Source organism: Diabrotica virgifera, chromosome 9 (genome assembly GCF_917563875.1).
Source record: "Diabrotica virgifera virgifera chromosome 9, PGI_DIABVI_V3a".
Classification (NCBI taxonomy): Eukaryota; Metazoa; Arthropoda; class Insecta; order Coleoptera; family Chrysomelidae; genus Diabrotica; species Diabrotica virgifera.
In genome coordinates, this window is record NC_065451.1 from 66,471,890 (window position 1) to 66,543,978 (window position 72,089).

Here is a 72,089-nt window from a genome sequence, read left to right on the forward strand (position 1 = left end):
AATTGTTTAATATTCTTAGATGTGGACACCACAAAAACCACTCTCTATCTCTCAACCACGAGGTATTACCATGGAAAGAAAACAGAATATAATCACTAAAATTGGTCAAATAATGCCCCCAAATCGCATTACATTTTGGAAAAATATTTTTGTCAGCGAAAATGTGGACACAATTGATGATTAATATAATATAATAACTAGTTCGGAGTATAAAATTAAGTATTAATTATTTATATTTGTTTGACTGAGTATGATATTTTAGTTAGTCTGTATTGTTGTTTACTTTTTTAACTTTTCCTAATTATTAAGAATAACTTACGAAATTAATACAACATTAATATTGTAACGTTGAAAGAAAATCGTAATGAGAGGAGCACCGAGGATGGACTTAGAAGAAGTCACTCTTACAGAAATGAAGCAGGCCGGTATCGATGCCAAGGTAACGGTCATGAAACCAGAAAGTGGACTTGACGGTAGTACATACCTAGTTCAAGTACCGAACACGCAAGATTTAAAGGAGATCAAGAAACTAACTGGAATACAAAACATAAGAGTAAGATGGGACACATACAGCAGACCCCAGAGAGCCACGCAGTGTTACAACTGCCAGAATTTCGGACACAGTGTTCGAAATTGTTATAGAGCACCTAGATGCATGAAGTGTGCATCCAATCACAGCACCACAGATTGCCCTTTGCCAAAAGGACAAGTAAATAAAGTCAAATGTGGTGAAAGCCACACCTCACATTTGATACAACTATCAAATGTGTACTAAACATATTCAATTTTTAGATTTCCAGGCCCAGAAGAACAGGAGAAATCAAGCAGAACCCATCTACATACAGAACTACTTCTAGTGGTATGTCGTACGCACAAACCGCTAGAAATACTTTGTATCAACCAAGACAGGCATCTAACCAACAGAAACAGGAAGAAATTAAGGAACTGGGGCAAGAAATTAACGAACTATGCGACTACGACAGGACTACTCAGAAGAAAGGAGAGATGAATTAAGAAGACACACGGATCTCAGGACTAGAGGAGAAATTTCTCTACAATGCGAAATAAGAAGCTAAAAATTCTACAATTCAACATATCCTCCCTAAGGATAAGAAACAACGAACTAAGGGAAATGGTTATCCGACTACAACCTAATGTCATCTGCCTGTCTGAAACTATGTTTCGAACGACGACACAACTTCCAAGGATCACCAACTACGATGGATTTGGAAGAAAAACAAATAGAGGGGTAGCTATTTATGTTAAAAATAGCCTAGTATGGAATCAGATAGAAGTAGAAACACAACACTTCGAAAACGTAGGTATCAAAATTGGAAATATTAATATTTGAGATTGATTAAATGTTCAACACAGAAGAGACCGTAGTGCTAGCCGGTGATTTCAACTGCCACCATATCAGCTGGGGATGTGGAAAACAGACAAAGCACGTGAAAACCTTCTGAGATACTGCGAAGACAGAGAAAAAATGATGTTTGCACCTGACGAACCCACAAGGATAAACCCAATAAGAGGACAACGTTCTGGACCTGTTCATCACTAAGAACATCATCGTAGAAGATGTCAGAACTCATTTTGAATGTAGTTCTGACCACAAACACGAAGAACGATGGAAATGGAAAGAAGCAAACTGGCCAAACTACAGAAGACAAATCAATCAATTCCAGATGAGAAGAAAATTCGAAACAGTAGAAGAAATGGAAAGAAAAATAGAAGAAATCACCAGAAGCATAAAACAAGCCATGAAGGACAACATTCCACGAGAAAGGACAAATCACAAAGGACTAACCATACCAAACGAAGTCAAGGAACTAATCAAGGACAGAAACAAAGCAACGAGGGCTTTCGAAAGGACCAGAAGAGAAGAATTTAAGAAATACAGTGACGAACTGTCAGCAGAAATTAGGATAAGACTTACCAGTCTCAACGAAAACAAATGGCACAACATCAGAAAAGCCAAAGAAAACCACGGAAATGTCTGGAAAATGATGAAAGCCAGAAGAAGAGGAAAACAGAAGATGCCTCCAATAACAGACGAAGAAGGTACTCATTACGAAGCCCAAGGAAAAGCAGATACCATTGCAAGAAAATTAGAAGCAACACATAGACAAAATCAGGATATGTCAGACCAACAAACCATAGACGCAGTCAACAGGGCCTACAACAGGATATCAGGAAGAAACCAATTCGTAATAGAAGAAGCAGACCAACTACAACCAACAGAAGTCCACAAAATCATCAAAAAGCTCAAAGGCTCCAGGACAGGAAGACATCCATAACATCGTCCTCATGGAACTTCCGAAGAAAATGATAGTACAACTGTACTACATTTTCAGGTACTGCCTTGAGAAAGCTCATTTCCCAAACAACTGGAAACACGCAAAGACGATACCTCTCCTGAAACCAAGAAAAGATGGAAGACCAGAAAGTTACAGGCCAATATCACTACTGGAACCATTAGGAAAAATTCTCGAAAAAAATCATCTACAAGAGGCTCATGAAACACGCTGAAAGAAGAAGAATCATACAAGAAGACCAATTCGGATTCAGAAAAGGAAGAAACTGCGAACTACAACTAGCAAGAGTTGTCAGCGATACCAAAATCAGGTTCAACAGAAAACAGAAAACAGGGATGGCAATACTGGACATCGAAAAAGCATAAGACACGGTCTGGAAGAAAGCACTCATCTTCAAAATGGACAAGGCTAGGCTACCCCATTATTTAGTTAATATTTGTGACACATATTTAATAGATCATTTCAAGTTTCAGCTGACAAAAAGATGTCCAGGATACAAGAAGTCCAGGAAAGGATGCCACAAGGCAGTATTTTATCCCCTATATTATAAAACATTTTTGTTTCAGACTTACCAACAGATGCAAGAACCAACACAGCTTTGTATGCAGACGACACAGCAATCTACACTTCAGGAAAACAAGACAGAAGAATAGTCCAAACACTAGAAGGCCACCTAGAGAGGATATCAGAATACACCTAAAAATGGAAAATTAAGATCAACGCAGAGAAGACACAGTTTATCATCTTTACGCAGCAAAACAACCCACCACAAGCAGAATTAACGATGAGAGGAAATAGAATACCAGCTACACCATCAGTGAAATACTTAGGCGTCCACTTAGACAGAAGAATGAACTTTCACCTGCATACAAAGCAAATCAAGAAAAAAGTCACAGCAATTAAAAGACTAATTCTGCCTTACATTTTCAGGTCATCTCCACTGTCAAAGAAGAAGAAGATCCAACTTTATCAGGCATACGTCAGGTCAACGATGCTATATGCAGTACCGGTATGGAGTTCAACAACCAACTACAACTGGAAGAGATTAGAAGCCACAGAGACGTCGTGCTACAGAATCATAGACGGCACAGCATGGCAGGACCGGGTTACAAACGCAACCATCCAGGAAAGGCTCCAGTACACACCACTGAGGGAGGTGGCCGAGAAAAGGACTCATTACTTCTTCCACCAGGCTACAAGAAGACTCCTAAAAACCAGAGACATCCTCAAGAATAACAGGATCCAGAGGATGCTCAAAGAACAACATCGTCTGATCGACCATATGATCAGACAATAACCAGGTGGTTGCAAACCGGTTAGGAAAGTAGGTACGATGCCAGAAAAAGTACCTACAGAAGAAGATGTCCAGGAAACAACAAGTGAAGAAACAAATACCTCAAGGATGAAGTTCAACGGTAGTGGTGCACTCGCGGAACACTAGAAGCAAATAAAATATCTTAAGTTTGAAATATCTTAAGTTTGAAATGTAAATATTATTAGGGCAATAAACGTTTTTATTTTATTGTTTTTATTTTATTTTATTTTTATTTATATCTGTTATTTTACAGTTTATTCGCATGGCTTCCATTCGCAGTGTCACCACCAACCAACGAGACGGCTGTTAAGTGTTAAGCTGTATTATATTAGTGTAGTTTATATTTTTACTTCAGGGAAATAAGCTAGAAAAAGGCTAGACTGAGCAACTGATGTCACCACCATTAGTTCATTTGTATAGTAATCAAGCACTGCTTATTTCTTTTCTATACTGAGTGATCTTGTGATCTTTACATATTATAATTCAAAATGCAACAGATGAATAGTGAAGAAGTCAACACTTTCGCAGTACAACAGGACAGAAATGGTAAATAAAATGGACAGAGAGAGCAAAATAGACAATAAATTACAAAATTTGTCAAAGCTATTTGATAGAAAAGTGAATACGGAAGACCTAATTTCAGAGGTACAAAAATATTCAGCAATATGGGACAGCAAAAGAGAAGAATATAGCAACAAGTTTAAAAACTCAATGCTTGGAATTCAATAATGAAGGCATGTCTGTCGGATTTTGAAGAGAAACCAATAGCTAAAATAAATATATAATTTTATTATTTGTAGGGGACTCAATGTAGATCGTTTGTAGATATTTGATTCCTCATAAAGACAATGTATTAATTGTTTCTCTATATCGATATCGTTCTCTCTCCATAGCGATGACTTTTCAGATTAAAATTTACAAAAGCAAAGTTTTTTTTCAACTGAGCTTGAAATTGACAATTTCAAGACATCCGAGTGTTGGCTCAGCAAGTAGAAACTGCGGCACAACATCAACTATGATTGGCTAATAAACGTGTGGCCTATACTGAAGGTACGATATACGTCAGATGACATTTTTAATGCTGATGAGACTGGATTGTTTTTTAAAATGACACCAAACAGAACTTTAAAACCTAAGTCGAAAAAATGCATTGATGGAAATCTCTAGAAAAAAAAATCTTCTGCTTGTAGACAATTATTGTCCGGACCGCGTATTTACGTTTCCGTGTTTATTTCAAGACAGGGTAGTTTTGAAATAGGCACGGGAACGGCGGAGCTTATATGCCTCCAAACACGTGTGCATTTCAAGACGTTTAATTTTGAAATGCGCACTGGTTTGTAAAAGAACTTTGCGTGTGAAATTATCACAAATACGTGTTAAATTGTAACGATATTTTATTTTATTTGAACTGTTTATCACAAATGGCTCCTATCTGCAGAATAACAAATATTCGTTGGATCTGTCGAAACAAAACAATTTTGTTACCAAAGTTTCCTTCTATTTTTCTTTATAAATATTCAAAAAACTCAAAGTAGTACCAAAATATCCTGTATTAAATTAAACTATTATGATACGTAGACATTTTTTAGTAGTGCACAATTAAACTTTATTATTGGTATTCTATTTAGTATTAAAAACATATAGTCCGTCCGCTATAACTTTTCTCATGCGGTACGATTCATTTTCAATCAAATTAAGTCAAAACATAAATTGAAACGAACGTCGATGTGTATATACATTTTGTATACTGTATACTATATACTACACACACTGGCGTACGTTTCGCTTTGTGTTTTGACTTAATTTGATTGAAAATCAATCGTACCGCATGGGAAAAGTTATAGTGGACAGACAGTTTCAGCTGAAAAATTATTGTTCAGCTTTTTGAAAAGCAACAGTATAATTTTACTATGCTGTGATTGACTTGTATTTATAAAATTACAGCTAAGGTAATGTACCCATCTTAGTAGCCGCGAATGTAAAAGTTACGCACGTGTTAGTTTGATCACATGATCCACTTGTATCGATGAATACCATTTCATCAGCTAACGCAGCTAAGTGAACTCTTTGCATTTTTGGAGCAACCAAAACACAAATTATAATAGGATCTTCCTTAACAAACAATCTAATGTTGAGTGCGAGAAGTTCTACCTGTTTTATTTTTAAAATTTCTAATATACAGGGTGTTTCTAAATTCATGCGACAAACTTCAGGAGGTGATTGCTCGTATGAAATTAATATGGGTTCTTCCTATAACAAAATTTCCTCAGCCCAACCCTTAAGGGTGATATCACCCATAAAAGGTGGTAACTAAAATTGGGTTTTTATTTTTTTTTTAAATTTCAGTAAAGCTAGAAACTTGAAATTCTGTAATTTTCGTGCACTCGCAAAGGACTAACCACGTGTATTTTTTCAATATTCCTGTTACATTATACGGGGGTGAAATTAGCAACCCTTACTTTATTTCATATCAAAACTTTTTTTTCGAGACGAAGTTGTATGAAATAAAATTTAACTTAAAATCCTTGTTTTATTTAAAACTTTTTTTTATTCTTAAATTTTTTTCCCAAAACCAATAGCTGCAGAGAAAAAAAATAAACATCATAATTTATAATTTTTTTAATAAATTGAGTGGAAAACAGTAAAGATCTAAAATGTGATACGATTCATAATAAATGCTGGAAATGACCACCTCTACCTTAATGTTTTTAATTACAAAGTTTTAGAATAGTAGGCTGCTGTCACTTCGACATTTACCGTGTTTACTTAATGTTTATTCAAATTTTAGTAGACTGATGTCAAACATTGTTGTTGGTAGTTACCAATCGAAGTTTACTTGTAAGTTTATAGGTTGTTATTTTTGTATTATCTGTGTATTGTTTATTTTATAACATGTATACAAACGCTGAAATGGCCGACATGCATTTTGTATATGGTATAGCAAATGGTAATTGTCGAAAAGCTAGACGTCTTTATGCTGAAAAATATCCGCAACGAATAACGCCTCATCATTCCGTATTTGCACGTATTCACAACCGCTTATCCGAAACTGGAATGTTAAAAAGAAATTCAAACAGTACTGGTCGTTTCCGGACAGTTAGAAATGTAATGGTAGAACAAGCAATTTTAGATGAAATTGATGTACACCCGGAAACAAGCACTAGAATAATTGCCAACACCTTAAATATCAGCCATTCATCTGTGTGGCGAGTTTTAAAAGAGCAGCAGTTATATCCTTACCACATCCAACGGGTTCAAGCTCTTTTACCTAGAGATTTTCCTCAACGAGCTAGATTTTGTGAATGGTTAACACACGAAATGCGACAAAATCCTCAATTTTTAAATAATGTATTTTTTACGGACGAGGCACATTTTTCAAGAGTAGCTATCATAAATTTTCACAATAATCACGTATGGGCAGACGAGAATCCCCATGAGATTATAGAGCACCATTTTCAAAATGTTTTTTCAGTGAACGTATGGATTGGTATAGTAGGGGATAACTTAATTGGGCCACAATTTCTGGCTCAGCCATTAAATGGAATTTCATACACCAGTTTTCTACAAAATGATTTCCCTGAACTACTTGAAGACATCGCACTGAATATCGCACTACTTGAAGACATCGCATTGTCCATGTTGAAGACAACATGGACAAAACATGTGGTTCATGCACGATGGTGCTCCAGTACACTTCTGTCGGACTGCTAGGCAACATTTAGATGTAACATATCCCAACCGTTGGATTGGCCGAGGAGGGCCCCAACATTGGCCTCCTCGATCTCCAGAGTTAAATCCTTGTGATTTCTGTTTTTGGGGTTACCTTAAATCATTAGTCTACACGACACCCATAGTTGATATCAACGATTTGAAGAATCGTATTCAAATACCGTGTGACACCATAAGAAATACACCTCAAATCTTTGAACGTGTACGGCAATCCATGACACGTAGGCTACGTTCATGTATTTTGGCTAGAGGTGGTCATTTCCAGCATTTATTATGAATAAATAATTTCAAATAATTTATTCAACCACTTAGTTATTATACAATATACATATAACAGACCTAATTAATATACTTATACTGACTGATTCATCCGGAGGCAGACCTAGACACAAGGCATCTGTTTGTCGGATACCTCCTACTGATGTCAGTCAATATAATATACAATGTACATATAATTTATTAAATTCACTGTCTATAATATGTATAAATTAAAGTAAAATATAAATCAAAACATTCAATAACAATAGCAAATCGATACATTTCTTTTTAGATTTTAACTGTTTATGTGATTTAGTTTTTTTTTTTTTTTTTTTTTTTTTTATTAGATGATTAGATGAAAGAGTAAAAAAGGAGAAAATACGAATTGGTTGTGCAAATCAAATTCAAACATTTTCAAATATTTTAAACATTTCCGGGTTACTGATAATTAAACTCTTTACTTCTTTACTAAATTTATGTCTTATATTAATTTCTTTTAAATGCGTTGGTAACATATTAAATAGTTTAGGAAAATGATCTCTGCGTCACAGTTTTTTTAAATAAATTAGTATTTAGATGTAGATTAGTAGCTGCTCTAGTAATTGAAGTTTTTTTATTGTTTTTTACTTTTGAAAATTGGGTCCTTAGGAGACATTGGTGTATATAAATTTGACGTATTTTGAATAATTTTGTTTCTTGGTAGAGTAGAGATGTTGAGTGTAATCTAGGTTTTTTAAATATTATTCTAAGTAAAATATTTTGTGTAGTTTGCAAATTTTTTAAATTAGTAGAGAATGCACCACCCCAAATAGTTATACAATATCTTAGAACTGATTCAACTAATGAATTATACATCATAATAAGATTGGACTTAGATAGGATGAACCTTACTTTATAAAATTTATGTATTAAAGCTCTTATACGTTTAGAGACATAGGTAATATGATGTGACCACCTTGTGTGATGATCAATCATAACACCCAAATATTTTATTACAGGGGTTTGTTCTAGTATGGGGCAATCACATATATTATCTTTACATCTGGGATTATGCAGTCTAATCTTTAAAGATGGTTGGTCCGTAACTGTTGGGGAAAATGTTACATATTTTGTTTTCTCGACATTTAAAGTTAAAAGATTATGATTTAGCCAAATTCTAATATTTTTAAGACAAACCTCTGTCAGATACACAGAAGCTAAAGATAAATACGAAAACAGCTACGCAACCGTAGCCAAAAATAAACGAGACAGTCCATATTATACAGCGGTCATAAATAAAAAAAGGCGTATTGAAAACAATAACAATAGATCAGGTTATTCAGAAGAACATAAAAAAATTATTGAAATTCCAAGGTCATCAGCTTCAGTGGAATTTGAACAATATACAAGCATACCAAATTATAGATGCCAGGCCGAAGAGACACAAAATATAAATCAAGAAATGAAGGACTTCATGTTACACATGATTAAGAATATTTTACAAAAATACTTTCAAGTTTCACCAGATCAAAAATTGTTAGAGTCACTTAAAATAGATGTAAACCAGAGTCTTATATCGCAATTTTCTTAGTTTTACAATATAATACTAGATCTATAGTTCATAATAAGGGAAGCATAGAAAAATTTCTGTTAGACAAAAATATTTCCTTAGCTATTTTATGCGAAACTTGGTTAAAAAAAGAATATAAATTTTCTATTAGTAATTTTAATATTTTTAGACATGATAGAGAGGATGGATTTGCTGGCTCTGCCATATTACTAAAAAAATCATATGCATTCAGTAAAACTAAACCTTTTTTCAGAATAAATGACTTAATGTGTGTGTCTATTAAAATATTATTAGACAAAAATACTCAAATTAATATATATTCTATATATGCTAAACCAAATTTAAAAATAGGTGAGAGGGACTGGACTAAATTTTTTGAAAGTCTAGAAAAACCTTTTATTGTGGCAGGTGATTTTAATTGCCACCATAGTGTGTGGGGTTGCGGAAGGACTGACGTAGCTGGTAATAATTTACTCGCGGCAATAGAAAATACCAATTTAGTAATTCTTAATACTGGAGAGGAAACTTTGATTTCTACTCCACAGCAAGTTCATAAATCAGCAGTAGATATATCACTTTGCTCTAATGGAATTGCTACACTTTGTAATTGGAGGGTTGAACAAGTCTCTTTAGGGTCTGACCATTTACCTATTATAATTGATATATTTAATAACATAAGTGTAGATAAAAATGTAACAAATAGTCAAAAATATAATTTTAATAAAGCAGATTGGATGTTGTTTTCTCATATAGTAGAAAAAAACACAATAAAAAATGATAAAATTTCTTATGATCAATTTATTGAATATATACTTAATGCAGCGGATTTCGCTATACCATTAAAGAAAACAATAACCAACGCTAAATTTAATAAACATTGGTGGAACCAAGAGTGTACAAATATGATTAACTTGAGAAACGAAGCTCTTTTACGTTTAAAAAGAAATACAAACATAACAAATTTTATAGAATTAAGTAAGATAGAAGCACAGACAAAAAAAATTATAAAACAAAGTAAAAGAGCTTCGTTTAAAGATTTTTGTGCTAAAAAACTGAATAGAAACACTCCTTTAACCTTAATCTGGAGTTATCTTAAAAAGTTGAAAAATACCTATAAAGAACCTGTTAGCAAGATAACTGAAGGCGACTGGAACGAAGTCTTCCTAGATAGAATAGCGCCAGCTTGGGCTGAGGAGGATTTAGAACATATATGGAGATTAAACGATGAGAGAAAAAAAAAATCACAAAGAAGACACTTTGTTAAAGCAATTCACCATAATGGAATTGGAGGATAATCTAAGTTCCCGTAAAAATTCTGCTCCCGGGTTAGACGGTATATACTATAATATGCTGTCTAACTTGCCCAAAAAATGTAAATACATTTTGCTAGATATCCTTAACTCAATTTGGGAAACTCAAGATTACCCAAGCAGTTGGAAGAGGTACGTAGTGGTTCCAATCCAGAAACCAAATAAAGAACCCCATTTATCAGATTCATACAGAGGAATCTCACTAGCATCATGTGTTTTAAAAACTTTGGAACGCATGATAAAAAGAAGATTAGAATCTTGGTTAGAAATTAATAAGAAGCTCCCACAGTATCAATTTGGCTTTCGCAGGGGACACTCCACAATGGAAAATATAGGACACTTAGTAACAGATATCAACACCTCCTTTTCAAATTCTAAATCAGTAGTTGGCCTCTTTGTAGACATAGAAAGTGCCTATGACAATGTAAACCTAAAAATTTTATTTAATCAGATGAAAAATATCGGTCTTAATATTGATTTTGCTAAACGAATTATAAAATTATACAGTAACAGAACAATTTCATTAAGAATAGGAAATAAAATAATAGGTGAAAGAAAAGTTAACATCGGTATTCCACAAGGCAGTATTTTAAGTCCCACACTATATTTGATATACACAGCCGAAATCGAAAGCAAAGTTCAAAATTATGTCAAAATATTAGAATACGCAGATGATATCATAATTTACAAAGACGAATGCGAAATCCCCTTCGGAAGCAATATGGTAGAGAAAGCGTATAGTGAATTAAAAAGCTGGTGCAATTACATAGGTTTAAATATTTCTAGTCAAAAGACAAGGCTAGTTATTTTCTACAGAAAACGGCAGATACCGAATTCAGTAACAATCAAAGATATTACTTTTCAAGTTCAACCATCGATTAAACATCTTGGAATTATTTTAGATAGGAAGTTGCTATGGAAAGAACATATAGAACACATAGTAACAAAAACAGAAAAGGGCGTAAACGTATTAAGAGCAGTAAATGGTTGTAACTGGGGAGCAGACCCTAACATTGCTCTTCTGTTATATAAATCATACATTAGATCCATATTAGACTACGGTTCTATATTCTATTCACAAGCTGCGAAATGCCACCTTCACAAACTCGACTGTATAGTAACTAAAAGTTTAAAAAAATGCATTGGAGCCATGATGAGTACACCAAATTCTAATTTAATGATTGAATGCTGCGAACCACCTCTGGAGTTAAGAAGAAAATACTTAACCGAGAAATTTCTATGGAAAATTGTTTCTAGAAACAGTAATTTAATAAAAAAAATTCATCAACTTTTTATATCAGATCTTACCAGTACATACTGGAAAAGTAAAAAATCTTTATTAATAGTAGAAGCTTACAACCAATATTTGAGTATTAAAGAATTAGTACATACTACCGATATATTACCATATTTTGAACTAAATTCAAAAGGTATTATTAACATTGAACCAATTTTCTTTAGGGATTATTCTCAATTTCCTCAACTCATTCGAAACCAATTATTTGTATCAGATGTTAATGATCAAGTACTTAACAGTTATCAGTTATATACTGGTGCCTCAAAAAAAGATAATAGAGTAGCGTGTGCAGTTTGGGATCCAAATATCGAATATAAAGTAACAAAAAGATTAAATGAACATTTCTCAATATACTCCGCAGAATTGACAGCTATTTTTGAGGCATTATTATAATAATATATAGAAACTAACTGCCATCAAGAAAATTTCATTATTTTTTCTGACAGCAGAAGCGCCCTAGAAAAATTAAATAAACTCCACAATAAAACCAATTTAAATTATATTGAACTAAATATAGCCAAAAAAACTATGGAATTAACGAACAGTGGAAAAAGCATAAAACTAGCATGGATTAAAGCGCACTGCGGTTTGAAACATAATGAAATAGTCCACAACTTAGCAAAAGGGGCCGTAAATGTAAATTACATTAGTAATTATAAATGTACCCCATCAGATTTAAATATATTTTCAAAAAACCAAGTGAAGCAGGAATGGGAAAGTTGGTATAGTGAAAGTCACAAGGGAAAATTTTATAAAAACTTACAAAGTTCTATTCCTTCTTCTACTTGGTTCAAAAAGGGCATTTTCGAAAAAGCATTCGTCAAAACGATTTGTAGATTAAGATTTAATCACACTTTGGTTCCATCACATCTTTTTAAAATTAAATTAAGGCAAGATCCTTTATGTGATTGCGGTGAAATCGGAACAACGGAACATATGATCTTAAATTGTAACACCATACAGGATAAGGTACAACATTTAAATTATGAATTGAATAAATTCAAATGTATTAAAAATCCATACAATCTTGCCCAATTACTTATATCTAAAGATATAAAAGTATATAAAACACTGTATAAACACATTTGTAATATAGGTTTAAAATTGTAAATTATATGTATATATTTGGAAAAAAAATAATAAAAAAAATAAAAAAAAAGAAAAAAAATAATAAAAAAAAAATTAATAAAAAAATAGAAAAAATAAAAAAAAAATTAAAAAAATAAAAAAAAAAATTGAAAAAAAAGGATAAAAAAATAGAATTAAAAAAAAAATTAATTATATCAATAGGTAGAAGTTTTCCATCCGCAAGGTTGAATTGTGGATACTTTTGGCGCCAATTGATTAAGAAAAAATATATACATAAGAAAAAATATAATATATAAATCCAAACACTTTTGTTAACCACAATAAAAAAAAATGAAAAAGAAATTATAAAGTGCAGCAATTCATGAGCTCAAAATATAAAAATCGGTTAGGCGAATGGATCCAGTAATCCGCAGTCATTTTTTTCAACCACACACACACACACACACACAAACCTCTGTCGCAAAATGCACTTCTTCCCAAGTATTTCCTGTAATTATGAGTGCAGTATCATCTGCGTAACATACCAACTGTCCCTCAAAATTCTGGATTGTTGCAATACTATTTATGTATACGAGAAATAAAATAGGTCCTAACACCGTTCCTTGTGGTATCCCCATCTGAACATTAATATTAGTGCTTATTTTGTCACCGATTTTAGTTTGCTGCGTTCTGTTTGTTAAATAATTTTTAAAAAGATCTAATGCAATACCCCGAATACCATAATTATTCAATTTACCTAACAGTTTGGCATGAGATACCGTGTCAAAGGCTTTAGCCAAATCCAGAAAGACTGCTAGGCATTTTTTAGAATTATCGAGAGCCTTAATTATTGTTTCAACTAGATTCAATGCGGCATCTTCTGTACAGGATTTTTTTCTGAAACCGTATTGAATTTTAGAAAGAACATTATGCTGATCCAGAAAGCTAACCAATCTATTTGTTAATACTTTTTCAAATAATTTAGCAAAGTTATTTATTACAAATATCGGTCGATAATTAGTTAGTTTATTTCTAGAACCGCTTTTGAAAATGGGAGAAACTATAGATTGCTTCCATTGCGTAGGTATTTGTCCTGTTGAGAGACTGAGATTTATTATATGGGTTAATGGGCCCAATATATTAAGATGAATATATTTTATTAATTTGCTACTAATCTTATCGGGACCAGGAGAACAATTATTCTTTAAATTAGATATCAAAATAGTTATTTCGGCCTGCGTTACCGGTTTTAAGAAAATAGGCGATTCTATATAAACATCTCTCAACAAATTATCAGGTAAATTTGAATTTTCTATTTTATTTGCCATTTTCATTCCTAAGTTTATAAAAAAATTATTAAACACATTTGCCTTATCTGTATTATTTTTAACGCAGTCCCCATTTTCATTAACAATATCAATATTAGAAATATCTAGTGTATTTTTACTTCCTGCAACCTCATTAATAATATTCCATAATTTTTTAGTATTCCCATGAGTACCGTATAATTTTTGTTTATAGTAATCATTTTTCTGTTTTTTTATTAACACATTAAGTTTATTTCTATATTCCTTATACTGTGCTTCTAGAATGGGTGTAGGCGTTTTATTTAGTTGTTTTTTGAGGATATGACGTTTATGAATGGATGTTATTATTGCCGTAGATATCCATGGTTGTAATTTTTTGTATTTGTTATTTTTGTTGACAACAATTTTAGTGAAAGAGTTTGTAATTGTGTTTATTTTATTAATGAAATTGTTGTAAGAAATTTGAACATTATTATTATTAATTACTTCAGACCATGATTCATTTTTTAAATAATTATTTATTTTTTTAAAGTCAATTTTTTTGTTGTAATTTTTTTCTTTATGTTCTGTATTTATACTGTCACAGCTTTTAAAGGATATCAAAACAAATGGCGAAAAATGATCTGTCATATCGGTTTGAAAAACTATCGAATCTATATCAATTTTACTTTCTATATTATTAGTTTTCCTAATAAATATATGATCTATTGTTGTCTTAGAATCAGAAGTAACTCTTGTAGGTTTATTTATATAAGAGATGAAACCATATGTATTTAATATGTTTAGATACCTAGTTGTATCGGGTGTATAGGATTTTAACAAGTCGATATTTATATCACCTACATAAACTTCAAGATGTTGCATATCCAACTGCTGCAGATATTGTTCCAGATCGTTTAAGAATATTTGAGTATTTGTTGCAGGTGGTCGATAATAGGCAGTTATCCCAACTGAATAATAAGTATTTAAATGTTTCGTTAAAAATTTCACGCGGAGAAATTTACTATCATTTATCTCTATAGTACTAATTGTAGATGATATACTATCTTTTATATAAATCACCGTACCATCGCATTTATTTATACACGATTCATTATAATATATTCCGTAATTCGGAATATGAAAATCATTTATATTTACCTCCCTAGTTTCGGATAAAATAATTATGTCCAAAAGATCCTTAACTGATTCTAAATATATGAGCAGTTCATCAAAATGCTTTTGTAAACTTCGAATATTAAAGTGAATCACACCAATTCCATTCTCCCATTTTACCCTCTCCAGTTCAAGTAAGTAATCTTGAAAATTATTATATTCTTTTGTATCGATTTCCTGACTATTATCTAAAATTTCTAGATATTCAAGCATTTAGTCATAAATTGTACCTGATATCCCAAAAATTTAATCAATCGTTTATTAAAGCGAAATAGAAAAATGGTATCGAAAACAAAAATTTAAAGCCTTAAAACCTAGAGAGCATTAGCAATAATACAATTGATAAAACACATATTATTTACAAATTATAATGAGTTCTGTATTCATCAAAGTCTTTAGAATTTTTTATTATTTTTACGTTACCGTTTCGACAGACGTAGATTTTACCATTGTCAGTCCACACATTTTTTAAACCCACAAGACTGGTTAGCTGATTTACCAATTCCAATTTTAAGTTAGTGAGATCTTCCTTAATAACTACCCCAGTACCCTTTAGTAGCTTCTTCTTAGCGTAGACTGTTTGCTTATTCTCGATTGTATTTAATTTAAGATACACAGCCCTAGCTTTATCCTTGTTTTGTTTACCAATTCGATAACATAAGTTAATATAAAAAATCAATGGGAAAATCCCAATAGTTGGCTGTATACCATAGTTTAAAAAACCAATACAGAAGTAAAAACTTCGAGATGTATTCTGGTATAAAATCGTTTATTTAAAAACTATAAAATGTCATCGATTGCAGAACGTTTTCGTTCTAAACAGAACATCTTCAGTGCCTAGAATGAAGTATTTCCACGTTAGATTAAAGCAAAAGGTTAAAAATGTGACTGTTAAAATGAAAAAAGTGTGGGAATACTTACATCCTGCCGAGTATTTTGAAACTAGCACACCGTAAATAGTGTTAACATCATCATATATGGTTTACATAATGTAATATGTTAAAATGTTATGACTACAAGTCGATGTTAATGGATAAAGTGGAACACATGCTAAAAGGGTGCCATGGTTCCCTGCTCGAAGATACTAGGTACTTGCCAATTCAATGGGCACAGACCAACTGAGAAATTATGAAGTGGATTTACAATTTGACAAGGGTGACATGACATGACAAGATAAAGCCAATTTTTGGTTAAAGTTTCATTTGATTTTGGATTTTTTAATAAAATGCGGAGGTTTGTCTGCAAAAATAATTTAAATTATTTGAATAATAAAATCTACTGTAAAGTTTAAATTAGCAACTCTCTATTCCAGAATAACTTATAGATTCATTAAATTTAATGCAGATATATTACGTGGTTTAAGTTGTGACGTCATCGGATGTGAAATGACGAGTTGAAAGTTAAGTTTGTGGAAACAAGGAAATACACTACATAGTAAGATAATTAGACTTGCATGGAAAAACAAAGCTAAACAAGCCGAGAAAACCAGAATTTAAGAGTGTTTTTATGTGATGAAATGTTGGTTGCCTAACAAGGCAAGCAGACAACAGGTTGAAGGTAAACGGTAGAATATTGCGAGAAAACAGTATATATACAAAAGGTGGCTATATGTTGTGTTAAATTTATTATTATACTATTGTAATGAATAATTATGTCTGTTAAAAGTTGGAAAATAGTTGTTAACAAAATTAAATAACTAAAGATTACTGTTAGTGAGGTAGATATATGTGTGAAGGATATGATTGTATATAGTATTGTGAAATGAATGAGAGTATGTAATAATATAATAAAATTAAACTATGTGACATAAAGTCTAATTCATATTTATGTAGTTTTGAAAGGACTGAATGAATTGGAAGTAATGTATCTTGATAGTCTACCAACGTGGAATAGTGAATAAAATAATTAGAATGAGAGCTACCAATATAGGTCAAATTGTGGGTTGGTGTCAGTATGTAAAGAAGAATCTAAATTGAATGAGTATATGAAATAGAAAAGTATGAGATTGATTTCTATTGGTGATAGTGGAATGTTCTTCACACTCACTTATCCTGTTGCCTGTTATGTTACTTACTCATTTTCTCTCATCTCCGCTTACAATAATAAAAAACACCTTACATCCAATCACTCTGGTCTGTCATATATATCACTTTCCTTACTTAGTAACATTCTGTCACTGCTTTCTTTTTAGATTCTTAGACTTTACTTAACAATAGGATACTGCACACCTATATCCATTACGACCCATTCAGTCAAACTTCTTTCATAAGTTCTATTGCATTCACTATTCTTCTTTTTTCATCTATCTTTTCATTTCCATTCATATCAGGCAACTTCCAATATCCATTTATCCCAATTTAAAATAAAATTTTTTTCACATTTTGCATTTGTTTGATTTCAGTTACAATCACATACGTTCATAAAGTTTGTGCACTTAAATATATATCATTTAGTTCAGTCTATTTACTCCACTATCACCAATAGAAATCAATCTCATACTTTTCTATTTCATATACTCATTCAATTTAGATTCTTCTTTACATACTGACACCAACCCACAATTTGACCTATATTGGTAGCTCTCATTCTAATTATTTTATTCACTATTCCACGTTGGTAGACTATCAAGATACATTACTTCCAATTCATTCAGTCCTTTCAAAACTACATAAATATGAATTAGACTTTATGTCACATAGTTTAATTTTATTATATTATTACATACTCTCATTCATTTCACAATACTATATACAATCATATCCTTCACACATATATCTACCTCACTAACAGTAATCTTTAGTTATTTAATTTTGTTAACAACTATTTTCCAACTTTTAACAGACATAATTATTCATTACAATAGTATAATAATAAATTTAACACAACATATAGCCACCTTTTGTATATATACTGTTTTCTCGCAATATTCTACCGTTTACCTTCAACCTGTTGTCTGCTTGCCTTATTAGGCAACCAACATTTCATCACATAAAAACACTCTTAAATTCTGGTTTTCTCGGCTTGTTTAGCTTTGTTTTTCCATGCAAGTCTAATTATCTTACTATGTAGTGTATTTCCTTGTTTCCACAAACTTAACTTTCAACTCGTCATTTCACATCCGATGACGTCACAACTTAAACCACGTAATATATCTGCATTAAATTTAATGAATCTATAAGTTATTCTGGAATAGAGAGTTGCTAATTTAAACTTTACAGTAGATTTTATTATTCAAATAATTTAAATTATTTTTGCAGACAAACCTCCGCATTTTATTAAAAAATCCAAAATCAAATGAAACTTTAACCAAAAATTGGCTTTATCTTGTCATGTCATGTCACCCTTGTCAAATTGTAAATCCACTTCATAATTTCTCAGTTGGTCTGTGCCCATTGAATTGGCAAGTACCTAGTATCTTCGAGCAGGGAACCATGGCACCCTTTTAGCATGTGTTCCACTTTATCCATTAACATCGACTTGTAGTCATAACATTTTAACATATTACATTATGTAAACCATATATGATGATGTTAACACTATTTACGGTGTGCTAGTTTCAAAATACTCGGCAGGATGTAAGTATTCCCACACTTTTTTCATTTTAACAGTCACATTTTTAACCTTTTGCTTTAATCTAACGTGGAAATACTTCATTCTAGGCACTGAAGATGTTCTGTTTAGAACGAAAACGTTCTGCAATCGATGACATTTTATAGTTTTTAAATAAACGATTTTATACCAGAATACATCTCGAAGTTTTTACTTCTGTATTGGTTTTATAAGTTAATATCTTCATATTTTAAATTTAAACCCATTTTAGAATTTATTAGGTTAATTATTTCGTTTCTGGTGTCTTCTTTCTCCTTTTCCTTTAGATTAAAAATTCGTAGACACATGCGCCGGTTCCCTTGATCTAGTCGATCAAATTTGTCGTTCAATTCTTCTATTTTGCGCTCCAAGTTTGTTTTAGTGGAGTTAATATCCACTTTAAGTGACGCCACTGTTTCTTCTAAATTACCTAGACGGGTTTCAATGGTATTTATAATGGCTACGGCAACATTATCAGTAAGACTTTTTATATCTTTATTTTGGAGACTTTTTATAATGGCTTGACTTACAGCATTTTCAATAGCTTCTTTTACTTCTCTTGTAATAACCATAGTGTTCCAATTTTTTTTTTCAACTCACAGCACCAAAACTATTTTATATTCACACTACTGAAAAATTAGGAAATTTTTCGCTGAATTTCCTTATTAAAATGTTACTTTTTCGGGAGCTCAGATTACAACCGACTACTCACTACAATCCATAGGCGGCGAATAAATCGTATGAATGAATCGTATTACATTTTACATCTTTACTGTTTTCCACTCAATTTATTAAAAAAATTATAAATTATGATGTTTATTTTTTTTTCTCTGCAGCTGTTATGTTTATTTTTTTCTCTGCAGCTATTGGTTTTGGGAAAAAAATTTAAGAATAAAAAAAAGTTTTAAATAAAACAAGGATTTTAAGTTAAATTTTATTTCATACAACTTCGTCTCGAAAAAAAAGTTTTGATATGAAATAAAGTAAGGGTTGCTAATTTCACCCCCGTATAATGTAACAGGAATATTGAAAAAATACACGTGGTTAGTCCTTTGTGAGTGCACGAAAATTACAGAATTTTAAGTTTCTAGCTTTACTGAAATTAAAAAAAAAAACTCAATTTTAGTTACCACCTTTTATGGGTGATATCACCCTTAAGGGTTGGGCTGAGGAAATTTTGTTATAGGAAGAACCCATATTAATTTCATACGAGCAATCACCTCCTGAAGTTTGTCGCATGAATTTAGAAACACCCTGTATAAATATTGTCTCTGCTACCGTAATTTTTTAGTCGCCATTGTTCATACAAATAACTTACTTGACGATCAAGAGGATTTTTTTGAGCATTAGCTAACACCACATAAGCAGTTTCCTCACAATTTTCCATAATACTGAATTCATGATATGATTTTGCTGCTGCAGCTGTCATGCCAGCTTCAAAATATGATATAAATAACTGTTTTGTATCGTCACAGCAACGGAGTATTAAAGACTGAGCCACATTTACTTTATGTGAATGAATGAAATTAATGTCTATCACAACATATAAACCCCTTTTTAGTAATGGTGAGGTTTTTAAAGTACTGCTTGTTGCTTGTTCCGTTTTACATTTATTTCTATTTGTACAAATAGTCGTTTTTATGGCTATACTAAAATGTAAGCTTACCAGTTTATTCAAACCTGTTTTTGGGTCTAACCGCCGCCTAGAGCGCGCGAATGTGTCCTGCGAGACGCAATAGCATTACAGTCCAAGCTTCGAAACAGAAAGGTTGTCTGTGTAACCGGTATCCATATTCAGTTGTTAATTGTGTCGAATACGTTTAATAAAAAAGTGTTACCAAAAACTCTCATTTCTTTACATGGTCCTTCGAGCCATGATCCATTCGAGCTCAGATAAACAGCAGTACTTAATCAAAGAACATTATTTGTAACGTGTTAATTCGACAATTAATTGAGCCGGTAAAAGTGGTTTTCGTGCAGCGGTTCCTGTTAGGGCATCATTCTAAGCTGCTACAGTCCGCCAGTGATCACATCGTCAGTCGCACCAGCTAAGAGCATCATTCAAGTATCTTCAAGCAACGCGTCTATCCAACCTTCATCTGGTCAACTATTTCCAACAAGTTCTGAAACAACCAAATCAAGTAAGTGGGCCAAATTCCTCTTTATTTCCATATATATTAAGGTCGATTCTTGCCTGCTTGAGATTTTCGCGGTATTTTTCAACAAACACATATTTTTACGCGCGAACGGTCATTGTTAACATTTAATATTTTACATAAAAACCAGTTCTTCTTTCGAGTCAACATATTTTATACCTATTTTTATTGCCTATTTCGGGTTAAAAAGGGTCTGCTTCACAAACCAAACAGGTTCAATTTGCTACTATTAATTTAAAAAACTGGTTTTTGCTCCGAGGAACATCCATTTGTAGGTATACCTGAATAAAAACCTTTTCATATTGCGTCAAATAAAGAATAAAACCTTTAAAAATAAAGAATAAAACTCTTATTACCTAAACGTTTCGATACGAGCCATAGATAACCGGTTAGGTTAGATCACGGCATCTATTTCGTTCACCTGAAGAATAAAAAAAACCTTTTTTCAGTTTTTATTGCATGATATAAGAAATAGAATCTTTTTAAGTCGGATGGCCCGGTATTGAGGCAAAAACTTGTTTTAAATCTCATTGTGTGTGTCTATTTACAGTTTTTAACATTCGTAAAACATTAAATTGAAATATTTCCGTTTGTTTTGCGTGGTAGTTTTAAATAAACTTTAAATCATTTATATCATATTAGCTTCATATTAACTTTATATTACTATTATTATCATGTCAACTAATAAGGAATTAATTAAGAGGAGGGGAAATTTAAAACAAAAACTTACGATTTTTGAAAAGTTTCTCACCAAAAAACAAAATGAAAAACAAACGAAAAATGTTATCGTTGAAGTAGAAATTATTTTAGCTAACATAGAACCAGTCATAGACGAATTCGAAAACATACAATACGAAATCGAAAACATGGCTGAAAATGAATCGGAAGAATTTGAAAACCGAGAAAGCTTTACAGATTTTTATTATTCGCTCGTAGCACAAGCAAAATTAATAATATCACCGAGTTCCGATAAAAATGAATGTAATAAAGTAATAATCATCCCGTAAAATGAATGTAATAAAGTAATAATCATCCCGTAGAGTCAATTTCTTCAAATTTAGATAGCACGCATTCAACAAATGTAGATCAAGTTCAAGTCAATCAATTTAATTGTCAAATAAAATTGCCTACAATATCCCTACCACATTTTCAGGGGTCGTACGGGGGGTGGCTTGAATATCACGATACGTATGTTTCATTAATTCACAAAAATCCTGGAATCAATTCAATTCAGAAGTTCCATTATCTTCGGGCATCTCTAAGTGGAGAGGCTGCACAAGTTATCAGTTCATTAGAGATTTCGGCCGCGAATTATGATATTGCTTGGAACTTATTATGCGAAAGGTTTGCAAACACTCGTCTTCTGATTTACAATCACACCAAGGCGTTATTTGCTTTGCAGCCTATTCAAAAAGATTCTTCTTCTTATCTGCGTCAATTAATTGACAATATTTCAAAAAATTTGCGTTCTTTAGAATCCCTCGAGCAACCAGTTCATTCATGGGATACCCTATTAATATTCATGGTAGCCAGCAAATTAGATGCTACCACTGCGAGAGAATGGGAATCATATAAGTCTATAGGCGATCTTCCTACTTTTGAGGCCATGATTACGTTCTTGAAAGGCAAGGCCGATCTTCTGGAGAAGCTAGAGATGTCAAAAATTTCACACAAGTCGGACAGACAGTCCAAATTCTCAAGGCAGCTGCAATCTTTTCTTTCATTCAATGGAAAGGCCTGTACGTTCTGCAACGAATATCACAAAATCTTTAATTGCGCTAAATTCTTGGAGTGTTCAACTCAGGAAGGAATCAATCATGCTAGAGAGTCCAAGTTATGTACAAACTGCCTTTATCCCGGCCATTTTAGCTCCAAGTGTAAGTATGGATCGTGTAAAAGGTGCAAGGGCAATCACAATACCCTATTACATTTAGATAGGCAACAATCAATTCAAACTACCGACACTAATCAGCGGTTGGAGAATGAACCTGAACACCAAGTGTTTCTTTCGGCTCACTCGAATGGAGGTCAAGCGATTCTGTCTACAGCTGTCATTCAGGTATTTGATAAAAACGGTAGGGTTCATCATTGCAGGGCTCTTCTTGATTGTGGCTCTCAATCAAATCTGATAACGAGAGAATTAGCTGAAAAGCTAGCACTATTAAGGTCAGAGGTCGATATCTCTATTGTCGGAATAGGTCATGCGGTTTCAAATATTCGATCTAAATGCACGGCAAAGATTCAGTCAAAACAGTCTTCATTTTCTACATCTCTTTCATGTCTAGTAGTTAATAGGATCTGTGATAGAATTCCAGCATATAGCTTTAACATTGGAAACTTACATATTCCGCAGCATTTAAAGCTAGCAGATCCCAATTTTCATGTTGCTTCAAAAATCGACATTTTGATAGGTGTTGACACCTTCTGGAAAATATTGTGCGTAGGACAATTCAGTTTGGGTCCTTCCGCTCCAATTATGCAAAAAACAAAGTTCGGTTGGATAATTTCCGGTCAGTTCAATGACAAAAGAGAATCAGTCTCGTATTGCAATTTCAGTAGATATGATTCAAGTTCTGATTTAAATGTTCAGCTTAAAAAATTCTGGGAACTCGAAGAGTACACGGAACCCGTACTTTCCGAGAAACACTTTTCTTCAACTGTGAAAAGGAATGCCGAAGGTCGCTTTATCATCAATATACCTCTAAGAGGTCCCGTTGAAAATATAGGCGATTCAAGGTGCCAGGCATTAAAGCGTTTTCTCAACTTAGAGAAAAACTTCACAAAAATGACATTCTAAAAAGGATGTATACCGAGTTCATGGAAGAATACATACAACTTGGTCACATGTCAAAGGTTGATGATAGTCAACAGAACTTTTCGTATTATCTTCCACATCATGGGGTCTTAAAGATGATAGTCTCACCACAAAGCTTCGTGTGGTGTTCGACGGTTCTTTTCCATCTACCTCTGGTCGATCAATAAATGACATTCAGATCTCGGGTCCTACTATTCAGGATGATTTATTCCTAATTTTATTACGTTTTCGACAACATGCATTTGTTGTATCTGCCGATATTACTAAAATGTATCATCAGGTACTCGTGGATCCTGAGCAACGAGCATTTCAACAAATTTTCTGGCGTTCTTCTCCTTCTGATACCCTTAGTACATATCAGCTCAATACTGTCACATATGGCACAGCTTCAGCTTCATTTCAGGTTATTCGTTGCTTATTTCAGTTAGCATCTGAGAATAAAGATATTTACCCTACTGCTTCCAAAATCATCAAGCGAGATTTCTATGTTGATGATCTTCTGACAGGTGGAGATTGCGCAGAATCGTTGTCAAACATATGTGAGGATATTAACGACATCCTAAGTAAGTGTTTTTCTGTGGTGGCAACGAGATTGGTTTATTGCTCAATTGTTAGATCCTTGTTGGAGTACTGTTCGGTAGTTTGGTCCCCTTACTATCAAAACCATATCGATACGGTCGAGAGGATCCAACATAAATTTTTACGTTACTGCGCATTCAAATCTTATCTAACTATAGTTAACCATGATTACTCAACTGTAGAGTCCCATCTCTCTCTACTTCCTCTCAGATTACGTCGTGACATCTCTGGTGCGGTCTTTTTGCATAAGTTGATTAACGCACAAATTGATTGTCCAAGTCTCTTGCGCCAAATTGATTTTAATGTTCCCAATCGAGCCCTTCGCTATCATAAAACATTCAATGTCTCTTACCACAGAACGTCCTATGGTTTTCATAGCCCAGTCGATAGGTATATGGGATTATTGAATGTTAGTAATTTCGATGTTTTCAATATTTCATTGGATCAACTGAAGAGATCTCTGGCTTTATGATGTTCGTTGTTGCAAAAATGTCTGTTTCATTATTGTTAATATGTCTTGTTAAATAAGTGTTGTATGTTAGATATATTTGTTACATCTTATATTTTAGGTATATTGTGATTGCTTGTATTATTGTATTGTATCTTCTTATGTGTACTACTTTTTTGTGTTGATGCTAGTTATTATTATTATTGATTTTATAATTACACTTTTAATGGGGCTTTCCCGTATGATTAATAAATAAAATAAAATAAAAAAAATCCTGAACAACGGATGTTTTGAGTTAAAGAAGTGGGTATCGAGTGATTCGGCAATTCTCAATAAAATTCAAAGCTCCAAGTGTCTATCAAATCTAAAGTAATTCGGGGGAGAAGAGAATGTGAAGGTACTTGGTCTAAATTGGATGTGTGATTCGGACACACTAACGTATACGGTAGCTGAGTTACCCAATCCTAATAAGGCAACAAAGAGAACAATTCTTTCTGGTATTGCTCAGATCTATGATCCTCTTGGTCTGCTTTGCGCTTGCACCATTACGGCCAAAATCATAATGCAAATTCTTTGGCAAGAAAAGTAAAGTTGGGATGAGTCTGTTCCTCAAATCATTTTCACGCAGTGGCAGAATTTCAAGGAGGATTTGCTTAGATTAAATAATGTCAAAATACCTAGGTACGTAAAATTAAAATATTCAATATCTTGTAAGTTGCATGGTTTTTCAGACGCCAGCAACAAAGCATATGGTGCTGCAATCTATTAGCCAGGGAGGTAGTGTCAAATTTGACCGGAGCATTTTAGCATGGCTGGTTTCTTATTATTTAGGTAGGTGCTCCAAAGCTTATTAACAAATGATGTGTCAGCTGGCCCAAAACCGGGGATTTTAGTCAAGAAAAGGTAAAACATGAAAGTTGATGTACCAACGCTACAGCTTAAATGTCAAATATTTATATACGTTACTCAGAACATTTAATGGACTTGCTTACTTGGCGCCTACCTTTCACTCAGGAGATCGGGGTTCAAATCCTGGCGCGGAAAATTCTTTTTGTTTTATAGATTGACATTTTATTTTAAAAAATATTTATTTTTCTACTACCACGTTTTTATTATTTATACGAGACAATATAAAAAAATCTGTATGTCTTTTATAGAATTATGCATAGAACTTATGAAATAGCATAATATATACATTTGATCATTAATATCATTGTTCACCTTAATAAGCAAAATTACTGTACATGAACCCCTGAAGCTTCCTGAGTTAGTACGACCAATCTAAGTGAAAAAGGGGTTGGCCTCCCCGCCCCACCCCCCTCCTGACATTTTTTTATCTTTTTAGACAAACTGTTTTTTGCATAATTTTATGTGATGTAAAACCAAAAAATACATACAACCCTAATTTTTCACTTTTCTATCACCAACCCCCATTTTTAATAGCAATCTAATTATTTCCCTGTTCTCTATAATATATAAAAATGAATTTTTGTCTGTATGTCCCTTTTAGAATCGTAAACTATGCATTTAATCATATAATGACCTCAAGCAAAGTTTTGGTACTTACACGAACCCAGGAAGGAGTTAATACGACCAACCTAAGTAATAATTATTTTGTGATGTCTGCGTAAATAAATTATTTACGCAGACACCACAAAACAATAAGTATGTATTGTTTATTAGATAAAAGTAGACGCAATATTTTTGAGTATTTCTTGGCTTTCTGGTAATGTTTAGGTATTTAACTTTTAAACATTATTTGGTTCTAAGGCGGTACGAAGTTTGCCTGGTCAGCTAGGTAATACTAAAAAAATATTCTTGGACTAGTTTGGCAAAGACTAAAAAGTATAAATCCTTAATTTATGAATTTTAGATTGTAAGAAAAAAGCGTCCACATGGAACAAGTGGAAGAAGGTCTGAAAACACTTGAGATTACCAATTGGAGGAACAAAGCAAGGAACAGAACAAAATGGCGGAAAATCTTAGAACAAGCCAGGAGCCAAAAAGGGTTGTCGAGCTACTGATGATGATGATGAAGAAAAAATGATACGGGATTTCCATATTTTTCTATCACGTTCACTTGGCCAGCTAACATTTTTTGCCATGTACCTACATAATGCAGCTGACGATTTGCATTAAGGTGAATCATAATATTTATGATCAAATGTATACATTATGCTATTTCATAAGTTCTATGCATAATTCTATAAAAGACATACAGATTTTTTTATATTGTCTCGTATAAATAATAAAAACGTGGTATTATAAAAATAAATATTTTTCAAAATAAAATGCCAATTTAAAAAGCAAAAAGAATTTTCCGCGCCAGGATTTGAACCCCGATCTCCTGAGTGAAATATAGGCGCCAAGTAAGCAAGTCCATTAAATGTTCTGAGTAACGTATATAAATATTTGACATTTAAGCTGTAGAGTTGGTCCATCAACTTTCATGTTTTACCTTTTCTTGACTAAAATCCCCGGTTTTGGTCCAGCTGACACATCATTTGTTAATAAGCTTTGGAGCACCTACCTAAATAATAAGAAACCAGCCATGCTAAAATGCTCCGGTCAAATTTGATACTATCTCCCTGGCTATATGTTAAGAGTGTTGATTCTGACGAACATGTAATGGTTCGTCTATTGTGCGCAAAATCCAAGGTTGCGCCCTTAAAGGTGATACCTCGTTTGGAACTGTGCGGCGCATTGTTACTTGCTCGCTTATCCGAAAGGGTAGTCAAGTCGTCAGACATTCATTTCGATAAGGTCTTTCATTGGTCTGATTCTACTATCACTCTCGCATGGATACGCACACAGTCAAAATTGTTAAAGACCTTTGTAGGGAATCGTGTCGCTGAGATTCAGACGAAGACTAAAAGGAAAAGTTGGCACCACGTAGTTTCGAAGGACAATCCTGCTGACCTCGCTTCTCGTGGAATCAATCCCCAACTACTCATGTCTTCTGACTTATGGTGGCATGGACCTTCATGGTTAAAATCAAATAATTAACCTACAGACATTCCTCTTCCAGCTGACATTCCAGAGTTAAAGGCGGTTGAGGTCAATACTATGTCACATTAGATTTTTCATTAATAAAACAAATCTCTAGTTTGATCAAGCTAAAGCGATGTACTGCTTACATTTTGCGATTCATCCATAATTGCAGGATATCAAAATCTTCCCTCCGTGAGAGAGCTTCTGGTGCTTTAACTTCTCAGGAGGTTTCGAACGCTATGTTTCACTTAGTAAGGATGGTTCAGAATGAATGTTTTTCTGAAGAAATTCGCAATCTAAAAAAAGGCGGGCCTGTAAGCCCAAAAAGCAAACTCATTTCATTACAACCATTTCTTGACCCAAATCAAATACTTCGTGTTGGTGGTAGATTAAAAAATTCATCTTACTCTTTTGAAAAGAGACATCCGATTTTGTTGCCACCTAACCATTACTTCACTGACTTAATTCTTTCAGACTTACATGTTAAACTCTGTCATGCAGGTCCTCTTCTTCTTTTATCTTCTGTGCGAAATGAATTTTTTTCCTATTCATGGCAAAAATGCGGCCAAGCGTAGCGTCCATAAATGTATTAGGTGCTGTCGTGCAAATCCACCTTTTTTTTGGAATGAGGTGGAAAGATTCGTAAATCGACTAGGGAAGGTGTCCCTAGTACTGTTGGATTCAACCAAACCAGAGACATACGCCGACGGCACGGTGTCAAAACTAAGTGACAGAGGGCCCCCTTCGGACATCCCTGCCAGGTCACCTACCAACTAAAACCACCCCCTCTTCGACCCGAGGAATCCCTGGACGAGTTCATTAGCGAACGAAACATGGGGATACCCCGCGCAGACCGGATTAAAGGTGCACTTAGAGCTATTTATTATATCTACAACACTTACCTAATAGCGGTGAGCGTGTAGGGAAAAGATCTAGTTCCCAAGCGAAGGAACTTGGAAACATTGAGAAAAAAAAGAGAAGGTAACTACTCGATACATTTTTATACAATAAAGAAGAAAGAAAGAAATAATGTTTTCTTTTTATTTTTTTTTACAGTTGACCGCTATGAAGGAGGTAGACTCCCTCACCCAGCTTGTTCTACTCTTTCCATTATAGACTTTCTTTTCATGATGCTTGTTATATGGTCGATTATACACTCGAAATTCTCTTTGCTGGTCATTGCAATCTGCATGATGTTGTTGGGCGAGATAGCGCCAAACCTATTCTGCAGCCTTTGTTGTTCTACGACGAAAACATTGCACCGGAAAATGCAATGTTCCGCATCGTCCCTCTCGTGACAAGTGGTGCATATATCATCGTTGGTTTTTTTGATACCATATGTGTAAGACCTAGAAGATCCATGACCCGTCAGGAACTGAGTAAAGTAGTAATTTACCCGTTTAAATTTACAGTTGTACCAAGCTACAACATCGGGATCAGTGTTTTGGTCCAGCGAGCCTTCGTGGTCTGTACCTCCCATTCCCTTTGCCATTCCATTAGCATGTTTACTCGTATGGTCCTTCTCACCTGTTGTAAGTGCCCACGTGTGCTTCATACAGCATTGGTCTCTCTTTGGCTAACAGGTGAATAGGAAGAGTGCCCGCTATCACCTGTAAGGCCAACGTAGAAGTGGTTCGGTACGCGCTCACCACTTTTAAAAGAGGCTTCCTTTGGGCTCTTGTTATGATATCTTTGTACTTCTGGTATTTTAGTACGCTGATCCAGACGGGGGTTCCATATAGAAGGGTCGACTGCACCACTTGGAGGTACAAACTTTTCTTGTTGCTGCTGGGCCCTCCAATGTTACGTATTATTCTCTGGATAGCTGCCGTCCGTTCGTCTGCCTTCTTAACCACTCTTAATAAGTGTTTCGTGTATCTTAGGCCTCTGTCCAGGTCAATACCCAAATACCTCGCACAGTTCGTCGGCTCTAGTTGGCTACTACCTATTTGGAAGGTCAAGTCCGGCCCATTTCTTGGAGCTTTAAGGATGACCACTTCTGTCTTGTGACCTGCAAGTTCAAGATCATTATTTTCCATCCACCTGTTCACTTTCTCGCAGCATTCGTTTACGATTTCCACAATGTGCCAGTACATGTCGTTGGTGACCAATATAGCAAGGTCGTCTGCATAGGCTACTGCCATGTTGTTTCTACCGTAATCGATATTTAAAACCCCATTGTACAAGACATTCCACAACGTTGGACCTAGTACAGAGCCTTGCGGTACGCCGGCTGTTAGTTTCATCTCAACATTTTTGGCCACTGATACACATGTCTCTCGCTTAAATATCTTTTAATAATATTGATCAGATATCCCGAGACTTTAGCGGTTTCTAATTTAGTAATAATATGGGCCCAGTTGGCCGAGTTAAAGGCATTCTTTACGTCAAACATTACTAAAACGGCCCATCTTTTTCTGGTGTTCTTCACAGTGTTTGTAATATGCTTGACCGCATCTATAGCAGATTTTCCTTTCCTGAAACCGTACTGTCTGATTGAGATGATGTCTTTTTCTCTCAGCTCTCTTTTAAGACGGTTTTTAACAATATTCTCATACAACTTTCCTAGGCAGTCGAGTAGGCATATCGGTCTATAGGCGGTGGCTTCTTCCGGGTCTTTACCGGGTTTGAGTATTAGAGTTAGTCTCGCGAGCTTGAGCTGGTTAGGAAACTTTTGTTTTGTCAACAGCTGGTTCAATATGGCTCTGATAGCGTCTGACTGTGTTTTAACTATTAGTTTTATCACCTCTGGTGGCACACGATCGGGTCCTGGAGATTTACCTACTTTAATGGACTCTGCTGCTTTGACGAGTTCCGCATTACTTATTTTCTCCGGACAGATATGTGGATTGTACGATGTTCAATGCCGGGCTTGTTGGGAAAGAGAGTGTTAGCTATTTCTCTTCTTTTCTCATCGCACAGATTGTATGGGACCTCGAACTTCAGCATTTTGGTGGCTATTCTATAGGCATCACCCCATACGTCATTTTCCAGTGCCTCGCACTGGACAATCCACCTAAAAATTTATCTCCGATTATGGGCGACTTACCGAAGGATCGCGTTGACCCATCCCCTCCTTTTTATATCACAGGCGTCGACTATACGGGCTATTTTTTAATCAAAGATAGAAAGGGACGTGGATGCAAACTTTTAAAGGCATATGTAGCATTATTCGTGTGTTTCACAACTCGTGCTGTTCATTTGGAACTTGTATCCGATTTAACGACTCATTCATTTATATCAGCTTTTAAGCGCTTTATAAGAAGAAGAAGAAAGCCCGTTAAGATGTGCTCTGATAATGGAACTAATTTTCAAGGAGCTAATCGCGAATTGAAAGAATTTTATGAGTTTATAAAGGCTAATGAACATGAGATTCAAGACAGCACAACATTAGAAAATATTGAATGGCATTTCATACCACCGCAATCGCCGCATTTCGGTGACCTTTGGGAGGCCGGCGTTAAGTAAATGAAATCGCATTTAAAACGCGTCGTCGGCAATGCTCACCTCACATATGAGGAATTCCATACTATGCTCACTCAGGTAGAATCGATCCTTAATAGTCGTCCTATATATATCCTTTCATCAGACCCCAATGACCTTTGTCCTTTGACTCCGGCTCATTTTCTAATTGGAAGACCTTTGACAGCCTTTCCTGAACCTGATCTGATGTCCATAGAGGAAAATAGATTGACCCACTTTCAGCGCCTTCAAAAAATGGTGCAGCACATGTGGTCAATATGGTCGAAGGAGTTTATAGGGGAGCTGCAGCAGCGAAAAAAATAGAGGCAAGTTGCCAAAGACATTAATATTGGCACACTCGTTCTTATCAAGGAAAAGAACTTGCCTCCTCTGGTTTGGCAGTTGGGACGCGTGGTCGAGCTGCATCCAGGTGCAGACGGAGTTTCCAGGGTGGTGTCAATAAAGACTATGAGAGGGATCATCAAGAGAGCAGTATCTGTTATCTGCCCTCTACCGTGCAGTGAATAGTGCTACTGTTTATTGTAAGGTGTATGTTTACAGATACTCTTGAACGATTTTACTTATTTTGAAATTATTAATTTGCATTATTTTGAAAGACTTTAGCCTTTCAAGGCGGGCGGCCTGTTCCGTTTTACATTTATTTCTATTTGTACAAATAGTCGTTTTTATGGCTATACTAAAATGTAAGCTTACCAGTTTATTCAAACCTGTTTTTGGGGTCTAACCGCCGCCTAGAGCGCGCGAATGTGTCCTGCGAGACGCAATAGCATTACAGTCCAAGCTTCGAAACAGAAAGGTTGTCTGTGTAACCGGTATCCATTTTCAGTTGTTAATTGTGTCGAGTACGTTTAATAAAAAAGTGTAACCAATAACTCTCATTTCTTTACAGGTATGCAAAAGATTATTAACTAATTCTATGTAGCAAATATGTGGTTAATATTTCATACAGTATTAAGTTTCAGTTGTTAAGCATAAGCATGTAATCACTACAAATTGCTTAAGTGGTCCTCTGTGCCCCACTCTCCCTACCTATTGAACTCTCTCTAAGCTTGACCTAAATTACAATTGATTGATCCTGTTTTTAATTTTTTAGGTTGCCATATTAAAATTGATGCTCCAGAACGTGGAAAGGATGGATATATCGGTAGTAAACGAGATGACACGATCCATCTTCAAGCAATTGGAAACGAAACCCGAAAATTGCTAAACATATTTATAGGATACCCTACATTAGTTCATGACAGTAGGGTATTTCTCAATTCTCCAATTATGAAGAATTAACACTCAGATGTTTGGAGTAACACCACTTATTTGGGGACTCGGTATATGCCTGCACCAATGCGCTCCTAACACCTTACAAGGACAATGGACACCTTACAGCACCCCAAAAAAGGTACAAAGCAAGTTCAGCATTAGCAGAGTGAAAATATAACATTTGGTGTACTAAAACAAAGGTTTGGACAATTATATAACTGCAAATTAAAAGGCATCAAAGAAATATGTAATTTTATTAGGGCCGTTTATGTCCTACATAACACGGAAGGTCTAGACGATCTAGCTGTATTTGAACCAGTAACGAAAGACACTTTTGATGAGCAGGAAAGAAAAGGTCTTTCCAAGCATTTTATAAAATGTCCATATCTAAATGAATTTTATAAAATGACCCAGCGCATCCAGGTTAAGCAATAGTTAAATGTAGACAATGCATAAAAGACTATGTGATTACAACAGAAAGGTCAAATATTAGAACTTTAGTTATAAAATATAAAAGAAGTGACAAGTCTACGCAGGATTCCCTGGAGTTATTGCTAAGTACCTATTGAACTTTTTCTAAGTTTGACCTAAATTACAATTGATTGCTTTTGGTTTGAATTTTTTAGATTGCATTGATGGTAGCCATATTAAAATTGATGCTTTAAAAAGTGGTAAGGATAAATATATCGATAAAAAAGGAGATGTCACACATCACAAAAATTGCTAGACCTATTTGGCAAAATCTTTGGCAAAAGAAAATCCCAGTGTCTTTGATTTTGAGAGACATAGGCCGTCAACATAGTTTTTATTACTCTATGAACTCTTTCCACGGGATTAGCTTGTGGATGGTATAGTGCTAGTTATAGTACAACGACCGCTACCATCCAGTATATTCTACCACGTGGAATCAACACGAGGCTACGCCGCGTCGCAGCGTTGAACATTCTGGACCTAATTGCGACGTATTGGACAGCAAGATCAGCAATTATAAAATACCATGTAAAAATCAATATTTTTCAGTCTGATTAAAAATAGTAAAAAGTAGTCTGATTAAAATCTCTAAATAAAAGTCTAATTTAAATGTTAAAGTAAAGTCTGATTTTAAATTATTGAGTTGTATCTAAAATCTTTGTTTGTCGAAATAAAAGTTTTAATTGTGAAGTTCAGTTTTTTAAAAAAGTGTTTTTCCAAAGAACATTCATAATTGGCGCAGTCAGTAGGATGTGGAAGAGTCTTTACAGATCCTCGTCACTTTTAAGTGTTTGTCCACTGTTCCAAGAACCAGCCCCAGGGAAACCGTTGCAGAGTTCACCCAAGGGAATTAGCAGTTAGAAATAGAAGTTAGGAGCCTTCAGGAGCAAAGGAATGCACATCGGCATCGTCTTTATCCTGTAAGCGATTTTTATTATTACTTAGAATTAAGAAGATTAATTTTTGAAAGAGATATTATTAAATCAGACTCCTCTGAGTCCTTAGATTGAATCAGAGCTAGATTAAGAAGATAAAAACAAAGATTTGAATAAATTAATAGAAAGATTAAAATAATTTAGAAATATCTCCTCTAAGTCCTTAGATTGACTTTAGAGCCAGATTTAGAAATTTATTTAAAGAAAAATTTGAATAGCTTAATAAATACTATATATTAATAAACACCAGAGATTAATAGATAAATAATAAGCAGTTTAAGATTGATATATTTGAAATTACTATACGTATTTGACTATTGACTATATATATTGAAATTTTTTTAAATATGGCAGTTCCACAATTTGACGTGAAAAATTTATGCATTCTTCCAAATTTCGACGGAAACCCAAATTAATTACATGAATTTATTAAAGTTTCTACAATACTTCTAAACCATTATTATGATAGACTAAATGCAGCTAATATCCAAAATAAATTTTTGCTTCATGGTATTATAAGTAAATTAACAGGTAGAGCCAAAGAAGTTATATCTGTATATAGATGCGAAACTTTTGACGAAATAAAAAATGCATTAATTCAAAATTTTGGAGACCAAAGAGACGAAAATTCGCTTACAAGAGACCTAGTAAATTTAAGACAAGGAGCAACAGAATCTATCATGCATTTTTACGAAAAAATAATGGGACTTTTAAGCTGTATCAACAATTACTTAGAATTACATACTGTAAATGCCGACATTAAAAGAAGCAAACAGGAATTTTTCCGTCAACAAGCTCTTACAACATTTTTAGCAGGCCTACGAGAACCAATGGGCTCTGTTATCAGAGCAATGAGACCAGGAAGTTTAGCTACGGCGATACAATACGTACAGGAAGAAAACAATGTTAGATATTTTCAAAAAAATCAAATAAGTCTACCTTCAACATCAGGAAGAAGCGAAAATTATCAAGAACGCCGACCTAAGAGACAGCAAATGCCTTTACCTGTCCAAAAACCATTTTATCAACAGCAAAATTTTGCACCTCCGCAATGGCAGCAACCAATCAGGCAATTCTACCCACAGAATCAGTTTCAACAACCACATCGACAACAAAACTTCAATCAATTTAGACAAAATTCAAACCCTCCAGCATTCAGGACCCAGAACCAGTCAAATGTATGGGCACCCAAACCTGGACAGTCAAAACAGCCTAGACCAACACCTATGAGTGGAATAACAGAAACCACAACCAGAGGCCGTCAAAATTTTACACCAAATTACCGAGCACAGCCAAAATTCACCGTAGAAGAACTTTACAATATACAATGCCACGGAGATGAGCAACAAGAGAATGACAACTACAATAATTACTACGAACCTGAATATGACAATTTTCTACAAGATACATACGAAAACCAACCAACCGAATACGAAGAAAACGTAAATTTTCGAGAGGACCCACCAGAAGCAGCCGAAACGTAATTGAACTTCATTCATTTCCCGACAAGAAGGAGCTACCTTACATTGAAATTTCTGAGCCTTCTTTACGACTTTTAATCGATACAGGATCCACAAAGTCATTTCTTAATCCAGAAATAGCTTCTTCATATTTTCCAAATTATATAAAACACGAACCCTTCGTCGTCACATCAATTTTTCAAAATTATTCCCAAAAATATTGTGCTGAAATTCCTTCATTTTCAGAATTTAATTCTGACAGCAAAATGAAATTTTATCTCAAGTTTCACAAAACTTTCGATGGTCTTATTGGCCTCGACAATCTAAAACTCTTCGAAGCCCAATTAAACTTTCCTAAATCACTTCTAGTTACAAAAGATTCTACAATCCCTATCAAATATTATGAAAAAAACAAAACACAATTTTATTCCATCCATTTGGAACCAAATTCAATTAGCCAAGTCAAAATTCCAGTCAAAGAAGAAAAAGGAACCATCATTATTCCAACTCAAAAAGTACAAGGCGTCGTAGTACGAGAAGCCCTTACTAACGCCGAGAACCACCTCGCCTGGACCGAAATTGCCAACTTCGTCAGAACCCATTCACTTTTCTCTTATGGAACCACTCGAAAGCCAGGAAATAGACATCCAAGATTTCCATGTATATTCCATGGAAACAACCTCCGGACCAGACTACAGATAAGATATCGACGACTTAATTGAAACCGAACATCTTAACGAAGAAGAAGAGGATCAAGTTCGTCAGCTATGCCGAAAATTCTCCGATATATTTCATCAACCAGACACTCCTCTCAGCTTTACTAACGAAGTTAAACACCACATCAGAACCAAGGATGAAGAGCCTGTATATACGAAATCATACCGGTATCCGTATGTGCACAAAGAAGAAGTAAAGAAACAAATCTTTTCAATGTTAGAGCAAGGGATCATTCGACCAAGCCAATCGCCATGGTCCTCGCCCATTTGGATTGTGGCAAAGAAACCAGATTCATCCGGTAAAATAAAGTGGAGGATAGTGGTAGATTATAGAAAGGTCAACGAGAAGACAATTGACGACCGATACAGAATTCGTCACATTAGCGATATTTTGGACAAATTGGGAAGATATATATTTTACGACCCTCGACTTAGCGAGCGGATTTCATCAAATCGAGATGGCTGAAGAAGACATTCCCAAAACAGCATTTAATGTGGAAAATGGACACTATGAATATTTAAGAATGCCATTTGGACTTAAGAACGCTCCGTCCACGTTCCAACGTATGATGGACAACGTATTGAAGGGACTTCAAGGAGAAATATGTCTCGTCTATATGGATGACGTAATAGTATACTCAACATCACTACAGGAACACATAGTAAATCTCACAAAAGTATTCCAACGATTAAGAGAAGCCCGACTAAAAATCCAAGTTGAAAAATGCGAATTTTTAAAAAAGCAAGTTAATTTTCTGGGACACGTAGTCACACAAGAAGGAATAAAACCGAATCCAGCGAAAATTGAAGCAATAGAAAAATATCCAATACCAAAAACAGCAAAAGAAATTAGAGGATTCCTTGGACTCTTGGGATATTACAGAAAATTTATTTGAGACTTCGCAAAACTCACAAAACCTCTAACAAGATGCTTGAAAAAGGACGCAAAGATCGAACATACAACCGAATTCGTAGAATACTTTGAAACATGCAGGAAATTATTAATGAATGAGCCTTTATTGCAATATCCAGATTTTTCCAAACCGTTTAACCTCACAACAGATGCCAGCAATTTTGCTATCGGAGCAGTACTTTCCCAAGGACCAGTTGGCAGTGATAAACCAATTGCCTTCGCTTCCAGGACACTAAATGAAACTGAGACCAAATACTCAACAATAGAAAAGGAAATGCTAGCAATGGTGTGGGCAACTAAGTATTTCCGACCCTACCTATTTGGAAGGAAATTTAAAATACTTTCAGACCACCGTCCCTTGCAATATCTATTTTCCCTAAAGGAACCCAACTCTAAACTAGTACGTTGGAGATTAAAATTAGAAGAATTTGACTACGAGGTAATTTACAAAAAAGGAAAAGCTAATACCAATGCCGACGCACTGTCTCGAATAGAAATTCACACAAAGGAAACTAAGGACATCGATTCACAAATTAAGGAAGTCTTTGACGACTTAGTAGACATGGAAGACGATGGATGGTCAACGACTAATAATCCAGATGCAGATCGAATAATCAACGAGATTGTAGAAGAAAAAGCAACAGAATTAATCCAAAAAAACATCCCAGAAGACACTGTTGAAAACGAAGATCAAAACATCCAAGAAGACACTGTTGAAAACGAAGATCAAAACATGAATGAAGACGGAAATGAAACAATACATACAGCAGTAGAAAACCCAATTCTTGGTATACCTATTTCGGAAAAACCACGTAACTTCTAAAATAACCAAATTATAGTCAAAATCGTCAACTACAATCCACGACCTCCAGCAATTATACAAACCTTTCCGAATAAAAGACGTTATCATATCCAGCTATCGAAAGATCAGCTAAAAGCTGATACCATAAAAATTTTTAAGGAACACCTCAACCCGAAAAAGAAGTATGCAATTTTATTTGAAGCAGAAGAAGAAATTTTTGCAGAAATTTGCGAAATTATCAGAAAAACTTTTAAAAACAACGCATATGACTTAGTAAAATGTAATCTTTTATTGGAAGATGTTAACCTAGAAGAACAACAAAAAGAAATTATAAAAAACTATCATGAAGGTAAAACCAACCATAGAGGAATAGCTGAAACAGAAAGCCAAATAAGAAGAAGATATTACTGGCCTAATATGAGGAAAGACATAGAAGATATCATAAACTTCTGCGATATATGTCAAGAAAATAAATATGACAGACTTCCTCCCAAACCAAAATTTATGGTTACACCAACTCCCACTAAACCACTGGAAATAGTTCACATCGATTTATTCCAGGCTGATGGACAGAAGTTTCTAACCATAATAGACGCATTTTCGAAGTATGGACAAACCTATCCAATAAATGGAGGAAACGCAATCAATGTACTCAACGCCCTACTAATTTTTATAACCCATCATGGACTCCCAACAATGATAGTAGCCGATAATGGTACGGAATTCAAAAATGGAGTAATACAAGAATTTGTAGACTCTCATAAACTCTCAATCCACTATACGACACCAGAGAATCCGCAATCCAACGGGATGATTGAGAGATTTCATTCTACATTAATCGAACATCTTCGAATCATAAGGAACAACAAGGCAAAGCTCCCGATAAAAGAACAAATGCTATACGCTATAATTGGGTACAATAATTCCATACATTCCGCAACGAAGTTACGACCCATTGACATATTAAACGGCCATATCGACACAAAAGATCCCTTTGACGTTGACATACAGAAAGTAATACTGAATAATTATATTCAAAATCATAGAGAGATAACAAAGGAATTATACAAGGAAGTAAATCAGCATATACAAGAAAATAAAAATAAAGTCATCGAAAATAGAAACAAATCGAGACAAGACCCTATTACGTATAAACCAAGTACAAAAATTTATACCCGAAAAACAGTCACTAGGAATAAATTACTTCCACGATATTCTGCAAAACTTATAAAGAAAAATAACGAAGTTACTGTAAAAACATCAAAAGCTACAGTACATAAGAAGAACATAAAACATAAACCTAAATCAAAAACTAATTCGGAACCTTCCCCACAAGATCAGCCAGACGATAGGAAAGAAATTAAAGATAAAGAAACTGAAAAACAAACCAGAAATAATTCCCCTCAACCTGGGACAAGCAAGGATTTAGATTACTAACAGACAAAAAAAATGATAAAGAAAAAAAAAATAAAGTTAACTTTTCAAAATATCCAGAGTTATTAAATTCAAGAGCAAACGTTCCAGAAAAATCGCGAATACTTCCCAAAAATTAGGACTACTGAAATTCAAACCAGTCAGGATAGACCACATCCCTTTAGAAAAATTCCATAAACTCTCCGAAGGAAGAAGAACATCCAGAAAAAAATAACCCAAAATTATGGAACCATAGCCATAGCCATTTTTTGGTTAACTCCTGTATAGATTTTTATTAAAATTATTTGCCTTGTATATGTTACAGATACAAAAAAAAAATTTTAAGAACGAAATTCCAAGAGATGCCAATCCAAAAGTTTTGTTCATCCCTTACAAAACTTCTTCAGGGGATGGAGTAGTTATAGTACAATGACCGCTACCATCCAGTATATTCTACCACGTGGAATCAACACGAGGCTACGCCGCGTCGCAGCGTTGAACATTCTGGACCTAATTGCGACGTATTGGACAGCAAGATCAGCAATTATAAAATTATAAAACACCATGTAAAAATCAATATTTTTCAGTCTGATTAAAAATAGTAAAAAGTAGTCTGATTAAAATCTCTAAATAAAAGTCTAATTTAAATGTTAAAGTAAAGTCTGATTTTAAATTATTGAGTTGTATCTAAAATCTTTGTCGAAATAAAAGTTTTAATTGTGAAGTTCAGTTTTTTAAAAAAGTGTTTTTCCAAAGAACATTCATAATTTGCTGTAAACTTTAATTCAATACCATAGTTTGAGACAAGTTGTTGGAATGTATGGCCACGAAATTGTGCTCCATTATCCAACAAAATTCTCTCTGGTACACCATAGACTAGAAACACCTCATTTTCTAGCAACTTAACTATGTTGGCTGATGTCGCTGCTCTAATCGGGAAAGCTAGAATAAATTTGGAAAAGCAATCTAATACGGTGAAAACATACGAAAATCCTGAAGTGGTCCTAGGTAAAGGTCCAACTAAGTCTATACTGATGAGAGTCCATGGATGACTGGCAGTCGGCTGCTGAGATAACAATTGACCTCTAGGACGTTGCTGTTCTGGTTTTATCCGTTGACATGTTGTACAGTTCTTTATATAGCTTCCTATATCTGATCGCACCTTTGGCCAATAATATTTTTAACTAAGTCTTCCAAATGTTTTTGAAACGCCAAGGTGTCCATAAGTTGGAGGATCATGATGATCTCTTATAAGGTTTAGTCTTTGTTCTCTTGGAACTACCGTTACCCACTCTGATGAAGCTAGTTCAGGGTATCGCGGTTTTAGATTCTTCAAAAGTTTTCCTCCCTCTACCCTCCGAAGTGGATACTTTCTAGGAAATTTGTTGACCTTGGAAATCATTCCCGAGTACCATCGGTCTAAACTGACCTGTGTAGAAGTAGAACAGTCTACATCCAAAGCATTTACGCAAGGAACTGCACGAGATAGTGCGTCAGGCACTAGATGATCTTTTCCTTTCCGGTGTATGACTTCAAAGTCATATGCCTGCAAACGCAGAGCCCAACGAGCAATTCTGCCTATGGGGTCTTTAATGGAAAACAACCACTTTAAACTAAAATGGTCTGTAATAACTACAAATTTAGTAGCTTCTAGGTATGGCCCTAGTTTCTCTACAGCAAATAGAACGGCGAGACATTCTTTTTCTGTAGTAGAATACTTCCTCTCGGTTTTTGTCAGTGATCGACTCAAGTAAGCTATAACGTGTTCTTCATCTCCATGTTTTTGAGAAAGAACAGCCCGCAATCCATAGTCACTTGCATCTGTCTCTACTGTAAATGGTAAAGAAAAATCTGGACACGCCAAAATGGGTGCCGAAACCAAATATTCTTTAACCTTATTCAGGGCGTCCTCGCATGTCTTACTCCAAACGAATTGTACATTTTTTCGAGTAAGTTGAATGAGCGGTGAGACAACAGTACTAGATGATGGAATAAATCTCCTATACCATGATGCCATACCTACAATCCGACGAACATCCTGAATAGTTCTCGGTGTGGGTATTCCCAGTATTGCTTCTACCTTTTCTGGATCGACAAGTAATCCAGATTTATTTACTACGTAGCCTAAATACTTTAATTCTGGACGACATATTAAACACTTCTCTCTATTAAGAGTACACCAGCGTCTGTTAAACGCTGAAACACTGTCTCTAAAACTTTTAAATGCTGCTCAAACGTTGATGTACAAATAATTATATCATCAAGATATACAAAAACATAACTGTCTAATTCGGGACCTAAAATATTGTCAATTGCACGCTGCCATGTAGCAGGAGCTGAATGTAGCCCAAAAGTCATACGACGAAACTGACATAAACCTCTATTAGGCACTGTGAAAGCAGTTAAAGGTCTAGATTCCAGAGCTACACTTATTTGCCAATATGCTGATTTGACATCCAAGGTAGTTAAATATCGTGCATCTCGAAGTTTATCTAGAATAGATGACACGTAAGGAGTTGGATATGCATCCGGAACGCTTACTGCATTTAACTTTCTATAGTTAACACAAAATCTCCATTTGTCATTCTTTTGTACCATGACTATGGGCGACGACCACGGTGAAGATGAAGGTTCTACTATGCCTTTTTCTAACATTTGGTCAAGTTCGGTATTAATTACCTTTTGTAGAGCTGGTGATAATGGGTAGTACCTTTGTTTAATGGGTGATAAAATGGTATGTATCACATGTTCCACGCCCTTTATACATCTTGTCTCTTGAGATTTCATTCCTAAAAACGCTTTATCTACAATATTTTGTAATTGATGACATTGTTCTTTATTTAATGAATCAAAGTCCTGAATTCCAGAAATTAATACACTGTTTAACTCTTCTTCACGGTTAAAAAGCCATTCTCCCTTAAAAAGGTCTGGGACTATCCCCATAGCTGACCAAAAGTCAATACCTGAAATAAGCGAAGAAACAAGAGATGGGATAACTAGAATATCCAAAACACGAACCCGATCTCTTAACCGTACTGGTACAGTAATAGATCCTATACTTTCACACGAATCACCTGAAGCAACTGTACATGATTTCTTGTCATCTTCATTTAATGGGCAAATGTCTTTAAACACATCCCAACCAGATTTCCCAAGAATGGTTCGTGATGCTCCACTATCCAATAATCCAAGTATATCTTTTCCAAGAATTGAGACACTCAAGTATGGTCGTTGATCATCTTCAGCATGACCTAAAATGTATTCAAGGACCGCTGTATTATCAGTTGTCGGAGTTGATTTACATTCCACTCCACTCGTCCGACTTACCGAGGGAGAGAAGCTGCGTTTTTTGAACATCTGGGACAGTTTCTCGTTGTCACATTGTTGCATCCACATTTATAACAGAAGAACTTCTTAGGCTGGTTACAATTTTTAAACTTGTGTCCCTCAGATCCACAATTAAAGCATGTACCCTTATTCAAATGTTCAGATTGATCGCTATTTGCAACTTCTTCTGTAAACACAGGTGTTGTAACCGGACTGGTAAAAATAGGACTTGACGGCTTTCTATAAGCTAATTCAGTTTCTACCAAAAGTCTGGTGCTTGAAGGAGGAGGGCAAAATTGTCGAATCCTTGTTTCCATTGCTTCGATAGCCTTGGCTAATGAACAAAGATCACTGATGTTGCTTATTTTTGTTAAAGCTAAGCCTTGCTGAATATAAGGAAGCATATTCATACGAATGATATTCACTCTTTCTTCTTCGTTAGGAGGGATCAATAGTTTCTTGAATAGATTTTCCATGACTGAAATATAGTTTATAACTCATTCCTGTGAGCCCTGTGTTCTTCTTCGGATTTCCTCCCATAAAGAATTCTGATAGTCATGGGGCTGGAAAGCAGACCTAAGTTCCTGGACCAGATTATCCCACGACGTAAAATTTCCCATTATGTATGTACCAGAGTAAGGCATCTTTGGTAAAAAGTTCTGGAGCCGAACGAAGTAGTCTCTCTTTAGATACTCCTCTTGAAACTCCGAGTTCCTCCACTCTTTCTAGAAAACTAGTAACGCTCGAGATTCCATCATATTGTAATCTCCATCTACTTATATCAACGTTCTGAACATCATGCTTTAAGAAATATAGCGAATCCATTATTCTACTGTTGAAGTTAGATGAAGGTGTTTCCAGACTTAGTGAATTAAAATGTCGAGCTAAAGTATTATCAATCTCCCTTGTGGGTACTGTTGCACTACTTCCATTATTAAAATTGTGACTTGATAATCTTGTATCAGTTTGTGGTTCCATATGCCTATTGTGATTTTCAGAAGAATTCATTTCTCTATTTGAATTAAGTGGTCTATTTATGAACTGTTCAAAAACAAAATACATGGTATTTAGCCGTTTGGCCCATCATGATTCACGGTTATAGGTTGCTGGTCATATAGTTCAAAGAGTACCCAGTTTTAAATATCTTGGTTCCCATATTACTGAACAACTAGATCCAGATAAAGAGAGATAAAATGTAGAATCGAGATAGCCCGCACATTTTAAAAAATGAGGTCATTCTTCTGTAATGATACCTTGCAACTTCAACTTCGAAAGCGCATGATTAAATGCTACATTTGGTCAGTCCTCTGGTATGGTGTCGAAGCATGGACATTAAAAATATCCACCATTAACCGTTTGAAAGCCTTTGAAATGTGGCTGCACAGACGTATTCTGAAAATACCATGGACGGCTATGCTGACAAATGTGGCAGTCCTTAAGAGAGCAAATGCTACCCGCGAGCTGCTTAATAACATCAAATATAGAAAGATGGCCTATTTTGGACACGTAGTAAGGGGAGATCGGTATAATATTCTTCAACTTATTATGATGGGTAAAATCGAAACACGCAGAGGAATTGGTAGAAAGCAGGCCTCTTGGTTGAAGAATATCCGGGAGTGGACAGGAATAAAGAAAGCCATTAAAAGCAAGACTTTATGCGGATGACTTGATAATTTTTGTAAAAGGAAAAGATATCAGAACCATGACAAGAAATTTACAATCCTTTTTAAATAAATTAGATACTTGGTCCTTGAACTCTGGCTTCGAATTTTCTACTACCAAAACCAAAGGCATTATTTTCTCAAAAACTGACACAAATATCAACACAAATATTACTTTGTATGGAAAATCAATAGCTTTCTGTTCTCATTTAAAATTTTTAGGAATGTATTTGGATAACAGACTGCCATGGAAAGAACATATAAAACAGTTAAATTTAACTTCCATACACGACTGAATCTTTTAAAAACACTGTCAAATAAGAAGTGGGGTTTCGACCAAGACACAATGTTATCAGTATAAAAATCTTTAATTCGATCTAAACTGGACTATGGCTGCATTGCTTATACATCAGCAATAAAAACTCTTCTAAAATCTCTAGATGTAATTCATAATAACGGTCTGAGAATAGTATTGCGAGCATTTAGGAGTACACCTATAGAGAGTATACAGGGTGAGTCATGAGGAACTGTACATACTCCTACCTCGTATAGAGGCCCCTATGGGGAATAACAAATGACCATTAAAAAGTGTCTGCTCCCATTGTTTAATAATATACAGGGCGAGTTTCGCATTTTGACAGAAATTTGTATTCGTCATAATTTTTGAATGGTCAGATCGATGTGTCTCTTATTTTGGTCAATCGTTACACTATTGCCACCTAATCAACTGATTTATTCAAACTAGAAAAAAATCAGGTCCGGCTTTAAAAAAATTAGTTCGTTTGGGTCTTAGAAAAAATTTCACCCTGTATAAGCTTTTTGAAAACACTAATATGAATTTTACAAATTAGACAAATAGGCAATTAAAATAACAAATTTATTTTTTCCGCACACGATTGCTTAATTTTTTATAAAAAATTCAAATTTGATTATGAATTAAAAGTTTGGTAAAGTGAACCATAGATTTAACAAAATTAACTTTTATTACCAAAATTAATTTTTTTTGAACAAATATTTAATTTATGTTACCACCAATCAACTGATTTATTCAAACAAGAAAAAAATCAGGCCCGGATTTAAAAAATAAGTTTGTTTTGGTCTTAGAAAAAATTTCACCCTGTATAAGCTTTTTGAAAACTCTAATATGATTTTTACAAATTAGACAAATAGGCAATTAAAATGGCATATTTATTTTTTCCCCACACGATTACTTAATTTTTTATAAAAAAAATCAAATTTTACTATGAATAATTAAAAGTTTGGTAAAGTGAACCATAGATTAAAAAAAATAACTTTTATTACGAAAATGACTTTTTTTTTGAACAAATATTTAATTTATGTTATCACCCAATCAACTGATTTATTCAAACTAGAAAAAAATCAGGCCCGGATTTAAAAACTTAGTTTGTTTGGGTCTTAGAAAAAATTTCACCTTGTATACGTTTTTTGAAAACTCTAATATGAATTTTACAAATAAGACAAATAGGCAATTAAAATGGCATATTTATTTTCTCCCCACACGATTACTTATTTTTTTTATTAAAAAATCAAATTTGACTATGCATAAAAAGTTTGGCAAAGTTTTTGCATAGATTTAAAAAATTAACTTTTTTTACAAAAATTAATTTACAAAAACAACGTTTTTCTTAAAATTAAAAGTTTTACCATTTTTTTTTTCTTCTATAACAGATCTAGCTCTAAAACTTCCCATAACACTTCTTTTGGACTCTATAGTTTAACATAGACCTGATCAAATTGATAAATTTTAAATTTTGCCACCTAATTTTTGCGATTTACAAGTTTGCAACTTTTACAAGAAGAAGACTGAAAGTCTACAACAATTTTCATAGTCTTCACAACGGTAAGAGGTATGTGCTGTAAAAAATTCAGAAAAAAAATATTAAAATGGAACAGAGTTGTAGCGAGTTAAACCGAGATTCATTGTTTTTTTCATTTTTATGTTAAAATTCCGATTTTGACAAATTTGATTTTTTAATAAAAAATTAAGTAATCGTGTGGGGAAAAAATAAATATGCCATTTTAATTGCCTATTTGTCTTATTTGTAAAATTCATATTAAAAGTTTTTAAAAAGCGTATACAGGGTGAAATTTTTTCTAAGACCAAAACGAACTAACTTTTTAAATCCGGACCTGATTTTTCTCTAGTTTGAATAAATCAGTTGATTGGATTGTAACATAAATTACTTATTTGTGCAAAAAAAAATTAAGTTTTGTAATAAAAGTTATTTTTTTTTAATCTATGGTTCACTTTACCAAACTTTTAATTCATAGTGAAATTTGATTTTTTTATAAAAAAATAAGTAATCGTGTGCGGAAAAAAATAAATATGCCATTTTAATTGCCTATTTGTGGACAAGCAGAGATGGACAACGAAGGAGAAAACATTATATTAATGGGAGACCTAAATGGTAGGGTGGGAAGAGACAATAAAGGGATTGAACGATACTTAGGGCAACATGGAGAAGAAATGAAAAATGATAACGGAAACAGAATCATAGATCTATGTATAGCAAATGATATGGTTATAACGAATTCAAAATTTATGCACAAAGACATACACAAATATACTAGAGAAATCTCATCGAGAAAAGAAAAATCCATAATAGACTATTTCCTAATAAAAAGAAAAGACCTAAAGATGATAAAAGACGTAAAGGTAAAAAGAGAGGCTGAAATAAGCAGTGACCATTACTTGCTTATAATGGAACTAAGGGTGTACACACATAACACAACAGAAAAAAGAAAGAAGATAACTAAAGAAAAATAAAAAGCTACAAATTAAGAGAAATAGATAGTAAACAGGAATACCAGAAGAAGTTAACCAAACAGTTCGAGACTATAAAGGCAATTAACACAGGAATAGAAAATAAATGGAAGCAATTTAAGGAAATCATATTGAAAACAGCAAAAGAAGTATGCGGAACAACTAAAATCACAAACATATATTCGAAGAAAAGTAAATGGTGGACAGCGGAAATACAACGTAAAGTGAAAGAAAAGAAAAAAGTATGGAAAATGTATCTAAAAACCAAATCGGAGGACGATTTCGAAAAATATAAAATGGCCAGAAACGACATTAAACAAGAAATTAAAACGGCAAAAAAGAAGTCTTGGGAAGATTTTGGACACAAAATGAATGAAAACTATTTTAATAACCAAAAATTGTTCTATGGTTCATTGAAACAGCTAAGACAAAAGAAAACACATAGACTAAGAAACATAAGAGATAAAGAAGGAAATATATTAACTACAGAAAGAGAAATAATGCAAAGATGGAAGCAGTACTTTGAAGAACTAACAGAATGGAAACAATATCAACATGAAAGAGAGGAGACATGATCGAAAATACAGAGGAAATGCAGCAAATAACAAAAGAGGAAATTGCAGAAGCCATTGACAAATTAAAATTGGGAAAATCTCCAGGCCAAGATGAAATCACAGCTGAAATGTTAAAGTACATGAGTGAAAATTCAAAAGAAAAATTCGGAGAACTACTAAATGAAATAATCACAGCAAAGGAAATACCATCTGATTGGAAAACAGATATAATAGTACCACTGTTTAAGAAAGGAGACGCAAGAAATTGCGAAAATTATAGGGGTATTACATTGACAAGCGTTCCTGCCAAAATATTCAATAGAATAATTGAAAAAAGGCTAAGGGAAAAACTAGAAATAAAACTAGAAGAATCCCAGCATGGCTTCAGAAAAGTAAGGAGTACCCAAGATCTGATATTCATATTGAGACAAATAGAAGAAAAACAATTGATGAAAGGCAAAGAGATACACATATGCTTTATTGATCTGAAAAAAGCTTTTGATAGAATAAGAAGGGAAGAAATATGGAAATGTTTAAAGAAAAATGGAATAGAAAAGGATATGATAGAAATAATTAAAGCCTTATATAAAAATAATAAAATAAAAATAAGGACTCACAATCAAGAATCTGATGAATTCCAGGCAAAGATAGGACTAAAACAAGGCTGTGTACTAAGTCCATTACTTTTCTCAATGGTACTAGATGACGCAATAAAGCAATGCAAGGAGAAATCTAAAGACATGATATTGGGAAAATGGAAAATGAACAATGTACAAATACAAGAATTACTATTTGCAGATGATATGGTATTGTTAGCTGACACGGAAGAGAAACTGCAACAAATAATAAACACCTATATAAAAGAACTAAGAAAAATGAACATGGAAATAAACACAGATAAAAGTAAAACAATGGTTATGGCAACTACAAAAAAAGTGATAAAAATTAAGGTAGAAGGACAAGTTTTGGAACAAGTAAACAGCTACAACTACTTAGGTACAATTATTGAAGAAGATGGTAAAATAGACAAAGAAATAAACAATAAAATAGGAAAAGCAGGGACCATTTATAATACATTAAGAAATACGTTCTTTGGAAAGAAAGAGGTACCCAAAGAAGTCAAAACACAAGTGTACCAAAAAGTGGTTCGACCATCAATCGTCTATGGGAGTGAGTCGTGGACGCTAACAAAGAACAACAAAAGAAAAATCAAAGCTACGGAGATGAGATTCTTGAGAAAAATAGAAGGGGTCACACGAAGAGACAAAATAAGAAACGACACAATAACTCAAGCTCTAAAGATAAAACCCATAGAGACAATTATAGGGGAACGACAGTTAGGATGGTTGGGCCACATCCACAGACTAAACGACACAAGAATAACGAAAAAAGTATATGAAGTCAGAGTACAAGGGAAAAATAAAGTAGGTCGCCCAAGAATGAGATGGGAAGAACAAGTTAGACAAGAAGCAGAGAAGAGAGGACTGCAATGGAGTACGGCAAAACAATTGGCTCAAAATAGAACAGCATGGAAAAGAAGTATCAAAGAAGCACCACAAGATTAAAACATATGGACAGAAAAATGGGTCAAATAAGTAATTTATATTTATTAAAATTGTATTGTTAAAATAAAAGTTTTGTATAATTATTAAAATGTATTGAAATGTAGATATTGAACTAGTTGTAAACAGCCCAACACCGAAAGGTACGAATGGGCTTAACTGATTAAATAAAATAAATAAATAAATAAATAATTGCCTATTTGTCTAATTTGTAAAATTCATATTAGGGTTTTCAAAAAGCTTATACAGGGTGAAATTTTTTCTAAGACACAAACGAACTAATTCTTTAAAGCCGGACCTGATTTTTTTTTAGTTTGAATAAATTAGTTGATTAGGTGGTAATAGTGTAACGATTGGCCAAAATAAGAGACACATCGATCTGACCGTTCAAAAATTATGACGAATACAAATTTCTGTCAAAATGCGAAAATCGCCCTGTATATTATTAAACAATGGGAGCAGACACTTTTTAATGGTCATTTGTTATTCCCCATAGGAGCCCCTATACGAGGTAGGAGTATGTACAGTTCCTCATGACTCACCCTGTATATGCAGAACTGGGCGAACCATCTCTTTATCGCAGAAGAATGCAACTAACTCTTTCACATTCATCCTCGGTCTACTGTACTCCAGATAAACTTTTGTATAGTAATACCTTCACTAATAAATATTGCAATCTGTTTAATGCCAAACCAAATTGGAAAAAACCATATTACGAAAGAGTTAGAACATATTTGCGTGAACTTAATTTGACCTTTCCGAGTTTTTTTGACTCCAACCTAGTCAATGATCCTCCCCCTTGGTCCATCAATATTCCATTATGTAATATTAGCCTAAGCTGCTATAATAAAGCAGAAACACCTTCCTTACTCATTAAAGCACATCTTTTAAATATATTGGAACCCTACCAAAACTTCTGTCATATATTTACAGACGCTTCAAAGAACAATGTAGGAGTTGGTGCGGCTTTCCTTACCAATTCAAATAAGCACTTATTTCGACTTTCCCCGCATTGCAGTATATACACAGCCGAATTATTCGCTCTCTACAGAGCACTTAAATTTTCTAACGACAATAACATAACTAAAGTAGTGATTCTTTCTGATTCGCTTAGTGCGATAACATCGGTACAAAAGATGTATCCAAATCATCCGATTGAAAAAGTGATCAAGTTGGAGCTTCACTTGTCTCAGCAAAATGGTAGGATGGTCAACTTCATTTGGATTCCTTCCCAAGTGGGCATTAATGGAAATGAAGATGCAGACTCAAGTGCGCGTTGTGCTATGACTAGTGCGGACTCAGAAACGATATTAAAATGTGCCCCCAATGACTTGAAAGTGTTGTTAAAACAATATGTGTTAAATGACTGGCTCGATGAATGGCAAAATTCAAATTCAAAACTCAGGCAAATTAAAGACACAGTAAAAAAAGTCAAAACAGTTTATAAAAGTTGTTATGAGCAAGCAGTTTTCAACCGCCTACGACTAGGCCATACCAGGCTCACTCACTCATATTTGTTCTCAAGATCTGAACCACCTATTTGTGAATCGTGTAACACACAACTAACTGTCAAACACATTCTCATTGAATGCCAAAAATATACACAAGAACGTATTGATTTTAATATCGTGTCAAACATGTTAGTTCTGGGTGACAGTAATAAAGAACCAAACAATTTAATCGACTTTTAAAAACAATTGGTGTATTCAATAAAATCTAACAAGTTTTTCTAGATAATGCATGTAACCTTACCTTGGTACTATACTTATATTGTGTAACGATAAGCGTTCTGATCGTTACTAAATGGTATGCAACCAATTATACAGCGAGTCGTTTGAGGTGTTGCGTTGATGTTGAGTAGGGTTTGATGGAATATTTGGTAACATTGAAATTGGTAAGTTGGCAATCTGTCAAGGAATGTCCGCGGAACTTATTTGACAATGTAAAGACTTTCACTTGGCACTCCCTTCGAAGCCTCCGGTAAATCTGGACGTTATTTATTTTCCAATGGCCGGTGATTTTTAGAATTTAATTTATGTTGGAAATTGTTTTTTTTTTGGACAATAACTTAAGTTAGAAGTCGTGTTTTGGTTTTGGTGAAATTTAGGAGAGGAGTTTCGTTGGTTTTGCAGGATCACCGGGTATGTAGAAATATTTCCTTCTAATTTTTTGTTCCCTTTCTAAAAGAATACCATCTTTATCTTTTCCTAATACTAGATTTATATCATATTAAAATAAATGTTACACTTCAACAAGTAGATTTTCCATGCTTCAATACGTCTAATCTATGTTCTACAGATTAAAAAATTCTGAAAATTACATTCTCGCTCCAAATAAGTTTAAAATCCCTGACATTTTCATTCTCTCATTTAACTAATTCTATAAAGTAATCTTTTATTATAATATCCATATCTATTTGTTCCAAATACTTCCTCAAATATTGCTCAAAAGCCGATTTCAAGCCAAAGATTATGGAAGGTCAAACAAATACTTTAACGATTGTCACTAGGCTTTACTTTTTTCGTGACTGATATTGCAAAAAGTCGTATGTCAAAATTTCAGTTTTTCTTTTATGGGCTTTAAGAGTGGCAAATTATGTTTACCATCCACCAGCAAAATGTCTTATGTCAACAGCTGATAAATTGTGAAATATAACCTTATTTTTAAAAGTCTTATATTTTCTCAGTTGATTGTTGTTATTGCAAAATGCCTTATGTCTGAGAAGACTGAAAGAGGAGGTAAGTTGTACTTTGCTTTCTCTCCCAGTTACTTTATACTGAATAGTGCTGTTATATTTCTGATTATAAGTGTTTCATAAGGGTTTTAATTGTAATCTGCATGTTATTTAATAGTTTATACGGACTTATACTCTTACAACAATATCTTTTTACACGGTTACATTTTTAGGTGTTTTTAGGTTATGTTTGTTACAACAATTTAAGCTCTAGAAAACTGATTTAATAAGTTTTTAGTATCTCTACTATAATAATATACTTAAAAATAGGGATTTAGGACCTAGGCAATGGTTTGTTATGGTTATATCATGCACGATCTTAAAATTTATTTAGCTATCAAAATGTCTTATGTCTCAGTATTGGGTTTTGTGTTTAGCCTAAAATGTATTTTTAAACATATGACTTTTTGAAACATATTTTATATATATTTTTGTTTTAGAAAATGATCCAAAGGGGCAAATTGATGGTCGAACTGACAAAACAGAGACTAGACTCTACAAATGTGAAGAACTTAGGCCTACCCATTGCAGACAATTTAGAAAAAGGTAACTTAGGCCTATCTGTTGATTCTTATAATCACATCTATCACCTTGGTTAGTCCTCATGCGCTTTTTTTATCTTTTAAGGATTGGATTTGACTTTAAACATAATATAGTCAAGCTAGTGTATGATAAAATAAAATTAAATCGGGTATATCTATGCAAGGAATTTCATTTAGACTGCACACTGCTTTAAAAAGGTTGCTGTTTTTGTCGGTAAGCATGACTCTTAAAGTAATAATTTAACTTACACTAATTTTTTATTGCATCACTTAACTTGACATTGTAACACAGCATTGTATTGTTAACCTTGTTATCCTGTAAGCTTTGTTAAGTTACCTATCTCATTAACATTGATTTAAAATGTTACAGATGTCGCTCTCTCTCCAAGTACATCCGTTCCTGCTGTAGCGACTGGGAGCTTTCCTACTGTCAACAATCGTTTTAGCTTGGCTGATAATTTAGAGCAAAGTAAGTTAACCACTAACTTTTAAAACCAATTTTTTAATGCATCACTTAAAATGACATTGTGACACATCACTTTATTGCACGGGGATGTCATTAGGTGCACAGGCAAATGAGGATAAATGAGGCTAATGAATGTTGTGCTATGCTGTTAGGCTAGTAACTTAATGTATTCTTAAGAATGTTTTTACATTAGCCTAAATAGGCTAGGCCTAATTTTTTTAAAAAGAAAATCGTTTCTTCCTACCACAGATTAATATTTATGAAATTTGTATTACAAAATAACTACAAAATAGCGCTGCGGGCTGTAGGCTAATACTTCTAGCTCTTAAAACAAATTTGGTCAAATTCCGTTAGCTGCCCGCAACGCTTTTTCATTTAGGAGGATAGTTTAGGTTAGGGTCGCTTGAACCTAACTTAACCGAGGTTTAAGTGATGCGGGCAGCTAACGGAATTTGGCCACAAATTTTATTAAAAAGCTTCAAAATTAATATTATGTAGGTATTTTATTAAAAGTTTCAATCACCCACTTTTGCTTTGCAGGGTTTCCATACCCCCTCTCCCCACGGGGTAGTCAGGCACCTCCAAAATGGACGCTACGTACTCCTATCTTGTACTGTTGAATTTGTTATTCTGTTATTAGGTTCCTGCTATGTTATCTTATTAACTTAAACTTAAAATGCTGGGTACTGTAGATGCCACTCTCTCTGCAAATACATCTGTTCCTTTTCACTGTTGATGATCACTTTAGCTTGGCTAATAATTTAGAGCAATATCAGTAACCCCTCGTATGATAAGAATGCATTGGTCGCTAACATTTTACTTAATGAAATGGGAAAAAATAATTTAGGCCAACCGTTTTTGTTGTTGATTTATCTATTATTAGCAGCAACCAAAAAGCATCTTTACTCAGTAACTCTTTGGCTAAGCCTATTTCTTATCGATTTTCCCCAAAAATGTGCTTTGATTATCTTTCAATCTGATGGGATTATAATGCTAATGATTTTTTGTTTTTTAGATGACTCAGGTCTGGCTGCTGCTGTAGAGGTTTTACCAATGCCAGTTGAAGACGGAAATTCTACTCTTTTTGCTTTAGAGGAAGTCGACGCACAAGCTATGGAAATAACCCTTACGAACAAGAAAGAGCAACTTGGATCAACCAACAATGAATGTGCTAGACCTTGCCGAGAGAAAAAATCAAAAGGGAGAGAACAAGTTCAGAAAATGTTACAACAAACTGACGATAGTATAAATGATCCCTTATTTTCATCTGATTCAGATGTTTATGAGCCTAGTTCAACCTCTAATGATGAAGAAACCCGCTTTCCAAGAAGGATTAAAGTATTGAAAAGGAAAACACTAAGTAAGAAAAAAAAACTTCTTGTCATACTGTTGCCTTAAAACCCCCAAATGTGGTTGACAGATCAGACAACATTGAAAACAATCAACAAGTTATTGAAGAAACTGGCGTGTTCCATGAGAATAATCCGGCTCCCATAGTTGGAGAGCAAGAAGAAGTTATATACCGGTAGTAGAAAACCGTAGACAAATGGAACAGACTGTACAAGGCATACAAGAAAAAAGGAAAAGAAGAAGAGGAGAAATTGTAGATCCAAGGGACTGGGAAAGGAATGTTCAGTCTGCTAAAAGAAAGAAAGGAGAAGCCTATTTAGGGTTGAAGAAACAAGAAAGTGAAAATGGCAGGAAATACAAATTCAACAATGAGAGGAAAGGTAGAGAAGTGAAAGCTCGTTGTAGATGCAAAAATAGTGCAAAATTTAACTGTACTAAAGTTACAGATCTGGACAGAAATAAACTTTTCAATAATTTATGGAAGAACGTAGACAGTTGGGAAGCTAAGCGAGCTGTGGTTGTATCACGTGTAGAAAAATCACGCCCTGACTATAGACGAAGTACAACTGATGTTGAGAATTCTCGTAAAAATGTGTCTTTTAAATACTACCTAAAAGTGGGAGATGATAAAGTTAGAGTCTGTAAGCAAATGTTTCTGAACACCTTTTGTCTTGGTGAAAAATCAGTAAGATCATGGGTGTTGAAAGGACCTATGGACCAACCACTGCCACAGGAAAATAACCCAGATGATATTGAGAAGGACAATGAGATTGTTCCAAACAATAATGACCAGGAGCAGATAGAACATTCTGAAAAAAGAGACAGTGCTCGGCAGTTTTTGAATTCTCTTCCTAAAATGGAGTCCCATTACTGTCGGGCTAAGACAACAAAGCAATATTTAGAACCCAATTGGGAAAATAAATCACAGCTACACAGAGAATATACTCGTTGGTGTGAGGAAAGGAATGTCGTTCAACCTGCCTCAAGATCCCTTTTTCACAAAGTTTTTGTCCTAATGAACCTAGGATTTTTCATTCCAAAAAATGATCAATGCGAAAAATGCATCAAGTTTAAGTTAGGTATGGTCACAGCAGAAGAGTACCAGCAGCATCAGAATAGGAAAGAAGGAGCTAGGAATGAGAAGGACAATGATAAGAAGAAAGCAGAAGAGTCAAACAATACATTGGTGGTTGCCGTTGATGTACAAAAAGTGCTTACATGTCCAAACATCAAAGCCTCTTCGTCTTACTACAAAACTAAGCTGAAAGTTCACAACTATTCTATTTACAATCTAGCAAACCATGATGTAACATGCTACATCTGGCATGAAGGAAATGGTCAGTTAGATGGGGATATCTTTGCATCTTTGATTGTGAGGTTTCTTAAAAAACAATTAGAAAGATGCCCAGACATAACTGAAGTTATAATTTGGAGTGATGGCTGCACCAACCAGAACAGATGCGAAACAGTATCCAATGCTCTGTTGAGTGTAGCTATTAGTAAAAGAATTACAGTGTATCAAAAGTACCTTGAGGTGGGCCACACCCAAATGGAAGTAGACAGTGTACATAGTACGATTGAAAGGAAGATTAAAAAACATGAACATTTTGTACCTGCAGACTTTGTTAGAGACATCAAAGAAGCTCGAAGAATTCCAGGCCCCTATTCTGTAGAAACTCTTACTTATAAAGACTTTTCTAGCTTTGCTGATGGTTACTACAAAAGTATCAGACCCGGAAATAAAAAAGGTGATCCTTACGTGACCGACCTACGATGCCTCAAGTACACTTCTGATGGTCAAATTTGGTATAAACTGCAGTTCTCTGATAACTGGACGCTTCTGCCCAGACGTTCCAAACCAATAACACAGGTATATTCTCAGATCAAACCACTGTACAACAAGCCGGTCCCCATCTCAGCTAGAAAATTCAAAGACTTGCAAGAGTTGAAAAACCTACTAGAAGAGGATTATCGTTCATTTTATGACAACTTATGTCATGACACTGAGTAAACACTAGTTTAGGTCATACATTTATTGAAATGTAAAACAATTATTAAAAATTATTTAATAAAAATGTGTTTCATGAAAAGTCTTATGTGAATAAAACCACCCTAATTTAAGTACAAGTAGTCTTATGTCAGAATAAAAATGTCGTATGTTGAAATAAAGTTAAAATATTAATTACTAAAAGTCGTATGTGCGTTGAAAACCTAAAATTAATAACTTACTTATATAAACACATTGTAACATAAAACTAAATAATAAAAATAATCTATAAACAGATTTCCAGATTAATAATATTATTAACTAAAAAAATATAAAGTTTTTTTGCTCTCCTGAAAAGTGCCTCTTTTGACATACGACCTTTTGCAATAACAGTCTCGTTATATCATTTCTTATGATAAGGTTTTACACCTTTTCTTATAGGCCCTTTCCATATATACTAAAAGGTTTTTTTTTATATTCTTTTAGTCATTGGAAAAGAAGAAGGAAATTGAGTCACAATTTTGGTTAATTTTTTTTTAATGGAAACATAAGAATTTTGGTCGAATTTGGATTAATCTTTTAATTAATGGTTTTGGAGAAATGGAATATATCTTGATTTTACGGTACTAGACGTGTGCCTTCTTGTTGCTGACAAGTATTTCCCCTCCAGTGTTGGTGAACTGGAAATTGACTGGTCTTATCCACCATCTTGGCCGTCAGGTTGCAAGGATCTAGGCCCTCACTCCTGGAGGAGTGGCAGGTTTTTTTATATAATTAAATTGCATGTCAATTCTTTTAATAATATTTGTCCAACTTTAATAATAATTTTTTTTGTCAATAACTTTTGAATAAATAACGTAAATAATAGTGTAAATTCACTTACCTAAACATATTTTAACGTTCACTTTGTAATATTCAATATTTTTTTCGATAAATTAATCTGTTCACCGTTCATATAATTATTTAAAATAGTTTGAGGTTATAAAAACCATCTGTAAAGTTATTGTGCACAATATACTCTGGTTTATCCCCTGGTTTGATAACACTCATTTCACTTATTAGATATTGTACTTAGGTTTATCCTTTTCGATCAGATACGAGACAGTCAACCCATACCGTAACTAATATCAATATTATTTTTCGTTCAGGTACATAATTTGTGATTATAAATAACTTTCCTGGTCTAATTAACTAAATTTTTGTTTTATTTTTTTCTGAAATTCTTATTGTCAACAGGAGCGTACTCTTCTAGTACGACAGTTTAGCTAGGTTGTATAAAATTTGTATATAGGGGCTATAGGTATTTTATTTGATTAAATTTGGTTGTACATACTTATATGTTTTATTATCCTACCATTTTAATAGTATCTATTAATAGTATTAGCATTGATTATAAATATTCCTCTAGATAGCTCACCTCTTGGTAACCGAAAGACGTATCAACAACTAGATGGCGCTACTCGAAAACCGTATCGAGATTTCTCATTCCCTCTCTGACTTGCGAGGAGGTAGGAGTAGTGTCAGGGCCGAACTTACCCTATAGGTGTATTATCTGTGACAAGTGTTGTGACAAGTTATAGCAAAATTAAAAAAAAGGACTCACATTTTAGATAAAATGGCCTCTGTAACGTATAAGTGTGTTTACGCGGGATGTTTTGAAAGAAACGATGGAACAAATAATAATATATCTTTCTTTAAATTTCCCCTGAAAGACGTATAGTCCATTCTTTCACGGTTTTTGGTCTAAATTTTAAAGAACCGCTTGGATTGACATGAAATTTGGCATACGTATAGCTTACATGTCAAAGAGAAAAAGTGATATTGTGCCGATGTGTGCTTTTTCCCTGGGGGTGACTTTCACCCCCTCTTTTGGGTGAAAAAATATATGTCCAAAATAAGTCCGGAAATGGGTAAACTGACTAATTTTAAGTAACTTTTGTTCTATAGAGCTTTATTATTCTATTAGTTCTATTAGAGAATTATGACAGGTGATAAATAGCAGTCTGATTTTTGCATGAGAGTTTAATCTCTGTTCGGAGAGTTTAAGTCTGTTCTGTCGGACAAAATAAATGTGCCGTTTTCGTGGTCTGACCGTTCCAAATTTTTAAGCTGTTCCACAATTAAAACTGCCCCTGTTCCAGTGGTCCCATATATCAAAGTTTGTCCGACTCGACACCCTTAAGCTATTAACAAATTTTCAGCTTGCTATTAATCAACTTTTTTTTCATACGCGGGATCCAGACCTATAAGTATTTTGTCGAAAAAAACGTTCTTAGCAAAAATATAGCCTATAAAAAAGTAAAAAAAAAATGTTGTACGCGTTAGGTCTCTGGATCTCGTAGAACCAGAGTTATAGCCAATGAAAAATAGATTCATATTCACCAAATTTCAAATAGAATATTTCGACGAGAAATATCCAAAAAATTAAGCACTTTTTGGGGAAAACCCATTATAACTTTTTTAAAGTGTTTAAAAAAAGCTTTATTTTTATTTTTACAAAAAGTTTCTAACATTAAATTTAAGCAAGTTACGCTCAAAATTAAGTTAGTCCCTTGTGTTTTTGCAAAAAAAATCGGGAGGACCACCCCCTAATTAGCAACTTAAATGAAATTAATCGTCACCGCCCCAAAAATTATTTTATTTATGTTGTGTTTATATGATCTGTAAAGTAAAATTTTTAAAAATTTAAATTTTGAAAAATATGTTTTTTTTCAAAATAACTTACAAAATTGTTAGAGATACCAAAAATCTCGAAAAACAAAAATAGTCTTGATTAAGATTTGGTGTTTCTAAATTTGGATACATTCGTGATCAGTGACTCGTTCAACCCCTTTTAACTACAGCCCTTTCAATAATAAGGACTTTGAACCGATGAAATTTACAGATCATATAAACAATATATACACAAGTCAAGAAACTTGTGAAGTCGTAACGATTAAGTTCATTTAAGATGCTAATTAGGGGGTGATTTTCTCGATTTTTTTACCAAAACCAAAAGGGACTAACTTTATTTTGAGCGTAACTTGTTTAATTTTGATGCTAGAATTTTTTTTTTATAAAACAAAAATGAAGATTCTTAAACACTTTAAATAAGTTGTAATGAGTTTTCCCCGAAATGTGCTTCATTTTTGGTTATTTCACGTTAAAATATTCCATTTGGAATTTGACGAATATGAACCTATTTTTCATTAGCTATAACTCTGCTTCTACTAGGTGTAGAGACGTGATATATACACCACTTTTTTAAATTTTTTACAGGCTATATTTTTGCTAAGAATGTTTTTTCGACAAAATACTTACTATTTGAGTTATTTGCGAAAAACCGTCTAAAAGCGTGGTTATTTTGTTGAAAAAATGAACATAGTCACTGCCAAATAGCTCGAAAAGTATTGACTTAGTGAAAAAACTCTATAGAACAAAAGTTACTTCAAATTAGCCAGTTTATCCATTTCCTGACTTTCTTTGGACGAATATTTTTTCACCCATAAGAGGGGGTGAAAACCACCCCCAGGCCAAAAGCACATATCGGCACAATATCACTTTTTTTCTTTGACTTGTTAGCCAAATTGTGTATGCCAAATTTCATGTCAATCCAAGCGGTTCTTTAAAATTTAGAGGTTTTGCAATATTTTACCGTTAAAGAACGGACTAGTAGAGCGCACAAAAATTTGGCAAAAAAACTGCGGAAATATTGATATTATATTGATGGATATCAGTGACCTGAAACAGAGGGTAATTTGCCAGCATCATTATGCAGTGGAACATATTTACCAAAGTGGCCAAACAAAGTTATCAAGGAAAAATGCTGTTCCTCTAAAATTTGCACAGTTAGCAACTGATTTAGGTGAGTACTCAACTTTGGAAATATTTTTATGTTTGCCTAATGCGCTTTGTCAATGAGAATAATACTATTAAAATATATTTTATATAAAATCAGTTGATATTGAGTGATTTAAATATTTTTTATACAATTAAATCAAAAGAGATTTTTTTTAAATATAAATGCGTTGTTAGTATCGCTCCAAAAATACCGGAGATGCTTTAATTAAAATTATTACACATACATTTCAATGATTACCTATTTTAGGCGATACCCCACCAGTATTATGCTTTACATACGTTTATTGCGGTACGAAACGTAAAAAATCTACAAGTGGCGATTGTATGGTTAGGTCAACTCCATCGTCTAAGAGATCAAGTAGTAGTCTCAGTGATATTTCCAGTTTTGATATTAATTTGCCCACAAAACTTGAAACTGAATTGACGGAGAAGGTAAAAAAATTGGAGTATCAAGTAAATGCTTTAAAGAAGAAGTGCCGTCAGAAGAACAGTCAGCGTTGTAGAAGAACAACAAAAAACAGAAAATCGGCAACCAAATTCATGATAGAGGTACTGTTAGAAAATAAAAGCATATACGTGCACACTTTTGTTAATATGCAGTTTTCACGCAAAACTCGTTCACAATGTAGTCACAATGAAAAGGATTTAGCTCTGGCCATTTATTATAAGTCTTCTAGTTGTTAAAAATTTTTAATTAGATCTCTTAACTTTATCTTACCTTCACTAAAAACAATTCAAACTTGGTTGCGTGTCATAAAATTAATAACTGGTTTAAACATTTCCTTAATTGACAAGTTGAAGAAAAAAGTAGAGACAATGGATGAGTGGAAAAAAATTTGTGTGTTAATGTTTGATGAAATTTCTTTGAAAAAACAATTGGAGTACAATAAATTAGATGACATTGTAGAAGGGTTTCAAGATTTAGGTGCTTTAGGAAGAACAGAACAAACAAACTTGCCAACACAGGTCTGGTTTTCATGATGCGCAGCTTGCTACATAAGGCTACGCGGCTTGCTACAGGTGAATACATAGCGACAACTTAAAAAACATTGTAGTTGAAGTTGTTTCAAAATTACAAAATATTGGGTATATACCAAAAGTGTTGTGTGATCAAGCATCTAATAATAGAGCTTTATTTAAGCTGTTAGGCGCATGTAAGGATCAGCCTGCAATAGAAATAGGAAATCAGAGGATTTTCACTGTGTTCGATACACCCCACTTATTAAAAAGTCTAAGAAATAATTTTCTTAACAAAAAGTTGACGTTTTTTGCCGATTCTAAACAAATATTGTGGCAAGATATTGAATACACTTACAACATCGATAGAACCAGTGTGAGAGCACGATGCATGGTGAAAATGACAAACGTTCATATAAACCCTAATAATTTAAAAAAAATGTGTGTAAAATTAGCAGCACAAATTTTTTCCAACTCAATTGCCTCAGCAATATCAACAGCAATGTCTGTAGGGCAGTTACACACCAAAACGGCTTCTCTTACTACCGAATTTTTGAAAATTATAAATAATATTTTTGATGGTCTTAACAGCAAATGTTGTAGTGATAGTAATCCAAACAGAAAGCCAATGTCAACTTTAAGCAAGTCAACTGAAAACTTAAAAGCAGGTTTAGAATATTTTTAATAAAATTAAAGTTTTTGAAAATCAAAAAGAGAGAAATAATATTCACTGTCTACACGGCTTTCAGTGGACCATTTTCTCAGTTTTATGTTTGTGGGAGGAACTTCAAAAATAATATAATGTGTCATATCTTTTAACATCTTTTCTGAACCAAAATCCTCTAGAAAATTTTTTCTCTATTGTGCGCAATAGAGTTAGTCTAGTGCGTTCATAAAAAACGTGTTTTTACTTAATAACAGGCGGTGGCTGGTTTGTCTTTAGTTTCATGCGTGGAAGAGAATGATGCTAGATCAAAAGTATGTGTTTTATCTCGTCAGGTATTAATGACGCACGGGTAAATAATCGTGGACTCAACTGAATGTTAAACTACACTATTAGCTTTAGTTTATATACACAGTAGATATTAACAAGTATTTTATAATATCAGGAAAACAATATCAGTATGTCTTAAAACATTGGAATCATATGGAAACTTTTTTATTCAGTTTAGGGAAAAATGTATTATTGATAAAAACTTGCACGTCCTAAAACTCAAAATGAAAGAATCAGATGTCAAATATTATGAGTTGTATACCAAGTTTGTTAAAAAATATTAATTCTTCTCAAGAGTAATATACCTTCATTTTTAAAGTACTTTCATATAAACATGAACGTGGTTTTTAATTGTTCTCGACTTTTAATAATAAAATGTTTCGATATTGTCAATAATGAAAGTACTTCTTGAGAACAAGAAATAATAAATATCTTTTTTTCCTAAAATTTTAATTTTACTATCTTAGTTTGAAAAGAATTAACATTCAAATATACTTATTTACTTTGTTTTGAAATATGATCTAATTAGTGATGTTTTAAACTTTCTAATCCTGTCCGTTTATCAGCTTTTACCTATTGTTCCTAGGCAGATGGCCCTCAACTATTTATATGTTGGAAATTCCCTGTCATTTTATCAGTATATATGTATACCAAATTTCATGCCAATCCAATGGATTCTTTAAAATTCGGAGGTTTTGCAATATTTTACCTGGGGTGAATGGGTTAGATCTGGAAAGAAATTCTGTATATCAACTTCAAATAGTTTATTTCGCATTAGTTCTGAAAATATCATTCTTTTACAAATTACAAAAAATAATTTACATGTGAATTATCACTGCTAATTTTATTATGTATTTTCCATTTTGTTGTTTTTTTGTAGTGTATTAATAATTAAATAATTTTTAAGAAACCTCTTCACTATTTTTATTAATCAATTTTTAGCGTTTTATCTGAAGTAAAATCGGAATTCCAAAATAGAGATTACAATCGCGTTAAAATTATTTGTTAAAATGCTGAATACTACCCTTATATCGTTGTCTATTACGCCAGCCAAGCGACTCAAATTTATTTTTCAATCTTGGCAAAAATTTCAATAAATGTCGCCACCGTCCAGCCAGTTAGTACTTAGACTTGAGGGGCAAAGAGGTGTAAGTGGGCGGAGTTTAACACTGAATTCGGTTTTACCTAAAGGTGAGGTATCTATGTACTTATTAATCAATGGTATTAGTTAGGTACAGCAATACAAGTCACTCGGCGAAGAATTCATTCAATCCTTCCCTGGCGCCCTCATACGTTCTCAGTAATATCTTCTCGGTCAGTAGTTCTCTTTCTTTTCATTACTTCTTATACTAATTTATTTCCTTTATCATTCAAGTATTTCATTAGGTACCGTCTTATTAGGGCATGCAAATTGGTCTAATCCTCCCCTGAGCCCTACTGATAAAGTCTCTTGAATTTCCAGCTAGCCTATTTCCATGAAACTTCAAAAATTAACTAAACTACCCTTCAAAGCTTATATCTATTCTGGAACAGCATAACCATCTTCGTTGCAATTGTACCACATTTTTGTTTAACCTATGTATTGTTCCGTCGCTAATAACCATTAGGTGGATGCGACCTCTTCTTGATAAAAAAAAATTATTGCTTGTTGGATATAGGTAATAATTAAGGGTTGTTACAAAAAATATTAACCTATTTCTCGTTTCACTTTTCTCCGATTTACTAACAAAGCTTGTAAGTAAATGTTTGTGTGCAGTATTCAGTATTTATTTGCTTTTATTGTTATGAATTATTAATCCATGAATTACTTCTAACTTCTAAACGCAAATATTTAAAGACAGTTTGGTCCCAAAATATTTTACAGAAAAAGGCATTGGGCAGCATTAACTAAAGAAAATGGGGCCCTCTACAGCAATATATTAAATCCCATCTACAATCGTTTCTTTATGTTAAAAAAAAACAGAATGTTGACTACATTCTACTGTCTACTAGAAAATATTCCTGTCTTTTATCGTTGGTTGTTTTAAAACAGTCGCAGCGTCATCCATTTAGTCCAGCCTGTAAGTTCGCCCCCGTTAGGTAAATTATTCCGATTCGTTTTTTTTTTAACAAGCGTACTCAGAAAGAGGTCCTTATAACTAATCCACAGGGTGCTAGGCGGCACCACGGTTGGAAAATTGTTAAAAAATTTTTTTTAACCAATTCAAAAAAACTATTTTTTCACTTTGGACAAATTTGTTTCGATTCTTTTGTTCATTCTGAGCAAAAAAAGTCTCTTGTGATTTTTCTCTAAAATAGATTGTTGTTGAGTTATGCGCGATTTAAAATTTAAAAAACGCGAAAATGGTCATTCTTAATGGGTTAACTCGGTTAAAATTATCATTATAAAAGTTAGAAAGTGGCAAAATCAAAGTTTAAAGCCCCCCTACAAGATCCTAGCTTTTAGTTTTTTTGTTTTAGTCCATTTCAGTTTTCTAAATCCTAAAACAATAATATGTTATTGTATCAGGTTTTTTTTGTTTTTCTCTATTATGGTAACTTTTCGTCTTTTGTAGTAGTCGAGGGAAGTATGCTAAATTTGCAGTTACTCGAGCGTGATAGGGACCTGTTGGGTTGTGAAGAGTAGGTCCTAAAAACCAAAAAAAAAATAAGTTAAGTTTTCCATAAACTGGAGGACTTTCCATTTTTTAATTTAATTTTCTATTTCCAACAATCGTAGTTTCCGATTATAACGCCATCTATCTATAATTCGAAAAAATTTCTCAAATAAAAGTTGCTTATTTTTACGTAAAGAATCTAAATCTGCAATCAAAAGTGAGGGCTCGTATTTAAAATTTTAAAGTAAACGCCCACCTCACCTCCGTAAGGGGTCGTGTTGGGTGCTATTTGATAGATTTAATTTTAAATATCTCATTCAAAAGAGACTTTTTGTTTATTCTAAGGGAGTTTCGGCCTTTGGCAATAATGTAACCATTTATTGTGCGTTTAAATTTTTCAAAAATATTTCTTAGTTTTCTCAGGATTCGAAAAAAATGAATACGGTTAAAATACATTGGTCCGAGATTTTGCGCCTATGCTCTTAAACCATTAAATCTAACACATTGTTGTCAGACCTTCCGTTTTTCTGGAAATCTAATAAATTTTCTTATTTTAAATAGAACTCCCTGTATATTTTTTGCTATTTGGATGCCTTAAGAAATACTGATTATTTTTCATGTAATATTTCCTATACTTAAAGGCCGTAATTTTGGAGTTATTACTACATTTATTTTTAAAATTTTTATAAAAATAATTATAACAATCACTTTTTTCGGCACGAAAATCTAAAAATGTCGATTTTCAATGCTCCAGACCACAAGTAAAAAATATTATTTTTAAAATTATGAAGTATTTACATTCAAGATCAGACCTTATTTTATCAGTTTCCGATAAGTAATTTGGCATTATTTTATTTTAAAACATTGTTTTTAGTTGTTAATACAGCCCGATCGCCCGTCCTCTCATAAGCGCTTCATTAATAATTAAAAAACAGTATTTTAGAAGAAAACACGCCAAAAGTTCCCTATACGAAGCTGACAGAAGAAGCACTGAGCTTGACTATAGAAACTTCATGATTTCAAAATTTAAATTTTTACTTATGGTTTTGAACCTTGAATATTGTCATTTTTTGTTTTCTTCAGTTTTAAATTGTTTATAACTCGAAAACGATTAACTTCAGAGAAAAATTACAAAAGACCTTTTTTGTTCCCAATGATCTAAAGAATTTAAGCTAATGTTTGTCCGGGCCAAAAAACAGATTTTTATAATTTGTTTAAATTTATTTTTAACAATAAATCTAGCACTAATTCCGAAATTACGGTATTTAGGTATAGGAAATATATAAAAAATAATCAGGATTTCTTATGGACTTCAAAACGCAAAAAAATATAGGGTGTTCCATTTGAAATAAGAAAGTTCATTAGATTTCCAGAAAAACGGAAGATTTGACAATAATGTAATTACAACTATAATATCGGCCGCATTTTGAAGACCTTTATCCTCCTTTACCCACCAAAATTTATAAAAATTTTCCAAGGCATTTCCGAGATAACTGAGGGTTTCCATACATAAAACTCACTCTGTATGTATCTCATTGCAACCTTGTAAATTCTCATTTATGTAGATAATAATTTGGAATAAATTATGGTTTATTAAGATTTGTTTTGTCTTATTACATATCTCAGTTTCACTTTAAAGGGTAATTATTTTAAGGATTACAAAACATTAGCTGTCACTCTTGCTGAGGGAAGAAGATGAGTCATATGGGTCATGGGCAATGTTGCCACAGCTCTGTAACAAAATTTCATTAGAACTGCTCCTAATTTTTCGGTAGAAATCGTCAAATTTCGTTACGATTTTATTTTTGTTTCTTCGCTATCACATTACAAAGAACAGTGATATTTGGTAACAGAGGTACAAATATGTGTTTCCCGGGTAAAACAAAGGACATTATAAAAATTAATTGCCTTTTTCAAAAATAAACTGTATTCAACCTTACTCTCAAATATAAAGTACAGATTCCGTACATATTATAAAAAGGATAGTTACAAGTTTTCAATTTCAAAACCATAAAATAATGCTCTATCATTTATTCCGTGTAAGTGGTCGTTTTGTATTACAAAATTTCACTGTTTTGTTTTCATTAAGTTTATAGCAGAAGAAATATTTAACATTGGCTGACGAATGCGGTATACAAAGCAGATTAAACACAAAACTTGTTAAAGTTTTGATAATTTGTACCTCTTCCATCTCCTAATTTTAAATTCTGATCCTCTACCCAAAAAGGTACAGCTTCATCTGAAGAAGATTTAATAATTTCTTCTGTGTTTTCTAGCATTTGCCATTCTGTATCTAACGTTTGTAAATCAGGTCCTTTAACCAAATTTGGAAATAAAATTGTTATGTCGGATATTTAAGCAATTGATACAGAGAAAAGTTTTTAATGTTCTTTAAGTGGATACATCACTTACTTCATCACTGTCAATTAGTACAGACGATTGAAAGTAGCTCAGTGCTATATTTCAATTTTAGTTTTGTATGAACTGCCTTTTGAACTTAAAGTGTGATATTAGTGTAAATTATAGTACAAAGTGAAAATAAGAATCAAAAATTACAAGCGGAAGAGGCTGTAAGTAAAAAATTTTGAAAATTAAATTATATTAAAAACTGATAACCTATAATATTTAACAACTGTCAAATAAAAACATTTGGCTCGCGATAGGAGTAAACATTTTGGAACTGTAGAGGTGGGTGAGTTACTCCTTACGGTATAATAATAAAATAATAGCTGATAAAACTAAAATGCAAGTCAATATTCCGCCAGAACCACCTGACAGGAGAAAAATTCTATGATGTCAACAAACGAAAATGATAAGGTCATAAAAAATCTGTACACAAATAATGATAACGGACCTTTTTACGTATATATCGAAAATAAAAACGGTTATTTTGGAAAAATTGCACCGAATCGGGACAGCCAGAATAATATTAAAGACAGTGCCGGAGGTACAAAATAATATTACATTAATAACAGTAATTGGTAGGAATAAAGTAAAAGTCGAACTTAATTCTTTTGAAAGTGCAAATAAATTAATAATTTCCGAAAAGTTAGCAGCAAAGGAGTATAATGTTTACTTACCAACATTCCTTATACAAAAAAGGGGAGTAATTAAGTTAGTTGATAAAGACCTGGATGAGAAAGAATTAATTAATATAATTCAACCTAGATATGGATATAAATTTGAGGTAGTTAATGTAAAAAGAATTAATAGAAGAGTTAAGAATTCAGATGGAAATATAGAGTATATCCCTACATCTACCATAATAGTATCTTTTAAGGGTCAAACGATACCTCAGCAGGTAATTATAGAAAAAATGATATATGAAGTCGAAGCATATATCCCCACATTAGTTCAGTGTTTGAAATGTTTCAGATTTGGACATGTAAGTTCCCAGTGTAGAGGAAAAGATAGATGCAAATATTGTAGTGAAGAACATGAGAGTAATAATTGTACCGACAAAAAAGATATAAAATGTGTACTTTGTAGCGGTAATCATATGGCAACAGATATGACGGCACGTTGTCCAGAAAGGGAAAAGCAAAAAGATATTAAAAATATAATGAACTCAGAAAAACTATCTTACTATGAAGCCAACGTCAAATACAAAAAAAAAACTTTTCTACAGTGGTTAAAAACAATCCAGCAACTACGTCGAGTTATTATACAATAGCAAAACGGAAGAGGACTGGAAGTATTAGTTCAAATACGAAACATACGGCAACAATGGAGCAACATAAACAAATATTACGTAATCCCAATGTACAGTCACAACCGGTTTTTTCAAACTACCATAATATACCTGATTATCACAATAGTGATAATTTACAAATGGACAGTAAAAATTTTTGTGAAAATATATTAGATTTTATAAAAACTGAATTATATCAATTAAGTTATACTATGGACATAGAAACATTAGCAGCTTTAAAAAATAATATAGAGAAAGTAATAAATAACACTAATGGTTAATATTAATATGTTGCAATGGAACGGTAGGTCTGTTTTAGCAAACAAAGGTACTTTAGAAAGGTATCTTTTTGATAAAAATATTTCTATTTGTTTTTTATCGGAAACTTGGTTTAAAAGAAATATGAATATTCATTTTTCAGGATATAATATATATAGAGAAGACAGACATGATGGATATGGAGGAGTGGCCTTGCTGCTTAAAAGCAGTTTGGCTGTTTCTCCAACTCCATTATATCATAAACTAAATAATGTAATGACTATTAGCATAGCTGTCCGATTACCTTCAGGAAAAACAATAAACTTATATTCAATATATGTTAAACCTGGATTAAGTATTTTACAGAATGATTGGAAAAATTTTTTTGGTAGTTTGAAAAAATCATTTTTGGTAGGTGGTGATTTTAATTGTCATAACGTTGCTTGGGGTTGTAGTACTACGGATCGTTTGGGGAAAAATTTATTAGAGGCCATTGATGAATGTAATTTAATATATTTAAATAATGGTAAAGAAACTATTTTATCTAGACCGGGAAGTATTAATACGTGGGACGTGGATGCACGACATTAGGTTCAAATCATTATGTAATTTTAATGAAGATAAATTTGAATTATGACGTTAATAATATTAATTATACTAGAAAAAAATGGAATATAGAGAATGCAGATTGGACGCTTTTTTCTTCTCTTATGCAACAATATGCTGAAATTAATAAAAATAATAATGACTACCATACCTTTATTGAAGAATTTAAAAAATGTATTAAAATTACTGTTCCAGAGAAGAAAAAATCATTTCACGCAAAATTTAATAAGAAATGGTGGAATCCAGAGTGTAGTAGGGCAATAAAGCAACAACAATTAGCACTTAAACAGTATAAAAAACAAGGAACAATTGAAAATTACATTAACTACAACAAATGCACAGCTATTACTAAAAAAATAATGAAACAAAGTAAAAGAAAAGCGTGGAGAGAATTTTGTGTCTCTTTAAATAGAAACACAAATATTAAAACCATTTTGAGTCAAATACGAATGTTAAATAATGCCTATAAACCACCCATAAGTTCAGTTATGGAAGGAGATTGGATAACAAATTTTTTTAATAAAATTTGTCAACCGGGTCCTGCTTAAAATATCATATATTCGACTAATGTAGAAGAACATTATTTAGTAAAATCATTTACTATGAATGAATTAGAAGCGAGTATAAAAATAAACAAAAACACAGCCCCAGGACTTGATGATGTTCAATATATCATGATAAGTAAATTGGGAGAAGAGGCTAAGAATATGCTACTGGCAATTTACAATAAAATATGGAATACCGAATGTTATCCATCAAGTTGGAGAGAGTTTATAGTTTTACCCTTTCTAAAACCATACAAAAATCCAGAAATGCAAGAATCATATCGAGGAAACTCGTTAGGATCTTGTATTAGTAAAACATTTGAAAGAATGGTAAAGTGGAGATTGGAGAAATGGTTAGAATCTAATGAAAAAATACCGGCTTCACAATTCGGATTTAGAAGAGGATATTCTACCACAGAAAACATAGGTCATCTAGTAACAGATATTAATCTTAGTTTTACTGAAAATAAGTCTGTTACAGCTTTATTTATGGACATAGAAGGAGCATACGATAATGTCAATCTTAGTATTCTATATAACAAAATGTCACTAATTGGTCTTCCGGAAAGTTTTAATAAAAAAATAATTAAGATGTATTCCAACAGAAAAATATTCCTAAACATTAACAATAACCTGTTAGGACCTCAAATTGCTAGTGATGGATTACCACAAGGAGGCATATTAAGTCCAGTATTGTACCTTATATATACACATGATTTAGAAAAAACAGTGAAACAATGATAACTACATAACAATTAGTAACTGGGAATTTAAGAATGGACTTACATTATCTAAAGATAAAACTCAAGCCTGTATATTTACTAGACAAAGGAAAAATGTCCCTTCTTCTTAACGTGCCCTAGCAAGTCCCCTTGACGTTGGCGATTAACATGGCGAAACTGTCTCTGTCTCGAGCTATTCTAAATAGGTGTTCTGCTTTCTTTATTCCTGTCCACTCCCGGATATTCTTCAACCAAGAGGCCTGCTTTCTACCAATTCCTCTGCGTCCTTCGATTTTACCCATCATAATAAGTTGAAGAATATTATACCGGTCTCCCCTTACTACGTGTCCAAAATAGGCCATCTTTCTATATTTGATGTTATCAAGTAGCTCGCGGGTAGCATTTGCTCTCTTAACCCGCCATTACACGCGCTATGAGGGAATCCCTCACCATATTTGTTTATAACCAATGAAATTGTGTAAACTAGTACGATAACCTTAAGCCACCCAGGAATGCCTTTAGCATGGTTCATGAGAGGGTATGAAAAAGTTATAGAATATTTCAGGCTGTCAGTGTGCTGTGTGATAGTTGAAAGAAGAGACATCCCTCTTCAAGTGAGGGAATTCCTCACTGCGCGTGCAATCACGGTGAAATCACGTTTCTGTTATCTCAAAGAAACTTTTAGGTTTTTATTTAATATTTAGGTAGGTTTAATTAAAATATTATTGTTTGGATTAGGTTAGGAACAGTGGCACAGCGAGGGGGGGGGTTTGGGGTTAAAATCCAACCCAGAGCATATAGAAATATATATAAAAGAAGGTAGGAAAATGTAACTTGTCTTTCACAAATAATACAAAAAACTTTCGGTGCCCAAGCAAACCTCCCCTCCCCCAGAGGAAAATTCTAGGTGCGCCACTGGTTAAGAACCCATTTTTAAATTTACCTATTCTAATTGGGAAATAAGCCACAATTTAACTTGAAAAGTTGATTTTATTGACGTTTCGAATTCCACCTCGGACGTCGTTATCAAAATACAAAATATTAATAGTTAATTACAAAAATGCCACAAAGAAATAGCTTCAGAACAGTTGTTAATTTTAATTTGTATTTTTAGTAAAATGAATTCGCTTAGAGAACGTTAATTTCTTCAGTGGCTTGCTGAAATTGAAAATTAAGAAAACTTGCTTTTGATCTATATTATTTTTACTTTTGTTTTGTTAAATTAATAAAAAAATTGGTTTACGAGACTTTCTATAATATGTGAGTACAACCCATTTTAGATTTATACATGTTGACATTCATTTTTCCTCGAAATAAGTCGAATTTATGTAGGTGAGGGCGACGCTCATACGCGTGCAACCACGTCACAATAGAAGACGCGTGTAACGGCGGGTTAAGGACTGCCACATTTGTCAGCATAGCCGTCCATGGTATTTTCAGAATACGTCTGTGCAGCCACATTTCAAAGGCTTCCAAACGGTTAATGGTGGATATTTTTAATGTCCATGCTTCGACACCATACAAGAGGACTGGCCAAATGTAGCATTTAATCATGCGCTTTCGAAGTTGAAGTTGCAAGGTATC